This window comes from Vitis vinifera, chromosome 10 (assembly GCF_030704535.1).
Source record: "Vitis vinifera cultivar Pinot Noir 40024 chromosome 10, ASM3070453v1".
Lineage (NCBI taxonomy): Eukaryota > Viridiplantae > Streptophyta > Magnoliopsida > Vitales > Vitaceae > Vitis > Vitis vinifera.
The window spans coordinates 24899673-24971761 of NC_081814.1; the positions used below are offsets into that span (position 1 = coordinate 24899673).

A 72089-nucleotide genomic window follows, 5' to 3' on the forward strand; every position below is an offset into this window, starting at 1 on the left:
AATCTAATAAAGATAAAGAAGCCTCATCAATAAATAATATGGATAGTATATTGGTGAATTGTGGTACCTTTGTTTTTTATGAGTGATAAAAAACACACTATGAAACCCTTGAGTTAATGTTGCTCTAGCTATTAAATTATTTGGAATGAACAATCTCCTAAAATTCACTAAGATAGTACCTAAGACTCAACTAAGATAGTACCTAAGGCTCACTAAGGTAGTACCCAAGGTTCACTAAGTTAGTACCCAATGTTCATTAAGGTAATACCTAAAGTTCAATAAGCTAGTACCTAAAGTGGACCAATTGATCAACCTATTAAAACATAACACCATATGTATTCAAATGCAATTAAAGAAGTTTTGTATTGAGTAGACAAGTTCCACACTTTCTCAGTTGATCTTCAAACAATGGATTCTATCTTGATTCAATGCCAAAGGTAGGTCTTATGGTTGAGAAAGTTAGTACCTAAGGTTGACAAAGGAACTACCTAAGGTTCACAAATGAAGTACCTAAAATGGCAAAGTATACTCTTTTGTGCTCCTAACGAGATGATCAAGAGATAAACTCTTTAGTATTGTGATCCGAGGTAGTGAGACCCTAAAGACTGTAGATGTGAGGGTTAACGAGTAGTAGGCTTTTGTATAGTTGATCAATTGATCAAAGATATGTCTATACCTATTATTATGATTATGCTAGTTTCTAATTACCAAATTTATTATGAGTATGTTTTAGAAATGTCTTTAATATGAGTTGACCATCCTAACATTTTTTTTTTTAGATGATGAGCCCATAGGTTCAATTGAGGTTGAGCTAGGACTAAGGTTAGTCCTCAAGAGCAGCCTTAGGCCCTATAGTCTTCTGGCATTATTAATTTATCCTTAATTTGTGGGTTCTAGTATCCTTTCTCTTTTGAGACTTGTTACTTTTGAGTTGTATTCAACCTTAAGGTCTAAACTACTTTTACTTTTTTTATGCTTGCTTTTTTATTTTGAATGGAATTTGGTTTTGCTTTATCAACATTTTCTCTCTGTCTTTATTTTAATTGCCCTTGTTCCACCATTTAAGTTAGTGGTTTTATTTTTTATTTTAATACGTAATGGGATCACTATCTCCTAGTGGGCCCTTAGGCAGGGTTGCTATATAGAATCTTTGTCATAAATTTAGGGGGAGAGTTTGACAGATAGAAAGAGTACTTTTATGTTCATGAGTTTAAGAATCAGGATTTTTGTTTTATGGCCATTCATTCTTTTAAGATCCTAGGCCTATTACTTTACATGCTTGTGGTTAGATAAATTTTATGGTTACTTAATTTATTATTATGATTGTTCTATTATTCAAATCAATAAATGATTTAAAATAATTGTTAAGTTGTTAAATTTTATTGGTTAATTAGAAAAGTGAAAAGTTTTTAAATAATTGTACCTTGAAAAGAGAAATTTTAACTATTTAAGAAAATTAGCCCTCCCTTCCTATAAAAGAGTATTTCATTAATTTCATGGATTCAATATTTCGAAAAGCCCATGTTCAAGAGAGAGATACAAATTTTTTGCATTTTTCCTTCTACAAAGTTGGTGTCCTCAAATTTGTCTCATAAATGAAAAAGCATATAAACATTGTTATTGAGATTGTGAGAATTGAATTGTAAAACCTTGAAACGAGGGTTAACTTTGATCCTCATTTTCTATTTTCTATATTCTTCGCTCCAAAATTTTGTTCAGTTTCTTGAGAGCATTTTAAAATATATATATATATCTAAAAAAATAATTTTCTCATGATAGATTGCATTATAAAAAAATTAAATATAACTAAATATATATATATATATATATATATATATATATATATATATTAAATTATTTAATCTCAAATTAAAATGAATGAAATGAGTAGGAAGTAGTATATAGAAATAATTTTAATAAGAAATTTACACCTATGTTTTAGTCCTAAGTTCAATAAAGTTATATTGTAGTATATAATGAGGTCTTTTTTAATTATATATATAGGGCAAGTTTCAAAATTTTAACAACAAATAATATATCTATATATATATATATATATAAAGATATATATATATATATATATATATATCACATAAAAATTATTTTAAAAAAAAATAGTTCTAATGTGAAATTTGGAATTTATTTAAAAGATAACTTTAAAATTTAATAGCTAAAGTAAAATTATTTCTTGAAGAGTAATTTCTTATTCGCCTTATCAAAAGAACTCATAAAATTAATTTAAATTATTTATTCTCAAATTAAAATGAATGAAATGAGTAGGAAGTAGTATATAGAAATAATTTTAATAAGAAATTTACACCTATGTTTTAGTCCTAAGTTCAATAGAGTTATATTGTAGCATATAATGAGGTCTTTTTTAATTATATATAGAGGGCAAGTTTCAAAATTTTAACAACAAATAATATATATATATATATATATATAAAAAGATATATATATCACATAAAAATTATTTTTTAAAAAAAATAGTTCCAATGTAAAATTTGGAATTTATTTAAAAGATAACTTTAAAATTTAATAGCTAAAGTAAAATTATTTCTTAAAGAGTAATTTCTTATTCGACTTATCAAAAGAACTCATAAAATTAATTTAAATTATTTATTCGTAATAAAAACTTTAAAATTTAATAATTAAAATCAATTTATTTCCTGAAAAAGTAGATAAGAAAGGACTAGTGTTTGTTGTTTTGTCAATATAATAATAATAATGTGAGTCTCAATAAGCTTGACTAGGGAAGGTGAAAGCATGTGTGTGAACCTGGGAATGACAAGATGAGTGTGATTGGTTCCCAATAACTAATATAGAAAAATAATTTAGCTGGCAGAGTTGGTGAATCCTTAGCCATCACTCAAATTCAATTTTTAACATTCGAACGACCTTGTAAATAAAATATTTTAAAAAATGATAACTATAAAATAATTTAAAATTTATAGCAATTAAAAAAATATGTTTTAAATAAATTGACCATGTCAATAGTGTTATATTATGATATTGGCTATTGATTGGAGAAAAACATTTGTTAATACTACAGGTGAATTTTTCTTAATTATATGTAGACCATGTTTCACAAATTATTACATATATTATGTTAAAATTATTTTTAAAAATAATTTTATTATAAATTTTAAAGTTTAGTGTCAATTTTTTTTTAAAAATAGTAATTTTAAAATTTAATATTTAAGTTGAAGTTATTTATTTAAAAGATAACTTTTTTATTCGAGTTATGAGGAGATACATAAATTTAGAAACAATATGTTAATTGTTAGATTTAAAAAAAAAAATTGTTAATAAATTTGTCAATACATATGATAATAGTGTGATGATGAGAATAAAATAATAGTGGGAAGAGTAGATAAGGAGCGAGAGTGAGCAAAGTGCAAAGTTAAGGAGGTGAAAGCGTAGTTGCCGAAAAAACAAAGACCTGTCAATGTTGTGAGGTTGATTAGATAAAATAGAATAAAACAACCGACAACAGGTGGAGTTTTCAATTATATGCTATTTCGCCGTCCATTATTATTATTATTATTATTTATTTAAAGAAAAATATCTTGCTAATAAATTTGTCAATATATATATTAATAGTGTGATGATGAGAATAAAATATTAGTGGGAAGAGTAGGCATGGAGCTAGAGTGAGCAAAGGCCTGGTTGCCAAAAAAACAAAGACCTCTCAATGGTATGAGGTTGACTAGATAAAATAGAAGAAAACAGCCGACAACCGGTGGAGTTTTCAATCATCTGCTATTTCACCGTCCATTGTTGCCTGCCTTCGAATTCAAAGCATACGTTTCATCAGTAATTTATCAAGCTTTTAATTCAACCACTTGTATGATCTCTGATCCCTCGTTAAAAGGTGGGAAAACCTACTTTGCCCTTTTTTATAACCTCTCACCTTTTTTTAAGGATAGAAAAAGTAGCAAATGATAATAGAATGTCAAAACTTTCTTATTTAATATATATAAACTATTTTTTAACATATCTAATTATCACTTATAATTTAAATAATTAAAAATAATGAAAAAATAGTATTACTTTATATTAAAATAGATTGTTCATATTAAATATTCATTGAGGTTATTAACAAGATTATGTGATATACAAACTTAGCTAATTGAGCAAAAAGGATCAATAATAATAAACTTTATGATAAAACAAAAGTTGATTTTTTTTTTTTTTTTTTAAATTTACTTGATTGATGATTCTTACATAGATGATATTTGATATTAATGCAACCGCGTTGTTTAGTTATGACTTCAAAATGAAGGGAGCACATTTTAGTGAAAAATTTACCAGTATCTTATATGCTCTTATTTCATTTCCTTTGAATATCCCTGGTACAATTTTCCATAAATGTCCAAAGGTAATTCTAAAACTCTTTTTCATTATACTCTAAAACTTTTAAAGTTATAATTTCTTTTTTTCCTTTTTTGTATATTTAGTGTAATTAATTTCATATAAATTCAATTTCAGGACCAAAAGAAGGCAATAAAGTTGATTCGTGATGTATTAAAAGAGAAAAAAGCTTCGCCTAAAACTCTTATAAGGGATTTTCCTTATCAGAAGGTTGAGATATGAAGAAAAAAAAGTTCCTATTGAATGACTTTGTTGTTTTTGTTATGTTTGGGCTTCTACTTGCTAGTTTTGAGACAATTTCCTCTACTTTACCCTTAGTTGTGAAGTTACTCATAGAACACCCTTTAGTAATGCAAGAATTAATTGTAAGTGATAAATATTTAATGACCTTTCAATTTTTCTATTATCATGTTTTCATTGATAACCCTAGTGGACTCAAACCTTTTATTTAATTATATATATTGCAAGAGGAGCATGAGGCAATCCTTAAAAATAGGGAAGATCCAAATTCTTGAATTTCACGGAAGGAATATAAGTCAATGACTTTTACTCATCAAGTAAGTTGATAATTTTTTTAGTACACATACACATATGCATTAATATAAATTTGTGCAAACTATTTGACCAAGTGAAAATGTAGGTTATCAATGAAGCTCTTAGGTTAGCACGTGTTGCTCCAGGGATTTTGAGAAGGGCAATAAAAGACATTCAAGTAAATAGTAAGTGTAAAAATGAAATTTTATGGATTTAAAGTTGTATATCATATCATTTTTACAAGCATATGCATGCATTTGTATTAAATGGATCTTATTAAATGTGTAGGATATATGATTTTAGCAGGCTAAACAATCATGGTTGTTCCCACAACTCTTCAACTAAACACATGCTACAAATAAGCCAACAAAGAAACTGATTACATATGTATATGAAATATTTTGCAAGGAATGGTCATCATCAACTGCATGTTTGGACTTTGGTTTGCTAGCTAATGAACATTCATCACTTCTCTTCCATCTTGGTTCATAGAACACCCAAGCTCGGACAGCTTCCTCTCTAGAAGTATATGTTTTGTAAACACTCCCCTTATAACGGAGCACATTCTTTTAGCATTCAACCCAAGAATCATACATTCCATGTCTACGACCTACAAACACTACATAGTATGTTAGCCTGTTCGTCATTTAATGACATAATTGTTGTTGGTTAATTTTTTTTATAATCAATCAAGTAATGACTATTGCAAAAAGAAAATGTATATAATTCACACAAGTATACCACATTTTATGATAATAAAAGTGATGATTGACTAAAAAATTCAAAATGTAACAAGCCAAGGTTGGGAATAAAGTTTTAAGGCTTTAGATAAGTAGTACCTAAGGTCGCTTAAGGTAGTACCTAAGGTACGGTCCCCAAAAAATCAAAGGTGAACCACTTGACCACATAAAATAATCACATAATGACATGCTCTAAGGGTCACAAATGAAGTTTCGAGGCTTCGGATGGGTAATACCCAACTTTAACTAAGGTAATACCTAAGATCGGTTAAGGTAGTACCTAAGGTAGATTAAGATGGTATCTAAGGGCTATTAAGGTAGTACCTAAAGTACAGTTCCCAAAAAACCAAAGGTGAACCATTTGACCACACAAAATAATCACATAATGACATGCTCTAAAGGTCACAAATGAAGGTTCGAGGCTTCAGATTGGTAGTACCCAACTTTAACTAAGGAAGTACCTAAGGTCGGTTAAGATAGTACCTAAGGTAGATTAAGATGGTACCTAAGGGCTATTAAGGTAGTACCTAAGATACAATCCCCAAAATAACAATGCGACTTGCAATCGGATATGCTATAAGTTCCATCTGAATTCAATATGACTTGTAGGTCATATGGTTATTTGGGAATAATATGGTTCCCACAACCCAACAGAAAAGTTCAAGGCCACAAACGACTCCAAAATCGTTGATGTGCTCCATTTCAAAGAAATGAACTAAAGAATAATAAATGAAAATTATTTACCTTCAGATTTTGGTTTGAGGTTAGGGTAAAATGCAACTCAATGACAGGAAGAGATATCTTGTTCACGAAGCCAATATTTTGGATTCTAGCTTTCGTTTATGGTACGCACTGTTGTAGTAAATTCACAATCACATATGCGCCTCTTGAAGCCGTCTTTTAACTGGACGTTCTTAGGATGGAATGCTCCATTTCATTGCACTTTTATGTGGATAAGAGAGAAGCATGCAGGTTGGAGTTTTGGATTAATGGTTTGTTTCTCTCAAATAAGACATTTTTATGGTAATTTTTAAATGGGTCTCGGGATCGTGTGGGTGATGAAACCAAGAGAGAGAGAGAGAGAAAAAAAATGTTCCCAAATCAGAGAGAAGAAAAGTTTCAAATTAGGAAAATTATAACTAGTTGTTGGGTTGGGTGATTTTTCATAGGTTTCAAATTTAGATGTTCCTATTTTAAAATTTTTCAGTCTCTCATGTGACATGGGGGGCTTCCTACTAATATGGAGACAGGGTTGCAGCTAACATAGAGGCATAGAAGGGCAATCTAGAAACATAAAATAGAGTTAGCAAAAAGTGCACAAGAAAGATAATATTTTCCCCTTTGACAGTCAAGTCTCATACTCCAATTGATTGTAGTTTGATTGTCATATTACTTTCAAATAGTGCATGTAAACATAACTTTCCCTTGTGGTCTTGTTAATATAATAATAATAGTGTGAATCTCAATGAGCTTGACTAGGGAAGGTGAAAGCATGGGTGTGAACCTGGGGATGATGAGATAAGCATTGGTTCCCAATAACTAATATAGAAAAATAATTCAGCTGCCAGAGTAGGTATAGGTATGAACGTGGAAATGTTGAGGCATGCAACTCTTAGGTGAGCTGCAAATAATAATAATAATAATAATAATAAATAATAATTTAGTTGTCATAGTAGGTGGGTCGTAATCCAACACTTAGGAAATTGAAAGATTTTAATATTTGTACTACTTTTTAAATAACATATTTAAAAAATGATAATTATAAAAATAATTCAGATGTTAAATAAATAAATAAATTCAATAGAGTTATATTGTAGCATATAATGAGGTCTTTTCTAATTATATATAGAGGGCAAGTTTCAAAATTTTAACAACAAATAATATATATATATATATATATATATATATCACATAAAAATTATTTAAAAAAAAAAAATAGTTCCAATGTAAAATTTGGAATTTATTTAAAAGATAACTTTAAAATTTAATAGCTAAAGTAAAATTATTTCTTGAAGAGTAATTTCTTATTCGCCTTATCAAAAGAACTCATAAAATTAATTTAAATTATTTATTCGTAATAAAAACTTTAAAATTTAATAATTAAAATCAATTTATTTCCTGAAAAAGTAGATAAGAAAGGACTAGTGTTTGTTGTTTTGTCAATATAATAATAATAGTGTGAGTCTCAATAAGCTTGACTAGGGAAGGTGAAAGCATGTGTGTGAACCTGAAATGACGAGATGAGCGTGATTGGTTACCAATAACTAATATAGAAAAATAATTTAGCTGGCAGAGTTGGTGAATCATTAGCCATCACTCAAATTCAATTTTTAACATTCGTACGACCTTCTAAATAAAATATTTTAAAAAATGACAACTATAAAATATTTTATTTATTTAAAATTTAATATTTAAATTGAATTTATTTATTTAAAAGATAATTTTTTTTCATTCGAGTTATGAGGAGATACATAAATTTAGAAATAATATGTTAATTGTTAGATTAAAAAAAATTGTTAATAAATTTGTCAATACATATGATAATAGTGTGATGATGAGAATAAAATATTAGTGGCAAGAGTAGGCATGGAGCGAGAGTGAGTACAGCTGAGGAGGTGAAAGCCTGGCTGCCAAAAAAACAAAGACCTCTCAATGTTATGAGGTTGAGTAGATAAAATAGAATAAAAACAGCCGACAACCGGTGCAGTTTTCAATCATCTGCTATTTCACCGTCCATTATTTCTTTTTTATTTAAAGAAAAATATTTTGTTAATAAATTTGTCAATACATATAATAAGAGTGTGATGATGAGAATAAAATAATAACGGGAAGAGTAGGTGACAGCGTGGTTGCCAAAAAAACAAAGCCTCTCAATGTTGTGAGATTGACTACATAAAATAGAATAAAACAGCTAACTGCTGATAGAGTGACTGAACTTAAAAAAATGTATTTAAAATATTTATATAAACATAAATATTTATATAAAAATATTTTATTTTTTATATAAACATTTTTCGACGTTTCAATTATTTAAATTTAAGTTTTGAAAAATGTATTTTTATAAAAAGACGGTAAACATATTTTTATTAAAAATGAATATTTTTAAGCCCAAAAGACATAGAAGGTGAGATTTTATAAATCAATAATTATTTCATCCCTTTAATGAAATAATTATTTTTCAAATTGTGGCTTTATAAACCCTTTTTTGGAACTTTCTTTTTTTTTTAATAGATTGGTTTTCACTCTTACATTTTTTTTACAGTTGTTTATGAAACTTCCGAAGTGTGAATCTTCAAGGGGTTTTTTAATTTTTAAAGGGATAATTTCATTTATATTACTGAAATTTAATAAAACTACACTTAATCAATGTTGAATTCAAGTTTCATCCCTTAGCACCATTATTAAATTATTATTTTTATTAAATTTATTTTTTTTAAATGATTTACGAAATAGGTATATTTTAAAATTTTCTAAAAAACATAATTTTTTTTTAAAAAAAATTAAATTTTATAAATAAAATATATCTATAAGGGTGCTATATGATGAAATGATAAATTTGAAACTAATGATATAATAAACCCACAAAAAAAATAACTATTTTTTAAAGTAAATGATTAAAAGTATTTTAAAGGTTAATTTCATTAATATTATAGAAATTTGATGAAAATACACTTAATTATTGTAGTTTTCAAATTTCTCGAAGATTATTATTTTTATAAAATTTTCATTTTTTTTAATGTGTGGGTTTTCAAATAGGTTTTTTTTTTTTTTTTGATTAATTTCTAATTTTTCTCATTTCATGTGAGGGCCTTATTTCATGGCTCCCTCCAAGGTGTTAACCCAAGACTGAATTCTTTTTATTTATTTCAATAATACATAACTTTATTCACTCTTTACATAAAATCAAATATCAAAATCATAAAATTATAAAAATAATAAAATAAAAATAAAAATGATAACATGTAAAATTAATGAAATATGAATAAAATAAACAATAAAATTATATTTCAGTTTTCGATAATAATTTATTTTTTAATAACTAAATATTATAATTTCATAATTTTATAAAATAAAAAGTATTCACATGTTTAGATTTTATCATTTCTATGAAAAGATCTCATACTCTTGACAGGTTGTCTCTGTGCCATCCCACATGTGTCCTTTCCTATTATTAGAAAAATAGTAAAAGAACAGCTTGTAGGTTTTCAATCATCTTTCATCTGAATTTTTTGGAACACAAATAAATAGAAAGAATTCCTTGTGTATGTGGTATTATGATGATAGAATTTTTCGTAGCCAAATAAATCCTCTTTTGATTGTTTGATCCTTTTAAGTTAATAGAATAATACTTTGTTTGATAGTAATTTTAAAAAATATTTAAAATAATTTATCATTTAAATATAAAAAATATTTTCTATAATCACTTTCAAATGCACTCTAAATATCATAAAAATAATTATTTTTATTTATTTTTCTTAAGGTCATTTATTTTTATTCATGTTTTGACTAAATACATTTAATTATCATAGGATTGAAATTTTATTAAATATCTTCTGTGTCATTTTTATTTCTTATTTTTATTCATCTTTCCTCTCACTCAAACTAAGGGGGATGTATGATGAAATTTCAAGTTTATAAAAATTAAATATATTTAATCAAACTCTAAAAGGAGGTGAATGAAATTAACTCTTATCATTATTGTGAAAATATCACTTTCGTTTCTAATGTCCGTTTAAAATTATAAAATTTTATAATGTGAACTAATATTCATGCTATTTTTTTATTTTTTATTTTCTTATACTCTAAATAAAAGGGTTTAAGATTTCACAATATGATGATGGAAGTTTTAATTGTTATATTTTTTAAAATTCTGTGAATATAATAATAGTATGATGATGGTGAGTAATGAGGGAGTCTGAGGTTAGGTGGCGAAAGTCCAAAAAGCAAGAACTCAGAAGATTCCACCTATTATTAATAAAACACCCTTTCCTTCTAACCAAACTATTTTCACATTCAGAAAACTGCTATTCTGCTATTCGGCTATTCTGCCTGCTCAAAAGTCAATATCTGAAGTTGGCTTGCTGCTCTCCTTTCTCCTTTCACCAAAACAACCGTTTCCTCGTCGATTTATCACCCAATACTCACTGCTGTTTCCCATTTTTTCATTTTCCTTCTCTCCGTCTCTCCCTCTTGCCAGAAAGCCTTTTACTTATTTTCGTTTTGGGGATCACTGAATTCCAAAATCCAAAGCTTTCTCAATCTCTTCACTCTGTAACCCTTTTCTCTTTTTTATCTACTATTTCTTCTTCTTTACCAGTAATCACTCTCCTTTTCCATTTTCCTGATTTGTGTCTCTCCTTTCCTCTCCTCTCTTCCTGAAAGAAAAAAAAAAAAAAAAATCCAGCTCTCTTCCACAAACTCTGCTCTTTTTATACCTCAAACCTTCCATTTCTTCCGTCACAACAGTTTCAATCAAATATCAATCTCTTGCGTATTGTCTTTCTCCTGCTGTGGTTGCTCTATTAATTCTTTATCTGCCTTTGCTCAATTCTCATCGTTTCCTAGAGAGAAGTTGGAAATGGTTGATATTGTTATTTCCGTTGCAGCAAAAGTCGCAGAGTGCCTGGTTGATCCAATTGCACGTCAACTGGGTTATCTCTTTAACTACCGTCGCAACTATGTGGATCTGACTGAGCAAATTGAGATGCTCGATCATGCCAGAGTGAGGCTGCAGCAATCGGTGGAAGAGGCTAATAGGCAAGGGGATGAAATCTTTCCTGATGTTCAGGAGTGGCTTAAGGGTGATGAAAGGATCATCCAAAAGAAAGAGGACTTCATTGAAGATGAAAAGAAAGCAAGCAAGAGCTGTTTCTATTTAAAGTCCCGCTACCAGCTAAGCAAGCAAGCAAAGAAGCAGGCTGGGGACATTGTTCTTAAAATCCAACAAGCTCATAACTTTGGTGACAGAGTATCGTATCGCCCTTCTCCTCCTCCTCTTCCATTCATCAGCTCTGCATCTTTCAAAGATTATGAAGCTTTCCAGTCAAGAGAGTCTACTTTTAACCAAATTATGCAGGCCTTGAGAAACGAAAATATGCGCATGATCGGTGTCTGGGGAATGGGCGGCGTGGGCAAAACCACTCTTGTCAAACAAGTAGCCCAACAAGCGGAGGAAAACAAGCTCTTTCACAAGGTGGTCATGGCCTTAAACATATCCCAAACTCCCAACATCGCAGAAATTCAAGGAAAAATTGCAAGAATGTTGGGTTTGAAATTTGAGGCGGAGGAGGATAGAGCAGGTCGCCTGAGGCAAAGGTTGAAGAGAGAGGAGAAAATCCTGGTGATCTTAGATGATATCTGGGGGAAACTTGACTTGCGAGATATAGGAATTCCTGATGGAGATGATCACAAGGGGTGCAAAGTGCTGCTGACTTCCCGGGAGCAGGAGGTTTTATCTGAAGATATGCGTACTCAAAAGAAGTTCCATCTTCAACATTTAAGTGAAGATGAAGCCTGGAATTTATTCAAGAAGACAGCAGGTGATTCCGTGGAGAAGCCTGAACTGCGTCCCATTGCAGTTGATGTAGCTAAAAAATGTGACGGTCTACCAGTTGCAATTTTCACCATTGCAACTGCATTAAGAGGTAAGAGTAGGGTGAATGTATGGGAGAATGCCTTGGAAGAACTGAGAGGGGCTGCACCAACAAGCATCAGAGGAGTGACTGAAGGCGTCTACTCATGTCTGGAGCTGAGCTACAACCATTTGAAAGGTGATGAAGTAAAGTCATTGTTTTTACTTTGCGCTTTGCTGGGGGATGGTGATATTTCCATGGATCGCTTGCTACAATTTGCCACGTGTTTGAATTTGTTTGAAGGAATATATTTATGGGAGAAAGCAATAAATAGACTAATTACATTGGTGGAAAACCTCAAAGCCTCAAGCTTGTTGCTTGACCATGAAGGAGATGGTGATAGCTCTTCGAGCTTGCTTTTTGATCACGCTTTTGTCAGAATGCATGATGTTGTTCGAGATGCTGCCAGATCAATTGCATCCAAAGATCCTCATCGATTTGTGGTGAGAGAAGCTGTTGGATCACAAGAAGCTGTTGAATTACGAGAATGGCAGAGGACGGATGAGTGCAGAAATTGCACTCGCATCTCTTTGATATGCAGAAATATGGATGAGCTTCCACAAGGCTTGGTATGTCCGAAACTTGAATTCTTTTTATTGAATTCAAGTAATGATGATGCTTATTTGAAAATTCCAGATGCCTTTTTCCAAGACACCAAACAACTCAGAATTTTAGATTTGTCTAAAGTGTCTCTTACACCATCTCCTTCATCACTTGGTTTTCTTTCAAATCTTCAAACATTGCGTCTAAATCAATGCCAGATCCAAGACATAACAGTAATCGGAGAACTGAAGAAACTACAAGTCCTTAGTTTGGCAGAGTCCTACATTGAACAGCTGCCAAATGAAGTGGCGCAATTGAGTGATCTAAGGATGTTGGATTTGCAGAATTGCTGTTGGCTCAAAGTAATTCCACGAAATGTTATATCAAGTCTATCCCAATTAGAGTATTTGAGTATGAAAGGAAGTTTAAGAATTGAATGGGAGGCGGAAGGATTTAATAGGGGAGAAAGAATTAATGCTTGCCTTTCTGAGCTGAAACACCTGTCTGGTTTGAGGACTTTGGAGGTACAAGTATCAAATCCCAGTTTGTTTCCAGAAGATGATGTGCTCTTCGAAAACCTCAACTTGATCAGATATTCAATACTAATAGGCTATGACTGGCAGATACTAAATGATGAGTATAAAGCCTCAAGAAGGTTGAGTTTGCGAGGGGTTACAAGTCTTTATATGGTGAAGTGCTTCTCCAAGCTGTTGAAGAGAAGTCAAGAACTATACTTGTGCAAATTGAATGATACGAAGCATGTGGTTTATGAGTTAGACAAGGAGGGTTTCGTTGAACTCAAGTATCTCACTCTCGAGGAATGTCCTACCGTTCAATACATCCTTCATTCCAGTACTTCAGTGGAATGGGTTCCACCACCTAATACCTTCTGTATGTTGGAGGAACTGATTCTTACTTGGCTAGATAACTTGGAGGCAGTATGCCATGGCCCAATTCCGATGGGGTCTTTTGGTAATTTAAGAATTCTAAGACTAGAGTATTGTGAGAGGTTGAAATATGTCTTCTCTCTTCCCGCACAATATGGAAGGGAATCAGCTTTTCCTCAACTGCAAAATTTGTACTTGTGTGGTCTCCCAGAGCTCATTAGCTTCTACTCCACAAGAAGCAGTGGTACCCAGGAGTCAATGACATTTTTCAGTCAACAGGTATCTTACTACTCGATATCTAATTTCTGCCATTACTAGTATTTATTTACACTACTTTTACACTAAATAAATAAATTCTAAAAAATAAAAACCAGAATTAAAGAGTAAACTTCAAAACCAAAATTATATAAAATTTTAGTAAAAAGTATTTGTACTTGTCTTCCTTCCTTTCTTATTTTCTTATTTATCATACATTTATTATCTTTATTTTATTTTTCTGAATAAATTTTAAGGCCTAATCTTCACTTTTCTTTTTTCATGAATTTATTATGTTAATTTTTTTTAATAATTTGAAGGCTTAATTCATTCTTTTTTATTATATAATTTTTTGCTTAACTATTTTTAACATAAATATTTTTGTTAATTTTCTTTCAATATTAAACTCTCTTTATTTTCATGAAAGGAATAATTGATACTAATATGGTTTAAAGAAACTTATAAATTTATTTTTGTATTCTAAACCAATAGCAAGGGAGAAGAATCGATTTTGGAATGAATGAAATACTTATTATAAGAGTTATAAAGTTTTAAAATATGAAATACTTTGTTTATAACCCAAAAATAACTATCACCAAACAAAATGTAGAAGAAGAAGAAGATAAACAAAATATAGATATTAATAAAATGACGAGGTTGGAGTTATTGGAAACCAATATTTTATTTTATATTTTTAATTACATAATTTGTGATAGTAAATCAATATTTTGGTAAATATTAGATAAAATATAGTTAATTTGTCTTTATGTTCTAATATTATTAATATGACCATTTATCAAATCACATCAATAAAACCTTTTAAAAATGATAATTAATTAATCAAAAACATTTAGGATAAAATAATCATATACATATTACTCCAACATATAAATGCTCTACTTGTTTTAAGTTATTAAAATTGTATTGGAGAATGAATAAATGAAAAATACTAAAAACAAAGTATTATAGAATGAGAAGTCTATTAGTTTCAGACAATTAATAAAAATAAACTTTCCTTCTAAATGAGTTTCAAGCTGCTTGTAGTGAGGTCTAGTTTAGTTTCATATAATGTAGAAAATACGTAGATAAAATTATGAATTTATTTTGTGCTTTTTCATATTGACATATTCACCTCCACCTCTCTTGTTCTATTTATATGTGTCTAGTTATTGAGAATGTATTAACCAAATGGATCATCAATTGCATAGGTTGCATTCCCTGCCTTGGAGTCCTTGGGTGTATCATTTCTAAATAATCTGAAAGCATTGTGGCACAACCAACTCCCAGCAAATTCCTTTTCCAAACTAAAGCGCTTGGATGTAAGTTGCTGTTGTGAATTGCTGAATGTTTTTCCCCTTTCCGTGGCGAAAGTCCTTGTGCAACTTGAAAACCTAAAGATAGACTATTGTGGAGTACTAGAGGCAATTGTTGCTAATGAGAATGAAGATGAAGCAACATCTTTATTCTTATTCCCTAGACTAACCTCTCTCACACTCTTTTTTTTACCCCAACTCCAAAGATTTTGCTTCGGAAGGTTTACTTTAAGATGGCCACTTTTAAAAGAATTGGAAGTGTGGGGTTGTGATAGGTTTGAAAAGTGAACTTGACAACAAAATTCAACAATCGCTCTTCTTGGTTGAAAAGGTACATGTCAAGCTTTTAATTTAAATTTCTCTAGCCTTTGTTGAGCATTTAAAAATTTTACCTGTTACATGATAGTGCCAATTATCAAACTTTTGCCTTAAAAAAATCCATCCATCTTTTGCGTTTCTTTATTCTTATCTTATTTAAATTTCATTTTTTTCTTAAAATTTATATTCTCTATAAAATCTAAACAAGAGTTTCAAAAAAGAACATACCTCAATAAATAAAGTTAAAAGTAAAATGAAATAAAGTTAAAACTATAAACTAACACTACAAAATCATCTTAGAAAAACCATAAAATAAGCTTTTTTATTTTTTATTTTTTTCATTTTTTTTATTTTTTAAAGTTTATTTTCGTTTTATATATTTGAAGGAAGAAAGTTGCCAAATAAATTATAATTACATTATTAATTAAACCCATTAATATAACTTCTTATATTAGATAATTAAAAAATTTATAAGATGGAATCTAAGATGAATCCATGCATCATATTGTAAATTAGTTTACCATAAAATCCAATTCAAAGTTGTAAAAATTCGAAACTAGATAGTTTAGTGTCCATTTGGATACACTTAAAAAAAAATAAAAAAAAATCAGAAATTTGTTTATAAAAGCAAATTTTCTTATACAAAAAGTATAGATTTGCCTTATTTCCTTAAAAATAATTTTAAAAAAAATTAAAATCCGAGGTAGTAAAATTTTTGGTATTCATAATTTTTTTAAACATTTTTTTAAAGTATTACTTACATAATGTAACCCTCTAAGAGTTCTTGTATCTTATATAAAAGTTAAAAAAATAAATAAAATAAAATAAAATAAAAATAAAAACCTCTTATTACCTCATTTGGAAAGCAAAATTTGGAGGTCTTTTTTTTTTTTTTTTTAAAGTTTCATTGGATCTTCAAAATCTGGAGGCTTTTTCTTTTCTTTTCTTTTCTTTTCTCTTTCTTGATCTTCTTCAATCTAGTTTAAATTTTGTACTTTGTTATATTGATATATTCTCCTTTAACCTCTTATTTTCTATTTATATGTGTCTAATTATTAGGAATGTATATGTATATATTATTAACTAAAGGGATCATCAATTGCACAGGTTGCACTCCCAGGCTTGGAGTCCTTGTCTGTACGTAGACTAAATAATATAAGAGCATTGTGGCCTGACCAACTTCCAGCAAATTCATTTTCCAAATTAAGGAAATTGGAAGTAAGTGGATGCAACAAATTGCTAAATCTTTTTCCGGTTTCTGTGGCGAGTGCTCTTGTGCAACTTCAGGACCTACGAATATTCTTGAGTGGAGTGGAGGCAATTGTTGCCAATGAAAATGTAGATGAAGCAGCACCTTTACTCTTATTCCCTAACCTTACCTATCTCAAACTCTCCGATTTACACCAACTCAAAAGATTTTGCTCTAGAAGGTTTAGTTCAAGCTGGCCACTTCTGAAAGAATTGGAAGTGGTCGATTGTGCTAAAGTGGAGATACTCTTTCAACAAATAAATTTGGAATGTGAACTTGAGCCACTCTTCTGGGTAGAACAGGTGCGAGTTTACCCTTCCTTGAATTTTCTAAATTTTATATGTTACATTATAGATCTTAATCTTTTTAGCTATGTTACATTGTTTTAATCTTAAACTTTAATATCATAGGAATTTAAAGCGATTTATATTTTGTTGCTAAATTAATCATACTACATAAACTGATGTGAATATGGAGAATAATATACAATTAATTACAAGTAATAGATTTTTTGGAGGTGCAACAAACATAGCGATTGTGTACAAGAATACTAGAAACTAGAACCAATTATTTATAAAATTATCCTACTTGACTTATGATAAAAAAAAAAAATTACTTTGGATTTTTTTAATATAATCATTTTTAATTAATATTAATTAAACTTAAATACTGCATGTGATGCCTTAAGAACGAGTTTATTTAATTGAGCATACAAAATCGCATTAATTTATAGTGGTGTTCATTTAGAATTTAACAAAAAAAAAATGTTGATGTTTTATTTGAATTAATATGCAATATTCCCTAGACTAACCTCTCTCATACTCAATACTTTACACCAACTCCAAAGATTTTGCTTCAAAAGGTTTACTTCAAGATGGGCACTTTTAAAAAAATTGATAGTGCTCAATTGTGGTAAAGTGGAGATACTATTTCAAGAAGTAGGTTTGAAATGTGAACTTGACAACAAAATTCAACAATCACTCTTTTTGGTCGAAAAGGTACATGTCAAGTTACATGATAGCGCCAATTATCAAACTTTTGCCTTAAAAAAATTCATCCACCTTTTGCCTTTCTTTATTCTTATCTTATTTAAATTTCATTTTTTTCTTAAAATTTATATTCTCTATAAAATCTAAACAAGAGTTTCAAAAAAGAACATACCTCAATAAATAAAGTTAAAAGTAAAATGAAATAAAGTTAAAACTATAAACTAATAGTACCCTACAAAATCATCTTAGAAAAACTATAAAAAAAAGTTTTTTTATTTTTTATTTTTTTTCATTTTTTTATTTTTTAAAATTTATTTTCATTTTATATACTTGAAGGAAGAAAGTTGCTAAATAAATTATAATTACATTATTAATTCAACCCATTAATATAATGTCTTATATTAGATAATTAAAAAAATTTATAGATGGAATCTAAGATGAATCCATGCATTATATTGTAAATTAGTTTACCATAAAATCCAATTCAAAGTTGTAAAAATTAAAAACTAGATAGTTTAGTGTCCATTTGGATACACTTAAAAAAAAAAAACAGAAATTTGTATATAAAGGTAGAACATCTTATACAAAAAGTATAGATTTACCTTATTTTTTAAAAAATAATTTTTCAAAAAATTTTTTAGATATCACAATTTTTTTAAAGTATTACTTGTATCTTATATAAAAGTTAAAAAAAAAAAATCCGTTTTCCATGGCTAGTTAAAATACGTTTTCCATAGAAGTTAATCAAATTTGAAAGAGAGGCAAAGAAAAAAGAAAAGAAAATCCTCTTATTACCTCATTTCGAAAGGAAAATTTGGAGGTTTTTTTTTTTTTTTTAAGTTTCATTGGATCTTCAAAATCTGGAGGCTTTTTCTTTTCTTTTCTTTTCTTTTCTTTTCTCTTTCTTGATCTTCTTCAATCTAGTTAAATTTTGTGCTTTGTTATACTGATATATTCTCCTTTAACCTCTTATTTTCTATTTACATGTGTCTAATTATTAGGAATGTATATATTATTAACCAAAGGGATCATCAATTGCACAGGTTGCACTCCCAGGCTTGGAGTCCTTGTCTGTATGCAGACTAAATAATATAAGAGCATTGTGGTCTGACCAACTTCCAACAAATTCATTTTCCAAATTAAGGAAATTGGAAGTAAGTGGATGCAACAAATTGCTAAATCTTTTTCCGGTTTCTGTGGCGAGTGCTCTTGTGCAACTTCAGGACCTACGAATATTCTTGAGTGGAGTGGAGGCAATTGTTGCCAATGAAAATGTAGATGAAGCAGCACCTTTACTCTTATTCCCTAACCTTACCTCTCTCAAACTCTCCGATTTACACCAACTCAAAAGATTTTGCTCTGGAAGGTTTAGTTCAAGCTGGCCACTTCTGAAAGAATTGGAAGTGGTCGATTGTGATAAAGTGGAGATACTCTTTCAACAAATAAATTTGGAATGTGAACTTGAGCCACTCTTCTGGGTAGAACAGGTGCGAGTTTACCCTTCCTTGAATTTTCTAAATTTTATATGTTACATTATAGATCTTAATCTTTTTAGCTATGTTACATTGTTTTAATCTTAAACTTTAATATCATAGGAATTTAAAGCGATTTATATTTTGTTGCTAAATTAATCATACTACATAAACTGATGTGAATATGGAGAATAATATACAATTAATTACAAGTAATAGATTTTTTGGAGGTGCAACAAACATAGCGATTGTGTACAAGAATACTAGAAACTAGAACCAATTATTTATAAAATTATCCTACTTGACTTATGATAAAAAAAAAAAATTACTTTGGATTTTTTTTAATATAATCATTTTTAATTAATATTAATTAAACTTAAATACTGCATGTGATGCCTTAAGAACGAGTTTATTTAATTGAGCATACAAAATCGCATTAATTTATAGTGGTGTTCATTTAGAATTTAACAAAAAAAAAATGTTGATGTTTTATTTGAATTAATATGCAATATTCCCTAGACTAACCTCTCTCATACTCAATACTTTACACCAACTCCAAAGATTTTGCTTCAAAAGGTTTACTTCAAGATGGGCACTTTTAAAAAAATTAATAGTGCTCAATTGTGGTAAAGTGGAGATACTATTTCAAGAAGTAGGTTTGAAATGTGAACTTGACAACAAAATTCAACAATCACTCTTTTTGGTCGAAAAGGTACATGTCAAGCTTTTAATTTAAATTTCACTAGCCTTTGCTGAGTATTTAAAAATTTCACCCGTTACATGATAGCGCCAATTATCAAACTTTTGCCTTAAAAAAATTCATCCACCTTTTGCCTTCTTTATTCTTATCTTATTTAAATTTCATTTTTTTTTCTTAAAATTTATATTCTCTATAAAATCTAAACAAGAGTTTCAAAAAAGAACATACCTCAATAAATAAAGTTAAAAGTAAAATGAAATAAAGTTAAAACTATAAACTAACAGTACCCTACAAAATCATCTTAGAAAAACTATAAAAAAAAGTTTTTTTATTTTTTATTTTTTTTCATTTTTTTTTATTTTTTAAAATTTATTTTCATTTTATATATTTGAAGGAAGAAAGTTGCTAAATAAATTATAATTACATTATTAATTCAACCCATTAATATAATGTCTTATATTAGATAATTAAAAAAATTTATAGATGGAATCTAAGATGAATCCATGCATTATATTGTAAATTAGTTTACCATAAAATCCAATTCAAAGTTGTAAAAATTTAAAACTAGATAGTTTAGTGTCCATTTGGATACACTTTAAAAAAAAAAACAGAAATTTGTATATAAAGGTAGAACATCTTATACAAAAAGTATAGATTTACCTTATTTCTTTAAAAATAATTTTTCAAAATTTTTTTTAGATATCACAATTTTTTTAAAGTATTACTTGTATCTTATATAAAAGTTAAAAAAAAAAATCCGTTTTCCATGGCTAGTTAAAATACGTTTTCCATAGAAGTTAATCAAATTTGAAAGAGAGACAAAGAAAAAAGAAAAAAAAAATCCTCTTATTACCTCATTTGGAAAGCAAAATTTGGAGGTTTTTTTTTTTTTTTTTTTAAGTTTCATTGGATCTTCAAAATCTGGAGGCATTCTCTTTTCTTTTCTTTTCTTTTCTCTTTCTTGATCTTCTTTTTGTGCTTTATTATACTGATATATTCTCCTTTAACCTCTTATTTTCTATTTACATGTGTCTAATTATTAGGAATGTATATGTATATATTATTAACCAAAGGGATCATCAATTGCACAGGTTGCATTCCCAGGCTTGGAGTCCCTGTATGTACATGGACTAGATAATATAAGAGCATTGTGGCCTGACCAACTTCCAGCAAATTCGTTTTCCAAATTAAGGAAATTGAAAGTAATTGGATGCAACAAATTGCTAAATCTTTTTCCGCTTTCTATGGCGAGTACTCTTTTGCAACTTGAGGACCTACATATATCGGGGGGTGAAGTGGAGGCAATTGTTGCCAATGAAAATGAAGATGAAGCAGCACCTTTACTCTTATTCCCTAACCTTACCTCTCTCACACTCCGTCATTTACACCAACTCAAAAGATTTTACTTTGGAAGGTTTAGTTCAAGCTGGCCACTTCTGAAAAGATTGAAAGTGCACAATTGTGATAAAGTGGAGATACTCTTTCAACAAATAAGTTTGGAATGTGAACTTGAGCCACTCTTTTAGGTAGAACAGGTATGAGTTTACCCTTCCTTGAATTTTCTAAATTTTATATGTTACATTATAGATCTTAATCTTTTTAGCTAAAGTTACATTGTTTTAATCTTAAACTTTAATATCATAGGAATTTAAAGCGATTTTAAGTAAACTTATATTTTGTTGCTAAATTAATCATACTACATAAACTGATGTGAATATGGAGAATAATATACAATTAATTACAAGTAGTAGATTTTTTGGAGGTGCAACAAACATAGTGATTGTGTACAATAATACTAAAAACTAGAACCAATTATTTATAAAACTATCCTACTTGACTTATGATAAAAATAAATTACTTTGGATTTTTTTTTAATATAATCATTTTTAATTAATATTAATTAGACTTAAACACTTCATGTGATGCCTTAAGAATGAGTTTATTTAATTGAATTTCATACAAAATTGCATTAATTTATAGTGGTGTTTATTTAGAATACAACAAAAAAAAAAAAATGTTGATGTTTTATTTGAATTAATGTGCAATATTGATCCAATCTATTTTTAGCCACGTTGCATCAAAACTTGTCAAAGTGTACCTTGATTATTTAGATACAGTAGTTCATTATGCCTTGTATGGAAAACAACAACAACAACAATTATAACAATAATAGTGTTTACATATTTTCTCCTAATAGCTCTTTGATCAAGAAGGAAATATAATTATTAAATATATAAATGTTAGGTTTGTAGATGAAATGAACTTGATTTACAATTTTTTCTATTTACTATGGTACCATAGCCTTATTTTTCAAGTGGTCATGAGTTTGAACTTGAAGGCTTGTTTATTTTTATCATTTATTGAGCTATTTGCAAGCTCAAAGAGGATTGTTGTATATGTGTGTATATATAACTTATTTATTTATTAAAAAAAATCACATAAATGAAATGTCATTCCTCTTATGTAATATGGTTTGCCAGGAAGCATTTCTTAATTTGGAAGAACTAAGATTGAGCTTAAAGGGCATTGTGGAGATATGGCGAGGCCAATTTTCAAGGGTGTCTTTTTCAAAGTTAAGCTATTTGAAGATAGAACAGTGTCAAGGTATTTCGGTTGTGATTCCCTCAAATATGGTTCAAATACTACATAATCTAGAAAAACTAAAGGTGAGAATGTGTGATTCAGTGAATGAGGTTATCCAAGTAGAAATAGTGGGAAATGATGGACATGAACTAACAGATAATGAGATTGAGTTCACCAGATTAAAGAGTTTGACACTTCATCATTTGCCAAATCTGAAAAGCTTTTGCTCATCAACAAGATATGTCTTCAAATTCCCATCCTTGGAAACAATGCACGTGAGAGAATGTCATGGGATGGAATTTTTCTACAAGGGAGTCTTAGACACACCAAGGCTAAAAAGTGTAAGATATCACTTTTTCGAAGAATGTTGGCAGGATGACCTAAATACCACCATACGCAAGAAGTTCATGGAACAGGCCAGGTATGAATGGAATGCAAAACTTCTCAAGAGTTAGGAATTTGCGAAAGTCATTTTCGCATGAATGTGCAAAACTTCTCAAGAGCATGCGAACTCGTCCAAAGAGGGGTTTAAATGTTGTAACCAACCAACTTCAATTTTGCATGTTCAAATGAAAATTGTGTGAAAATGTCATTATTGGTACTAAATCTCATATTTTTTTAATTTGAAAAGTTCCAAAAGCGTATTGAGATGATGCTGAGTGTCCTTCATTTGTTTGAACTATGAATAGTTGAAATTTGGGAAATGAAGCTTAATTTGACAAGGGTTTTTTATTCAATTGATTAAAATTTGGGATTTTTTTTCTTTTCAAATTATCTTAAATGACCACTACAATACAAATTAGGTAAATTCATTAAATTCTTGAAGTTAAATTTAATGAAATTGAATAGTTACATTATGTAAATCAGTAAAAGACGATTTAAGATGAATTAAATATATAATTTGAATTGGTCCTTTAAATTAAATCACCTAAGTTGAATATAAATAAGATTTTGATTTAAAACTAAATAAAAAATCGATTTAGATGAAAATTTATATTTTCAATATAACCTGATGAAGAGTAAATCTCAACAACCATTCACCATAGAGATTGTTTTCAAGAGAATCTTAACTCTAAGATTTTTTTTTTTCATATTAATCTTCTTTCAAAATTTGATTCTTTTTTATTGAATTGTTCTTCCTAATTTGAAATCATTGCTATTTTCATTTTTATTATGAATTGTCACTCCAATTACACTTTATCACATTCATTTTTTTCTTCCCATTTAAGCCTTGATTACCAAAAATAATTCATCCTAATGGACGATATTTTAAACCGTTATACTACCATGGCTTTTACTAAAAGTCATTTCTTATCAAGTAAAGGCTACCTTAGAATAGTGAATTAGATTAAAAATCTTGTTTTAATACAATAAACGACAAAAATCATTGATCAACATCTGAATAATTGAATGAGGGTACAAGCACATAAAATCAAGATATAAAAAAACCAATGATCATAATACAAAAATAATGACAACTAAGTATAAAATAATGATAAGATGCATAGTCATAGATGATAGAATAAATGTGGACCGACAATATATTAAACATTGTCCAGGATTAAGCTATCTTTTAACATGCAATTTCTGATTTAACCTTGAGTATGGGCCACCTAATGTGTAGAGCCCAATGCCATCACGGGCTTTAGATGATGGGCCTAAGGCCCGTGAGGCCCAATAACCAATGGGTATGGTCCCTAAGGCAGGAGGGTATAAAAGGGCTTTGGCTTGTGTCTTTTGTTACAATCACATCTTTTGAAAAGAACTTAACCGCTCTCTCTCCCGCTCCCATTGCCTGAGAGAATCCAGAGGTGGTGCCCTCCATCAGTCTTAGAAGATTCATACCATCTTCATCAAAACGTCAAATGGATTCAGGTTGGATCTCTATCCAAAGATAAAAGATCAAAGGAATGTTTTTTGAATGCTTGATATACATATATCCTGTTTTGTGTTTTGGGTGATAATGGATTAAGAAATCTAACAATTGGTATCAGAGCATAGGTTCCCATTTTCCCCAAAACCACATTCAAGTTCTTCCCGTTGCATGTTGCATTGGGAATCAAACAGATCCAGGACCCTTTAAAGGATCCTAATTATATCTAACTAGTAAAGTGTAATTAAATAGAAAATGGATTTAGACGCGGCATCCTTTACAGTGCCATAGGAAGTGTGCTTTAAGGCGCCACATGGAGGAGCCACTCAGACGCGGCGTTCAGACGCCGTTAAGGGGCTATTATGCAGCGCCCTTCAGGAGCCAATGGAGGCGCCATACCAGGCACCAGTGGAGGCGCCGTCCAAGCGCCAGTGGGGGGCGCCGTCCAGGCGCGGGCCGTTGTTCAGGCGACGTTCAGCGCCATTCAGAGCGCGGTTCAACCAGCGCCATTAAGGGACGCTTCAGGGTGCCATTAAGGGGCGCTTCAGGGCGCCATTCCAGCGTCTTTCAGGGCCATGTTTGCAGGCGTCGCCACTGGTGCGCGCTGCTGGTGCTTGCGCCGCTGGTGCGCGCCTTCAAAGGGATCGGAAAGGTGCCGTTTCCGGCACCGTTTTGACCCCCCGTTCAGGCGTGTTTAAAGCACGCCGCTCCAGTGCCTTCAAGCGCTGCTTCCAGCGCTGTCTGCAGCGACATTAAGGCGCCTTTGGGCGCCACTGCCGGCGCCTCTTCCGGCGCCTCTTCCGGCGCCACTGCCGACGCCTCTTCCGGCGCCGTTCAAGGCGTGCTTGAGGCGTACTGTTGGAGGCCAACGCCATGAATGGCGTTTTTTGATTAAAAAAAAAAAAAAAAAAAAGGAAAATGGAGGAAAGGCCATCTAGGGAGCTTGAACCCATGACCTGGGTTATACCAAGGCCACGACTGAACCACTACACTAAGTTTCCATTTTATGCATTAATTGATATATATATATATATATATATATATATATATATTCATTCTAGTATTTATGCTTTAATTGATATATATATACATGCTGTTATGTTTCAATTGGTATAGATATATACATAAGTTTATGCATAAATAAATAGATGAATAATTTTAATTAAATTATTTCTTACTATATTTGTGTTTTATATTTTAAAATAAATGAATTATGTATATTTGTTGCCAAAGTAACGTGTTACATAATTTTATTTGTTTTTGAAATATATAAGCATGGTATTATTGTATAAAATAATCAACCCAAAGGAGGATTATTTTAATATAATAATAAATAAAGTAATCATAAATATGTGACATAAAGTTTACCTTGCATTCGATATGTTAGTCCAAAGACAAACATATTATTTTCGGTTTTATTGTCAATATTTATGAATTAATATTGAAAAAGGGATGTCATTTACAAGTTGATATTTCTGTCCAAAGACTGAATATTGATGTTTGTGCTAGGTATCTTGTTAAATGTCCACATGCATATATATGTTAAATGTTTATTTATTCATATATGTATGATGCTTATGTGACTGATTGTGAGCTTTATTATTATGAATTCAGCATCTTCTATATCTGCAAATGTTAATAACATTCCTGTGCTTAACGGCACAAATTTCAAGAAATGGAAAGAGCACGTTATAATTGTGCTCGGGTGCATGGATTTAGACTTTGCATTAAGGGAGGATCGCCCTTCAGATCTTACTAGTGCCAGCACTGCTGAGCAAAGGTCTACTATGGAAAAATGGGAGCGATCCAATCGCATGAGTCTAATGATTATGAAGCACTCAATTCCAGAAGCAATAAGGGGTGCAATACCTGAGGAAACCCAAGCCAAGGCATTCTTGGACCAGATAGCAAACCGATTCGCTGCAAACGAAAAGGTTGAGACAAGCACTATTCTTAGTAAGCTTGTCTCTATGCGGTATAAAGGGAAAGAGAATATCAGGGAGTACATTATGGAAATGTCTAATCTTGTGACGAGACTCAAGGCACTAAAGTTAGAGTTGTCGGAAGACATACTCGTGCACTTGGTCTTGATCTCTCTGCCTACACAATTTAGTCCATTCAAAATCAGTTATAATACACAAAAGGAAAAATGGACTTTGAATGAGCTTATTGCTCAATGTGTGCAAGAGGAAGAGAGATTGAAGCAAGAAAAGATAGAAAGTGCTCACTTGGCTTCCACATCTCAGGGATTTGGTACCAACAAGAAAAGAAAGAGGGACAATAAAGGAAAACAAACTGCAGTTTCTGGGACATCAAAGCAAAAGGAGCAAAAGAAACAAGATAAGGAGATCACTTGTTTCTTTTGCAAAAAGGCTGGTCATATGAAGAAGACATGTACCAAATACGCTGCTTGGCGTGAAAAGAAAGGTACACTTCTCAACTTTGTTTGTTCAGAAATTAATTTAGCTGTAGTGCCTACTGACACTTGGTGGATAGATACGGGTGCAACTACTCACATAAGTGTCACTATGCAGGGTTGCCTAAGGAGCCGAATGCCAACTGATGGTGAAAGATACATCTATGTGGGAAATGGCAACAAGGCTGCAGTCAAGGCTATTGGTCTTTTCAGATTACAGTTAGACTCTAGATGTACATTGGATTTGGAAGAGACTTTTGTAGTACCGTCGTTTAGACGGAATTTAATTTCTGTTTCATGTTTGGACAAATTTGGATATTGTTGTTCATTTGGAAATGGAATGGTTAGTCTTTATCTAAATTCAAATATTATTGGTACAGGTAGTCTAACAGACAAACTATATAAATTGAACATAAAGGCCACTGATGGAAATGAAACCTTGCATTCAAGTAATTATGGCATTAAGCGAAAATTAATGAATGAGAATTCATCAATGTTATGGCACAAGCGTTTGGGTCATATTTCAAATCAACGAATTCAAAGGCTTGTGTCAGAAGGAATTCTTGATCCACTTGATTTCTCAGACTTTCAAGTCTGTATAGAGTGCATTAAGGGAAAACAAACAAATATGAAGAAAAAGAATGCCAATAGGTGCAGTGACGTCTTGGAATTGATACATACAGACATTTGTGGTCCATTTCCTACCCCTTCATGGAATGGACAACAATATTTTATCACTTTCATTGACGATTACTCGCGTTATGGCTATCTTTATTTGATTCATGAAAAATCTCAGTCATTGGATGTGTTCAAGAATTTCAAAGCTGAAGTTGAGAACCAACTAAGCAAGAAAATAAAGGCCGTCAGATCTGACCGTGGAGGTGAATACTATGGTAGATATGACGGATCAGGTGAACAACGTCTAGGGCCATTCGCCAAATTTTTGATGGAGTGTGGTATCGTTCCTCAGTACACCATGCCAGGGACTCCGAGCCAAAATGGTGTAGCAGAGAGGCGAAACCGTACTCTTAAGGATATGGTAAGAAGTATGATCAATCATTCCACCTTACCAGAATCACTTTGGGGCGAAGCCATTAAAACTGCAGTTTATATTTTGAATAGAGTACCAAGCAAAGCAGTAGCCAAAACCCCATATGAGTTATGGACTAGCAAGAAACCTAGTATTAGGCACTTGCATGTCTGGGGTTGTCCAGCTGAAGCTAGGCCTTACAAGCCAAATGAAAAGAAATTGGACTCCAGAACAGTGAGCTGCTACTTTGTAGGGTATTCTGAAAGGTCAAGAGGTTTCAAATTTTATGATCCCTCAACTAGATCCTTCTTTGAAACGGGCAATGCTAAGTTCATTGAGGATGTTGAGTTAAGTGGGAGAGAGCCATTAAGAAAGGTGGTCTTTGAAGAGGAATTTGTTAATATTCCTATTATTACGACTGGACATGGTCATATTATGTTTAATGACACTATTCAGAATGTACAGTCTATAACAGGGATTCAAGACACACCTGAGATTCCTCCTGCTCAAGTTATGGAACCGATTCAAGTTCATCAAGAGGTAACTCAACAACCTCAAGAACCTCAAGTACAAGTGCCACTAAGGAGATCCACTAGAGAAAGGAGAAGTACAATTTCAGATGATTATGTTGTATATCTCCAAGAACATGAGTTTGACATGGGTCTGGAAAACGATCCAATTTCAGTAAGTCAAGTCAAACAAAGTTCTAATTCTGAAAAGTGGATAGAAGCCATGAAGGATGAGATGAAATCAATGAAAGACAATGGTGTATGGGACCTAGTAGAGTTGCCTAAAGGTGTAAAACCGATTGGTTGTAAATGGATTTTTAAAACCAAGCGGGATTCAAAAGGCAATATTGTTAGGTATAAGGCACGCCTAGTTGCAAAAGGTTTCACTCAAAAGGAAGGCATTGATTATAAGGAGACATTTTCACCAGTTTCATCAAAGGACTCCTTTAGAATCATCATGGCACTTGTAGCTCATTATGATTTAGAGCTACATCAAATGGACGTTAAAACTGCGTTTCTTAATGGCAACATTGATGAGACAATATACATGGTGCAACCGGAGAACTTTGAGTCTCATGATTCAAAGCAACTTGTATGCAGATTAAAAAGGTCCATATATGGTTTAAAGCAAGCATCCCGACAATGGTACCGAAAGTTTGATCAAGTGATTACTTCATTTGGTTTTAAAGAGAACACTGTTGATCAATGCATATACCTTAAGTTCAATGGGAGCAAATTCATTATCTTGGTGTTATATGTTGATGATATTCTACTTGCAAGCAGTGATGTGGGACTTTTGCATGAAACCAAGCGATTTCTGTCTAGTAAATTTGACATGAAGGATCTTGGTAATGCATCTTTTGTGCTGGGTATACAGATCCATAGGGATCGTTCAAGAGGTATACTTAGGTTATCACAAAAGGCCTACATCGATAAGGTGTTGAGTAGATTTGGCATGAGCAATTGTGCACCAGGAGACACGCCTGTAGCAAAAGGCGATAAGTTTAGTTTGCACCAATGTCCGAAAAATGAACTTGAGAAAAAAGATATGGAGAGATTTCCCTATGCCTCGGCAGTAGGAAGTCTCATGTATGCACAAGTTTGTATGCGTCCGGATATTGCGTACATTGTTGGAATGTTAGGCAGATATTTAAGTAACCCAGGTATGGATCATTGGAAAAAGGCAAAACGGGTTATGCGGTACTTACAAAGAACTAAAGATTACATGCTCACATACCGTAGATCAAGTCACTTAGAGATCGTGGGATATTCGGACTCCGATTTCGCGAGATGTCTTGATAGTAGGAGATCCACTTCAGGCTACATCTTCATGTTAGCTGGAGGAGCAGTTTCATGGAAAAGTGTTAAACAAACACTTGTTGCTTCTTCCACCATGGAGGCAGAATTCATAGCCTGTTACGAAGCATCAAACCATGGGATATGGCTGCGGAATTTTGTCACTCAGTTACGAATAGTTGATGGGATTGAGAAACCATTGAGAATCAACTGTGATAATAAGGCCGCAAAATTATATTCTAAGAACAACTGAAGTTCGTCAAAGTCCAAACACATTGACATCAAGTTCTTGGTTGTGAAAGAGAGAGTTCAGAGTCTTCAAGTATCGATTGAACACATAAGTACAAACTCCATGATTGCGGATCCGCTCACTAAGGGTTTGCCACCCAAAGTATATCATGAGCACGTCACACATATGGGTGTTGTACACATTGATGATGTGTCAGAATAGTGGGAGTTTGTATTTAGATTTTGTGTTTATTTTCTTGATGTGATATTATGTTGTGTTATCTGTACAGACCTTGATTTTAAAGACTATTGTATTTGAACACTCTGAATTGAAATGATGACTTTCAGAAGCAGTTTAGCATCAAGTGTTGAAAGTGTTATTTGACTATCTTTTAGTCATAAAATAGGACCAATTGGAAATAGACATATTAAAGATCATATGCTATGTAATTTCCATGCTACACATCCATACTTGATCCATGTTGCTAATTTTGTTAATGTTGTGATCGATGATAGGTCAAGTTATAATTATGATTAATGAAGGCCGCTTTAATCCTATGTTAGCATAATTAGTAGACCGGATTGTTTAAGGATATTTTGAATAAGATAGCAAAGATGAGCTCAATAAAGTATTATCGTGAACATTGTTTGTAATATATATGTGGTCCAAGTGGGAGATTGATAGAATAAATGTGGACCGACAATATATTAAACATTGTCCAGGATTAAGCTATCTTTTAACATGCAATTTCTGATTTAACCTTGAGTATGGGCCACCTAATGTGTAGAGCCCAATGCCATCACGGGCTTTAGATGATGGGCCTAAGGCCCGTGAGGCCCAATAACCAATGGGTATGGTCCCTAAGGCAGGAGGGTATAAAAGGGCTTTGGCTTGTGTCTTTTGTTACAATCACATCTTTTGAAAAGAACTTAACCGCTCTCTCTCCCGCTCCCATTGCCTGAGAGAATCCAGAGGTGGTGCCCTCCATCAGTCTTAGAAGATTCATACCATCTTCATCAAAACGTCAAATGGATTCAGGTTGGATCTCTATCCAAAGATAAAAGATCAAAGGAATGTTTTTTGAATGCTTGATATACATATATCCTGTTTTGTGTTTTGGGTGATAATGGATTAAGAAATCTAACAATAGAACCCTAGGTACAAAGTAAAGGAACTAAGGTATAATTGAGGTATACAAATGACATTAATTTTTTGCAAATTAAATTACATTAAAATTTTAAAAAAAATTAAAACTGAAACCATTGTAATTTGTTTTTAATAAAGGCTGATAAAGCATAAATTAAAAAATAAAAATAAAAGAATAAAAAACAAACAAACAAACAACAAAGTTGAAAGTCCTCCAATTTTTTTCAACGAACTCAATAAATAAAAGTATTTAGCATATTGAATTACTTTTTAAGTATCTTAAATACTAGTCTTTTTATTCATTAGTTTGAAGACGTCTCCTTAGTAAAAATAACAAAAATATACAAAATTAAATTAATTTTTTTATTTCTTTAAAAAACAGTCATATAAATTATTTTTAAAGATAAAATTCAAAGTTAACAAAAACACAATTTTTTAATGCTTAGTTTAATATGAATAATGTTTATTTTAATAGTAAAAGTTTTTATCCCAATCAATTGTAAATGATAATAAAAATTTAAAATTAAAAAAAAAAAACTAATTTTTTTCTCAAAAACAAATTGGCATCACATTTTTGTAAACTATAGATTTAGAAATGTGACTCATATCATCACTTTTAAAATTATTACCTTTTCTATATAAGTCTTTAAGAATTTTGGTATCTTATATAATTGTTTTTTTTTAAAACAAAAAAAAAGAAAAAAACTGCTTCTCTTATTAAAAATCAATTTAAAAGTTGATTAAATTTTATTACATAACATATTATTAAAAATATTATCAATTTTTATCTTTTTATTATTAAATTATAATAAATAAACCCATATTCAATATTTAACACTGACTCTACCAAAAATCAAGACAGGAACATTCACCATCTTCAAAATGATGAAACCGATTCCGATCCCTTACAATAATTTCTCGACCATAAACCTTTGAAATCAGCTTGGTGACATGGTGACAATCTCTGCAAACCCTAAGGTTCTTCACAATCCTAATGGCTTCTTTTGAATCCAAGTGTAGTAGCCCATAAGCAATGGCCAGCTTCTCACTATGAACAGGTAGAGCATGTTCTTTATCTTCCTCTTCCATGTCCAACAACACATCCCCGGTATCTGCTGAATGCCCAATTGCACTCTTCAGCCTTGTGTGTATCTCATTCAACTTCTCATATATCTTGTTTGATTCCGGGTGTGACCAGTCACCGGCCACAAACCGATGCACCATGCCTTTCAGCTCGATCACGCTCACTCCTGGCACCTTGGAGATGCCGTTGACCTTCATAAGGTTCCTCACTTTTCTTGCATCGTCCCATTTTTTTGCTGCTGCATATATGTTTGAGAGGAGGATGTAGCTGTTGAGGAAAAATTGGAAAACAGGTTAGTGATGTGAATTTAGGCTTTTCCAGCATAGGTGAAAGGGTTTTACCGGCCACTGTGGCATGGCTGAAGGTTGATGAGGCGTTTTCCCACCATCTCACCCAGCTCAAAGTTGCCATGGATCCTGCAGCCTCCAAGCAATGCCCCCAATGCACATGGGTTGGGCTCCATGGGCATGGTCCCTATAAGTTCCATAGCCTCCTCCAAGAGCCCTGCACGGGCAAGGAGATCAATAACACAACCATAGTGCTCAACCTTTGGTTCAATCCCGTAACTGCTGCTCATGCAGTCTAAGAGTTTTTGACCTTCATCCACCATTCCAGCATGGCTACAGGCACTAAGCATAGCCACAAAGGTTATGTCATTTGGTTCAACACCCGCCTCTTTCATCTCCTTGAAAAGCCGTTGGGCTTCTTTGACATGGCCGTGTATGGCCATGCCTGCTATGATTGTGTTCCAAGCTAGAACATCTTTGGACTCCATTGCATTAAAAACTTGTGTGGCAAGGGAAATTTTTCCACATTTCGCATACATGTCCACAAGTGCAGTGCCAACAATGGAATTGACCTCAATTCTATTATCATTGATATAAGTATGCAAATGCAAACCCTTGTCCAAAGCGCCCAAATGGGCACAAGCCGATAAGAGGCTGACAACAGTTGCTTCAGTTGGCTTTACGCCCACAGCCCGCATTTGATCAAAAAGTGCAAGGGCCTCATTCGGCTTCCCACACTGCGCGTAGCACGCCAACATGGAGTTCCATGACACTACATCCCTACAGGGCATCTCACTGAACAGCCCAAAAGCGTCCTCCACATTCCCACATTTGACAAACCCAGCCAACATGGAATTCCAAGATACCAGATTTCTCTCAGGCATTTCATCAAACAGTCTCTTAGCTTCGTCAATCTTCCCAACAATTGCATAGCCATTGATCATAGTATTCCAAGAAATCACGTCCCTACACACCATCCTATCAAACACTATCCGGGCATGCCCCCATTTCACCACGCTTAACATACCCATCAATCATTGCATTCCAAGAAACCAAATCTCTGTCAGAACACAGATTAAAAAGCTGCTTAGCAGCACCCAAATCTTTCCCATTTGTATATAAATGAAGGGTTGTTCTTTGGTATACTGTAGAATTTTCCATGAATCAAAGAGCTGACAATATAAGAATCGCACTCAAAACCACTTTTAACAACATGGGTATGAACCAATAACCCAAACCAAGTCATGGATGACTCATTACAAGCTTTTATAACAAAAGGGTACGTCATGTGATCAGGCTTTAGGCCGCTTTGGAGCATAGTGTGGTGCAATGGGAGTGCCTCAAGTGGGGTTTTACTTGAGGAGAGGGCTCTGGTGAGGGAGTTGTAGAGTGAGGGAGGTGGGTTTTGGAGGTGGTGGAAGATGGTCTTGGCATAGGCCAGGAACGTTGGAAATGGGGAAAGGGCAGAGAGAGAGGCCAAGGCGGAGAGTTGAAAAGGGGAGTTATGGTGGGTGATGATCTGGGCATGGAATTGTTTGAGATGTCTCAGGGTTTTGCCGGGGTTGAAGAGGGAGAGGATTTGAGGGTTTGAGGGAGGATTTGTGAGTGGGTTTGGAGTTCTGCTCATGGAACTCTGCAATTTTGCGTCACTCCACCCATTTCAATGTAAAAGCGGACATTTGATGAAATATAATGTGCAAAAACATAAGACATTTTCAAACAATCAACAAATTTTCAAACAATCAACGATCAACAAATTCACAACTTTACAACAAATTATTATCACTTAATAAAAATATAATGCTTCCTTTTTGTTTTTCAAACAATCAACAAATTTACAACTTTATGGTCTAGATGTTTCATATAATTTTTAGGAGGCTAATAATTAGAAAATATTTTACTTTTAGGGGTTGGTGTGGTTGTGAGTTGGGGTATGGTGGATGGTTTCCATGGTGTGAGGGGTGTTCTCGTTGTTCTCGTTGTTCTCGTCGAGACTGGTTCTGCTGCCATTGACGTCTCGTTTGCCGAAGGTGTTCTTGTTGTTATGCATCCACACCTTTAGAACTCCTTTGTCGACCCCAACTTCATTGCAGAACTCCGCCACTAGCTCTTCGTCTCGCTTCTGCATCTTCCACCCAACTCTCTCCGCGAATTCGAACATCTTCTTCTTCTGCCCTTGGCTGAATTTGGTACGGAACCGTTTCCGCCCGTTGGCGCCCGAGGCGGGGGAAGAGGAAATGGGAGGGGCGTTCTCAGGGGGGCCGGAGATGCCTGCGGAGAGGGCGAGCAGCATGTGCGGCGCGGAGGGGTAGTAGGAGGAGGAGATCGGCGGCGGAGAGGGGGAATTGGGGCTGCGCGGGCGCGGCGGGGGAGGCGGGGGCTGGTGGGGGAGGATTTGTGAGTGGGTTTGGAGTTCTAAATCAACAATCAACAATTTTGCGTGGATGATGATCTGCAATTTTGCGTCACTCCACCCACTTCAATGTAAATGAAACATAAGACATTTTCAAACAATCAACAATCAACAAATTTACAACCTTACAACAAATTATTATCACTTAATAAAAATATAATGCTTCCTTTTTTTTTTTTCAAACAATCAACAAATTTACAGGTTTATGGTATAGATGTTTCATATAATTTTTAGGAGGCTAATAATTACAAAATATTTTACTTTTATACTATTTCTTTTAATATTTCTATTTTTATATTTATATGAATATTATTATTGATAATGAATTAAGAAAACTCTATTATACTTTTGAAAGTATAAATACTTTGAACCTTAATTTGAGATTTCAAAAAAGTTATTTTTCATATTTAAGTTCTTAAACAGAATTTTATTTTGGAAAAATAATTGACAACCATATCAAACAATTATTTTCAAAAACTGTGTTTTGATTATTGTTTTTCTATTTCTCTTTTTTAATTATTTGCCCTCATTCGCGTTCTCTGTACCAATAGCATCTCACTCAATTCAAGTTTTGCCATAGAGGAACATGGGTGACGTCATTTATTAGCAAAGAACACTAACAGCAGTTTTTCCATGAATATTCAGGGAGTACATACCAGAAAATCACTAGGCCCGAAAAATTACATTTGACCTACACCTCTAATCTAATCTCAGGATCAATTCTTTTCGTTGTTTACAGCAATATATACTATACAAATGAAATGGGATAAGAATTAGTATACAGAAGAAGGAGATAATTACCCAGCAAATTTTCTGCAATCCAAAAGAGGACTATGCCACTGATATCGACTCCAAAAGAGCATCCACGTACTCTTTGAGCTTGCCTTTTGTGATTGCACCTTCCCTCCTACTTTCTGGAACTTCCTGTCCATTCTTGAAGAGTATCAGAGTTGGCAATCCATAGACTTTGTACTCTTCAATTAGTCGCGGGTTTGCATCATGATCGATCTTTACAACTGTTAATCTGTCCCCGTATTCCTGCATATTTTCGAAAGAACTTTGTTTCAGAAAAAGATAGAAAATATAAGATGATAGTATTAGAGAAAGCTACTGTTAATGTCAGCTTCATCAGTATAAGTAACCTGTCAAAAATGAAAATCCAGAGAGCTTATTCACAAAAGCAACAAAAGAAAAATATGGTGTACCATGAGCAAGATAAAAATGCCCCGTTCAACAACAAACCGCTCAAAGAGGCACAATAATAGCCCCTAAAAGCTTCTAAAGCTGCAGCATCACACAAACCTCCCCTAAGAACACGGTATCAACCAACAACCACCCCTTGCTAGGTAACCATTATGACATGGGACAGAATACCTTGTTAGACCCAAAAAATGAAAATTATGAAATCACCCTCCACTATGCATCAGTCGAAGCTTCTTCTAGAGAAATGAGAAAAGGATGGATCCTTTGTTCTCTCTACCAATGCTCCCTGTTCTACCTAACAATGAAGCCTTGAGTTAGGGCTATTCAAGAGAATATATGAGTCTCCAATTAAAATGGTTAGCAACCCAACCATATTACTTTCATACTTCATGCTTAGCATGCCAAAGACCATACTACAAACCAGGTCCTCTCTCCACTGCGGCAAAATCACCCTGCTAACCAAGTCCCAACTAGATTCTGCAGAACCTGACGGTAAAAAATCCCTCTAAATTCTTTCAACCCTTTTCACTGCTCCAACTTTATGGGTTACTGTAATGTCTATAATGCTCAAGCAATGGGTTGGATCTCTTGGATAATTTGGGCAGCTTGGTTGAAAACTCATTACAAAATTTAGTTTAGGATCCTAACATTCAAGTTTTAACCAAGTGAAGGTGAAAACTAGGGAAAGAGAGAAGATGACCAGCAAATGGCATTTATATAGATGTTTCAAGTTTGCATGCATGGTGTCATTTACAAAAGTAAAAAAATATAGGTACAACTAACTTACTTCCGAACCCTCATATGGTGTCTGCATTCCCACCGTTTTTAGGGTAAAGGAACAAATCTATTCTTTTTGAGCAGTTGATGAAAAGTCTGTCCTCTCTGAATTTTGTTTGGATGAAGCTAGAAGGAAAGTTGCTAGGGTTTTTAGCTAAGTTGACTGGAAATATGTTTTGGCTCATAACTTAACAGTTTGATGGGTCAAAATAGTTGCTTAACATGGTGTCAGAGTCTTAGTTTTCAGGAAGTCATGAGTTCAAATTTTAATGTTTTCTTTATTTTCCCACATTTATTGAGCACCCATGCAAAAAAGGCTGCTGATGAGGAAGAGTGCCAACACGTTCAAGTAAGTCAGCTCAATATACATTGTTGGTTCATTACCTGACCTATTAAGTTTTTAGGCAAAACTGATAACTCAACAGAAAGGATTAGCATTTCCCATTAGTCAACAGTAATTCCTGAATGCTGCTTAAAAAGCAACCCATGTTCCCATTCATTTTAACAATCAAATCAATATGTGGATTTAAAATATGTATATTATCGACATATTTGTGGAGAAATCTGAGTTCCATTTTGCAGTAACTTTTCACACTAAACAAATGTTAACATGGCAGTCAAACAAATGTTAACAAATGTTAAATGTTATAGTTCCAAAAAAACTAGGCATATAGATTCTTTATCCTCGCACAGTTCAGACGAAATTCAAAAAGGCAAGATCCTAAAAGTTTGGTTTCAACCACAGAGTTTCAATTTTGTCTGTATGACACTTCTCTAGAATCCATTGGCCAGCAACTAAAAAGGAACCCAAAAGTAGCTGGTTAGATCTTAGGTGTCATTCCCCTCTCTGAAGGAAAACATGTGGAGAAGGGAGGTATCAATAAATGCTTAATAAATCAATACCATGTGGCTATGAACCATGACTGGTTCTTCAACCCAACAAGCAACAAACTTCCAGCCAGCTTGCTAGAAATAAGCCACAAAACATGAGATGCATTCAACAAGTTTCCATAATGAGCGTTAAAAGTTTTTAGTCCTATAAATAAACAACGAGTTCAGAAGGTACAGTATATATCACGAAACTTCAACAATATCCTTTAATTTTTTCATCTCATTAACCAAAAAGCACGGGACACATGAACACTATCTATCTGGAACTTTGTGAATATCCCAGAAGGAAATATTTTATGCTTGGAAATTTTCTCTCAATGTTTTAAGTTTAAATAACTTCAAAATAGAAGCATAACAGTGTTATGACAGGAGACTTCGCCATGTATGGTGTTGTTCATTGTTTTTCTTGTTATCCATTGCCTGTTCAAAGTTGCACTTTAGAATAATTGATGTAGAGGTTGAGCTTAGTCCAAGTGCTTCCTAGATTTGTGAAGGAGCTTCTGCTTTCATGGCATTCAAATGATTGGTTTAAGAGAGTTTTGGTGGATTATCCTTGGCTTTGTGCTGGATTGTGTAAAGCAACCCAGTGTCCCCAGTGTCCATTCAAGGCTGCAATGCCCACTCAAGGCCATAGTGCCCATTCAAGGCCACAACGCCCTCTCAAGGCCACAACGCCCTCTCAACCCAGTGTCCATTCAAGGCTGCAATGCCCACTCAAGGCCATTGTGCCCATTCAAGGCCACAATGCCATCTCAAGGCCACAACGCCCTCTCAAGGCCACAACACCCTCTCAAGCCCACAGTGCTCACACAAGGCCCCAGTATCCATTCAAGGTTGCGATGCCCACACAAGGTCATAGTGCCCACTCAAGGCCACAATGCCCACACAAGGCCATCGTGTCCATGCAAAGAATGGGGGAATTGACTATTAAGTAGACCGAACCCAAGGTTTAACAAAAGTTGGATTCCAATGGGTAGAAGGCATGCTTCCAAGCCATAGGAATATCCACTCTTGCAGGTGTCATAACAAAAAAAAAAAAAAAAAAAGGAGGGACTCTGCCAGATTTAATCCATTGCTGGTGCCTTGCCCTAAATATATTAAACCCTAAAACCCCAATTATTGGTGGACACAGGGCACACCCCCTGAGACAGACAACTAAAACTCCTTACCAAATCATAAACAACAGCTTCCACTCAGACCATTGATGACTTAGATTAGGAGGAAAGTCTCCTACGATGTATATTTTCAAGCAATTTAGTTGAATCCCTCCTAGTGCGAACTGCCCATACCACAGGATTAAAAGAAAACAACAAGCAACAATAAGCTTATCAAAGTCATATAACCCTTATTGTAAACCTTCTCCTTTCCTTGCAAAGTGTCCGGACCTTGCCACACTGTCCCTCCACCTAGTTTCTGCATATAGCTTTGAGGAGATTATCAATGCGAAGTTACTTCCTTTAGCAGCTTTTATCAAACTCTCCAATTTCTCCATTACCTTCAGCAAATTCCATCAGCATCACCAATTTCTTCATCATTGACAAAGTCTGGTCTACTTCCCAATGATGTTTAGGCATAAACTTGATCTTAGCCTAAATTGTTTATGCTTTTAAAATATAGTCAGAGTTGAAGATACATGGGCATGTATGACTTGATTCACTTTGTGGGTAGTATCTATCCTAACTAGGTGTAAGAGCTAAGATGAGCTTAAAATCATAACTGCTCTTAATTAAACAAAGCCAACAGCTCTTCCAATATAATCTGACCTTGTGTTAAAACCAGAACATAGCCTAAAGCCTAAAGCCTTTTCTTGCTGCACAGTAGAACCACACAAAATGCTTCTTTTCCAACCTAGCTCTCTTGGCTCCATCAAGCCTAATTAGGAAAAGGGGGGCATTGTGGGGACCCAGACTCCTCCCCTAAATGGGTGCTGAACCCCATACACACAAAACCTAACTGAGCAGGGTCACTCCATAAATACACATCTATTACGCTCAACTCTATTGTCACACACCATCAATGAGACGCTACTGCACCATTAAAAACAAAATTTAAAAAGAACCTTAGTTATGAATACAAAATTCATGATATAAGACAATGAAATCACAAGAATCTGAGGTAAGTGGTTTTTTCTGCATTTCTTCCTTCCTAAGGCAAAAAAGGCTTCAACTAACTTAACCATCGGAGAAGTCTACCCGGAACCCATCTAGGCACCCTTTTGCAGGGTATTCAAGAGGAGGAAAAGCTGGAGCAGCTGCCCAGGGAGGTAGCACTGAAGAAGGAACCAACAACTTATAGGTCTAAGAAGGAGAGAAAGATCAGTATAGTTTCTTTGTGTGATACAAAGAGTACTTGAGTGTGAAGCCTAAAGGTTTCTAGGAGTGATTCCTAAGGTCCTTTCAATTATACTCTCCTTGCATTTTACTTTCTATACTGCATCAAAGGTTTTATTACTTTAAATTTTAAAATTGTTTAAAATAAATTTTTAAAGACATAAAATAAGTCTATAAATTTTTTTATAAGAGTTTCTACTTTCTATACAAAAATCATTACTAGCTTCTATTTCTAAAAATTCGAAGGATACCCAAATGAGACCTAATACTTGTACTACTTTCTATGTTTGTTTGGGATCGTTTCTTTATCTGCATCCTATACATCTGCTCTTATTTTGAAAAAGAAAAAGAAAAGGAAAAAACAGTAAAAGAAAAAAATGACTAAAAAAATAGTATCAAGTCTATGAATACTACAAAATTACTCCCACTCCAGGCCTATTGACACTACCATAGGTACCTTTCAACTCCATAACATCTTGAGAATAATGCACTAAATAAAGATAGTAAACATAAATTACAGAGCAACAACTCAGATAAGCCTAGTGAGCATACAAATAAGTGGACACCTGATATCACGTTCTGCTTCAGCAAAATAATCATTACTACTAATGGATTTGCAATGAATATTCACCCAATCCCTGCTTCAGTTTCTCTATGGATCATTAAATAAATAGGCTATAAAAATCACTAAGCTAAAGAACTTGAGGTGTTTTTAGCAGATTTGAGATGTTTTTAGTAGAATTTTTTGAGAAACTGTTAGAAATATGGAGATTAGACAAAAAGTAATTTTTGCCTAATTACAAGCAAAAAGTGATTTCACAGAGAATTAGCCAATAAAATTGTTTTACATATTTTGAGTTCAAAAACAAATTTCATTCCAGAAAATAATTGAGAACTATTTTAAAAAATCATTTTCAAAAGCTTGTTCTAAAAATGTTGCCAAACAGGCCCTATTCTTTCTGGTTTCAAAGTGCTTCTTATTCCTTTTTCCCCAGTTTCAGAAACCTAAAACTCATTATTTCTGGAAAGACCTAAAACTGAACTTCATATTCCCTAAGAAGGTTCTTGTTTTTACCATTTTAACAAAAATTGAGGATCTAATAGAAGTGGGAGAGTGCTTTCGAAATTAGTCGCACAGTTATGTTTCTTCTAAAGACAGGAAAATGACAGACACATACTCTTAGTATAATTTCAGTATAGCTTTTAAGTATATATAACTTTACATTTCTCAAATCATTTTTAAATTTTCCAAATTTATTCTCAATTTTTCAACAGACAAATCAAAATTATATTTATCCTATGGTTTCACATAATATTCAAACCTTTAACAAACACCCCATATATTATGAACAATCCAAAATTATTTTACAGGATTCCAAATAATTATCTCCTGATAAATAATTAAAACACTCGTTTCAAAGGAATTTTTTTAAAAATATATTAGTTTTACAGTTACTCATGAATTCATTCCCAAAATTTTCCCTCATCATTCTGATAAATATTTACTGACGCCCAATTAGCTAGTTCAAAATTCCCAAATACGTCAGTATGTCACTATGCTTTTTAGTGTCCCTGTTTGCCTGCTCAGAAACTGGATAAAAAGAAAACAAAGCCCTCAATCTTATTTTATAATGTTTTGCCAGTCAACATTGGCAGTGGTGCTAGTCTCAGTAGAAAGCTCTGTTTGTTTGTCTAGGTCCTAAATAATGAAAGGTTCAGACTGTTTGTTACCAAAATGAAAACAGCAAAAACTTCTTTTTTTGGATCATTTTCAATGATTATAGTGCTTGCATTTTATAAAATGCTAAAAACAAATTTTTATTGATTTCTAAATGAATTATTTTTACAATGTTTTCTGAAACAGCTCTTATTTTTACATTATGTTTTCTGAAACAGCTCTTCAAAACATGTTACCAGAAAACATGTTTTACGCCTCATTTCCATTTTTCTGTTTCAAAAAACTAAAAGCATTCCTCATTTCTAGGCCAAACAGGCCTATTCAAATTTTCGTTCTTTTCTCTCTTAATTTTTTTTTCTTTTTTTCCGTTTCTGGGCAACCAAACAAACAGCACAAAGCTACAAAAGCAACGCACTAGTACAAATTGAAAGAAATTCTAACATCTCCTAAAACGACTCACTGTTAAAAAATCACGTTCTGTTTTAAAAAAGTAGAAGCCGATATCATTTCTGCTTCCGAGCAGGCTCTTCAACATACAACAATTCCATTCTTTTCTGTTCTTTTTCTAAGCTTTTCGCTCGTTTTCCCGGCATCCAAACACAAACAACGCGAAACAATAAAACCAATGCACTTCAAATGGATAAAGAGAATAAATAAAAACCTGAGCAATTGCTTCCATAGCCGGAGAGATCAACCGGCAGGGACCGCACCAAGTGGCGACGAACTCTACGAGAACTGGCTCATCAGCCTTCAAAACGACGTCGGAGAACTGGCTCTCCTTGATCTCCGTGACGACGCCGCACGTCACCGCAGCTCTGCGCACCGGAGAGCATCGGAACCCTATCTTCCTCTGACTCCGCGACCCGAACAACGTCGTTTTAGGCGTGAATGAGCTGAACTCTAGTTTTCTTGGGGAGGCAACTACACGAACCGGAGGGAGGGATGAGACAGAGATAGGCATCGAATTTGAGACCATCGTCTCCATTAACGACGTCGTTTTGGTGAGGGGTGTTTGCAGAGGCTCGAAGCTGAATTGTGTTGCGAAATGAAAGAAGATGGATGGATGGGTAAGGAGAAGGCCACGCCTGTGATTGGGAATATCAAGTGAATTCCACGTGACATCTTTGGTGCAGTCACGTGACAATTTTACGTGGCAGTGTGTTATTGGCCAATTGTAAATCCTGTTATCGCAACAGAATTTCTTGCCACGTAAGTCGAGAATGAAAATTATTTTTTTGAGGGTAGAATCAAGGTTGCCCACGTGGCAAGTGAGAATAACTCCAATAATAATATGAGAAAAAAAAATCGGAAGTATTATAAGTGAAGCAATGAATGTCACCATATTAATTATAATAAATGTTAATTAAATATTATTTATGACTTCTCCTTAAAGGAAACCATTAAATATTATTTATGAGTTCCATTAATATTCATTAATGGAAATATTAATAGAAGCAATTTGGAAAGCATATAAAATGACTTCCCATCCCCTATAATATGTACCTTCAAGTAAGAAAGAAATTTCTCCATTTTTCTCATTCTCTCTGTCTTTTATTCTCCTAACTATTTTCTTTGATTCCTTCTTCCCATTATATATATTGTTAAAGAATATGTCTTATCTCTACTTTGAGTTGCATTTATCCTCGTTTTACAGCACGTTATCAGCACGAATTGCTCTAAAGGTAATTCTCGTATCTTAAACTTAAAGTTGTTTATATAGAATAAAATTTTACATATTTATATTGTTGTTAAATTTTGTTTTGTTATACATTGTTAAAAGTTATAAGCATATTGTTTTATTTTGTTTATAATCAAAAGTTATACAAATGCTATCAATTTATTATAACTAATTCTAATAATGTTGTTTCGTTATATATATATATGAAGTTATTTGATAATGTCGAATTTCACAAAGCTCGAATTTGTGGCACTTGACATCTCGGGAAAGAACTATCTATCTTGGATCCTTTATGCTGAAATATATCTTAATACAATGAATCTCGAAGCTACGATCAAAGAAGAAAATCAAGCATCCCTATAGGATCGCGTAAAAACGCTAATTTTCCTTCGTCATCACCTCCATGAAGGTTTAAAAAATGAGTATCTTATAGTAAAAGACCTTTTTACTCTATGGAGTAATTTGAAGAAAAGATATGACCACTAGAAAACTATGATTCTTCCAAAAGCTTGATATGATTGGATGCACCTGAGGCTGCAGGATTTTAAAATTGTTAGTGAATATAACTCCGTACTTTTCAAATCAGCTCTCAATTAAAGTTGTGTGAAGAAAAAAAAATCATAGAATAAGACATGTTGGAAAAAACTTTTACCACGTTTCATGCCTCGAATGTGCTCTTACAACAACAATATCAAGAGTGTAGATTTACAAAATATTCTGAATTAATATCATGTCTTCTTGTTGTTGAACAAAATAATGAGCTTTTGATGAGAAATCACTAGTCTCTTCCAACTAGATCTGAACCATTCCCTGAAGTGAATGCAATATCGTCCCAAACTCATGGACGTGGATGAGGATAAGGACATGGACATGGTTGTGGTCGTGGAAGAAATCCCCGATACCATGGTTCTTATGGTAATAATTCATCAAATTCTCAAAAAAAGAAAGCCTCATTGCACCACCAGAAGTGGAATAATACTGAGGCAAAACAATAAAATGGGAAGTGTTTACAAGATAAACCTCTTAAGAACGATGAGAATAATTGTTATAGATGTGGTATGAAGGGGCATTGGTCGCGTACCTATCGTACACCCAAACATTTGGTCGACCTTTACCAAGTATCAATAAAAGCAAAAGCAAAAGAGATAGAGATGAACTTTACTGATGGTGATGCATTAGACCTAACCTACTATGAAATTGATTTCTTTAGAGGTCCTAATGAAAAAACAGATTATTTAATAAATGATAAGAATATTAACATTGATTGATATTATTTTATATGTCAAATAATATATTATTATGTCTTATATTTATATATGATTTTCTTTTGTTATTTACATTATGCCTTGTTTTTTTTTAATATAGTTATATCTAAAATCTATGTGTTATTTGGTCTCAAGATGAATCAGGATGATGTATGTCTCGCAGACTGTGCAACTACGCTCACAATATTTTGAGATAAAAGATATTTATTCGAATTGACATTAATAAAAGCTAATGTAAGTACTATATCTGGTACTACAAACTTAGTTGAAGGCCCTAGAAGAGCAAACATAACGCTACCAAATGGAACTAGATTCCATATAAACGACGCTTTATATTCTAGCAAATTCAGAAGAAATTTGCTCGGTTTTAAATATGTCTGTAGAAATGGATATCATATGGAAACTATGAATGAAAATAATGTAGAATTTCTCTACATTACTTCCATTATATTTGGCCAGAAGCTTATAATGGAAAAACTCTTAGGTTTCTCTTCTGGGTTGTATCGTACAACTATAAAGCCTATTGAATCATATGTTGTCGTGAACCAAAAGTTCAACGACCTAAAAATTTTAGTCATTTGGCATGATAGACTAGGTCACCCAGGGTCTTCAATGATGCATCGAATAATCGAACACTCACATGGGCATCCATTAAAAAACCAGAAGATTTTTTTGCCCAATGAATACTCATGTGTTGATTGTTCATAAGGTAAATTGATAGTTATACCAATTACTAAAGTCGTATCTGAGTCACCAGTCTTTTTAGAAAGAATCTATGGGGACATATGTGGGCCTATAAATCCACCATGTGGACCATTCCATTATTTTATAATCTTAATAGATGCTTCTATTATGTTGTCACATATTTGTCTCCTTTCTACACGTAACGTTGTCTTTGCTAGACTCTTTACACAAATAATCAAATTACGAGCACAATTTCCAGACTATCCAATTAAGACAATACATCTTGATAATGCTGGCAAATTTACTTCTCAAACATTCATTGACTATTGCATGTCAGTAGGGATAAATGCTGAGCATCCTATTGCTCATACTCATACCCAAAATGGTTTAGCAGAATCCTTCATCAAAAGTCTTCAATTAATGACTCGACCATTACTAATGAAAACCAAATTACCTATTTCCACTTAGGGACATGCTATTATGCATGTTGCAGCTTTAGTTCGTATTTGACCTACAACTTACCATAAATACTTTCCTTCACAACTTGTGTTTGAAAAACAACCAAATATCTCTCACTTAGGAATCTTTGGTTGTACAGTATATGTACCAATTGCACCTACACAACGCATTAAAATGGGTCCTTAACGAAGACTTGAGATTTATGCAGGTTTTGATTCTCCATCTATCATAAGATATCTTGAAGGCGATGTTTTTATAGGCCACTTTGCGGGTTGTCATTTTAATGAGAGTGTTTTCCAGTCATTAGGGGGAGAGAATCCAATTCCTAAAGAACGATGAGAAATCACTTGGAACGCATCTACTATGTCCCATCTCGATCCTCATACAAATCAATGTGAACTAGAAGTTCAAAGGATCATTCATTTGCAAAATCTTGCAAATCAACTACCAGATGCATTCATTGATACAAAGAAAGTGACAAAGTCACATATCCCAACTGTGAATACTCCAACATGAATTGATGTCCATGTAGGACAGTTAACAAATGAATCTAAGATATGCCTGAAGCATGGTAGACCTATCAGATCAAATGATGTAACTCCCTGAAAGAGGAGAATACAAAAAAAGCTTGGTACTTTAGAAGAGGCCATCAAAATGACTAATCAATTTAAAATTGATAAGTCTATAGCTCCATAATAGGCATAAATAATGCAAAAAGCCCCTGAAAAAGGCACATATTGAACAAAAAGCCCTTGAAGAGGCACAAATTGAATGAGAAACCCTTGAAGAGGCACAAGTACCTGAAAATTGTGAGATCTCGGTAAGTTATGTACACACGGGAGAAAATGAGATCGAAATAATATTGTTATTAACAATATTTTCATTTTCCAAGTGGCCTTCGATATCATAAGAAATGATGAAGATCCCAAACCACGAAATGTGGAATAATGCCAACATATAAATGATTGGCCAAAATAGAAAGAAGTTATGCAGGCAGATTTAGACTTATTAACAAAATAAGAAGTTTTTAGACCCGTAGTCTAAACACCTGAAGATGTAAAGCTTGTTGGGTACAAATGGGTATTTGTACGAAAACACAATGAGAATAATGAGATCATAAGATATAAAAAGCAATTAGTAGTACAAGGGTTCTTATAGAGACCTTGTATTGACTAGGAGGAAACATACTTTTCCATCATGGACGCGATCACATTTTATTTCTTAATTAGTTTGGCAGTTTTAAAAGGATTGGATATGCGTCTCATGGATGTTATTACAACATATTTATACAGATCCATGGATAATGATATACACATGAAAATCCCTTAAGGATTTAAATTGCTTGAAGCAAATAGTACAAAGCCTTGTAGCATGTACTCAATCAAGTTACAATGATCTTTGTATGGATTAAAGCAATACTTGCTAAAAGAAGGGTATGTGAATAATCCTATATGCCCATGTATCTTCATTAAGAAATCAGAAACCAAATTTGCAATTATTGTAGTGTATGTTGATGACTTAAATCTTGTTGGAACTCCTCAAGAGCTCATAAAAACAACAAATTACTTGAAAAATGAATTTGAGAAGAAAGATCTTGGAAAAACAAAATTTTTTCTCGACCTACAGATCGAGCATTTTCCAAATGGAGTTTTAGTACATCATCAACATACATTAAGAAAGTTTTGAAACATTTTTATATGGATAAAGCATATCCTTTAAGTTCTCCAATGGTTATCCAATCACTTGAAGTGAAAAATGACCTATTTTGTCCATGCGAAAAAAAAAAATGAAGAATTACTTAGACCTAAAGTACCATATCTTAATGCTATTGGTGCACTTATGTATCTTGCCAATTGTACATGTCCAAACATTGCTTTTTCTGTCAATTTATTAGCAAGATAGGGTTCTGCTCCAACTTGAAGACATTGAAATGGTATCAAACATATATTGCATTATTTTCGCGGAAATACTGATATTAGTCTATTTTACTCAAGGAAATCAAAGAAACAATTGCTTGGATATGAAAATGTAGGATATATTTTAGATCCACATAAAGGTAGGTCACAAATAGGGTATGTGTTTAATTGCAATGGTACTACTATTTCATGGAGATCTATCAAACAAACAATGGTAGCCACATTATCAAATCTTTAAAAAATATTAGCAATTCATGAAGCAAGTCGTGAATGTATATGGTTAAAATCTATGATCTAGCATATTCAGGAATCATGTGGACTCTCTTTTATCAAAGGTGACCCGACAATATTATTTGAAGATAATGTTGCATACATTGCACAAATAACAGAGGGTTATATTAAAGGAGATAGAATTAAACACATTTCACCAAAATTCTTTTATACACATGAACTTCAGAAGAGTGGTGAAATTGATGTACAACAAATACGCTCAAGTGATAATTTAGCAGATTTATTCACAAAATCACTACTAACCTCAACATTCAAGAAGTAAATACAGAATATTGGAATGCATCGACTCAAAGATATCAACATGAGTGGGAGTATGCTTGTAAAAAGGTGTTAGTGTATTGTCCTCTTATTCCCTTCGTCCAGGTTTTATGTTATTGGGTTTTACTGGCAAGGTTTTTAACGAGGCAATCCTAACATACCAAGCGCAACTCAAATAATTATAAGAATATTGTACTTTTTTCGTTTGCTAGGTTTTCCCATCAGGTTTTTTACTAGCAAGGTTTTAATGAGATATATTCTTCTAATGTGGTGGACATCCAAGGGGGAGTGTTATAATTGAAGTAATGGATATCACCACATTAATTATAATAAATATTAATTAAATATTATTTATGACTTCTTCTTAATGGAAACCATTAAATATTATTTATGAGTTCCATTAATATTTATTAATGGGAATATTAATGGAAGCAATTTGGAAAGCCTACAAAAGGGCTTCCCATCCCCTATAATATGTGCCTCCAAGAAAGAAAGAAATTTCTCCATTTCTTTCATTCTCTCTATCTTAGATTATCTCAACTCTCTTATTTGATTCCTTCTTCATATTATATATATTGTTAAAGAATATATATCTTATCTCTACTTTGAGTTACATTTATCCTTGTTTTATAACATGAAGGACTTTAGCTTCCAATGAATGGTGTATAAAAATCTTTTTCAAAGGATTCGTTGAGTTTGAACAAAATTTTAGGAAGAATCTGCTTTACAAATCGGCTACTAGGTTCCAATTTTGAAATGAATTTGCTCTAAATTTTTATATATAAATATAAGAATTTTAAGTTGCACTCATCTCTAATGAAATCATAACCTTCTATTTATAAAAAAATTTCAATAAAAGCATAAATATTCGAAATCAACAATCAGCTTTAGGCGAAAAAAGAAATTTCAGCCTTATTTAATAATGTTTTTCAAAACAATTATTTGAAACGAAAATCATTGGAATTGGATTTATATGTTAGAGAATAAAGCTTTGTAAAGCATGACACAATATAACAATTTTAGTTTCATTAATGAATTTGTTCATATTATATTTCTAGTTCATTTTACTATCCAATATGTATTTATTGGTCTTTGCTTGAACTCTTAGTTTATGGTGGCACGTTTATTTTGAAAGATTTGAGTTTCATATTTATAAGTGTTCCTAAGGGCATTTTGATAGAAGCGAAAAGTTGCACTAGATCTTATGAATTGTCTTTCTTAATCGAGCTAATTAATTAATTGAAATTCAATAGGACTCTTTAATTAATTAGGATCTAAATATATTGGATTAAATGACTTAAGCTCAATTTAGGTTTATATCACTTAAGCCTATAAGGAGCCTTATAAATACTCCCTTAAGAATTACAGCTTTAGATTTCTGCATGTTTGCTTCCAAAGAGAGTCTATAGAAAGAAACCTTAGCCACTTTTTAGAGAGAAAAGTCCACACTTTTTTTGTACCTAGAATTGTGTAAAGTGTGATTGAGTGGAAAAACACTGAGTAGACAAGCTTCTCAAAGTTTTCTATGGTTTCAAATTCTTTATCAACATCTTCTATGGTTTAGAATTCATCTAAGAACATTCAGATCCCTGTATGTTTTCAGTTCTCTTTAGATCAAATATCTAATTAGTTTTTTAATGTCATATTTCCGCTTTGATTAGGATCTAGAGAGCCTTAGGTCATATGCATACACCCTACTAGATATAGTGCTAAGGAATGAAGCAATTCAGATTCTTAGTAGTACTTTGGTTGTGTAAGCCATGACGCTGTTTTATGACAATAGTGAGATAGTGACACAATCTAAATAACTAAGAAACCACCTGAAAGATAAGCATATTAATATGAAGTACCACTTGATAAGTAGGATTGTATAGAAGAGTAATGTGGTGGTTGAGAAGATACCTTTACAAAGAAACTTATAGATCCCTTCACTAAGACATTGATAGGGAGAGTCTTTGATGGTCACATGAATAACATAGATGTCAGATGTGTACCTAGTTTGCTTTAGTAGCATAATGATTTAAGGGAAAATGAGAGATTGTCAAGATAAAACCCTTAAAAGCATACATGACATAAAAAATGTGGATTTATTATCTAATAATGTTCTAATTTCACTTTAATCTATCATTATTCCATGAATTATATTCTTATGAGAATTTTAGTTTGTATCTCTTATATTATGCGCAACTTAGGCTCATTAATAGGAATTGTATAGAAGAACTAAGTTATGGGTTCTTTGCAAGTAAATGATTTATTTACAGCCGATTTATAAACTTAAGCAATCCATTTGAAGACAATCTATTTGAGGTTGTAGTGCATTACCTCTTAATTAGAGAGATGATTGGTTTTAACTATAGAGATGGGGTTCCCATGGTGAGTGCACTAGTGTGTACGGTTACATATTGGATAAGACCTATGGTGAGTCTGACATAAGGCTATTGGATATTATTTGATTATAAAATGGGAGGATCTATAACATTAATAGGTTGACAACTCAAGGATGGTAGATGTAACATTAATAGGCTAATAACTTTCACCTTGTTAGTGTAGACCCTCCATTTTTGTCTTATTAGCACATGCCCTGATTAAGTACTCTTTCAGTACTCCATAGTAGATCCTACTGGCCCATTGCTACTCACATAACTTACCTCTTTGAGTCATTTTAGATATTTAGGTACATTTTTTTATGACAGTTTGCATAGATATATTTAGGCCCATTAGGCACACTTGGCCCGTCTAGGTGCACCTAGTTCACTTAGGATTGCCCAAGCAACCTTAAATCATTTCCATGGCTCACGTAGCTAGCTTGGCACGCATGGCCTATGTAGTTTGCATGATCTTCTTTATGAATATGTGTCATGTACTTATATTTATTTATTTATTTTCTCATTTACTTTTTTTTAGTCATTTTTTATTTTTGTTATTTATTATTTTTGTTATTATCACCATTAGGATTGTTTTTCTTATTATTATTATTATCATATTATTATTATTATTATTATTATTATCACTTTTTATTATATGTTCTTTATCCATTTTATTATTATCATTATTATTATCTTTTATTTATTTATTTTATTTCATTTACTTATTTATTTTTTTTAAAAATGATTCTGAAAGAAGACTTACCTTAGAAGCAAGAGAAGATGAAAAAAGGAGTAGACTGGGACTTGGGGAAATGAAAAAAGATTTGAATTGCATAAAAAAAAAAAAAAAAAAGGCAAGTTGTGATTTTCAAAGGGACATCTAAGCCTTCAAGATGAAGGATTCTGAGGAGGATAAGAAAGTCTTTTGAAGGGAAAAAAAAGAGAAAAATTTAGAGAGCTTGAGAGAGAGTAAATGGGAAAAAAAATAGAAGAGAAGGAAGAAAAACAGAGAAAGAATGTAGACCCTCCATTTTGTCCCTTTAGCACATGTCTTTAAGTTCACTTCTAGTACTCCACGGTAGTTCCTTGGTGGCCCATTGCTACTCATACTACTTATCTTCTAGCCACCTTGGAGACTTTGGTTGAGGAATTTATCTAACCCCATTGTGACTCTTAGCAGCCCTAATTTAGACTTAGGCTTTTCCTTCCTTTTTAGGATAGCTTTTAGGTGCACTTTTAGGACAACACCAATAGCAGGACTTTTGGGTATTTTCTTAAGAAGAGCAAATTCTGCATTGAAAAAGTTCACTACTGTTGATGCTTGCTGGTTCATCAGAAAAGTTCATCACTACCAGAGTAGTTCGCCACCGTTGAAGCTCACTAGCTCGTTTATAGAAAGTCATCACTGCCATTAGGGTTCATTGTCATCGGAAAGCAATATTCATCATAATCATTGTGGTTCACCGACATTGAGAAAGGATCACCAGATACCCATTTTTGGAGCTTCAAGATCTTCATACTCAGTGACGGAATCACCATTTTCCTTTGGATAACCATTTTTTTTAGAGAACAAGAGATCACAACCGTTTTGGAATTCTCAAGAATTCTTGGCGAGATTGTTCAGATTCTGCATTGCACTTACTTCAGTGTTGCTTTTAGTGGAGTTTGTTGTCGTCGTAGATCCGACAGAGTTATCGCCTGCTCCGGCGCCTAAAAGCAGTGCCGAAGATGTTGCTCTATCGCCATATGCATTGTCTCTGCCACTTTCGCCAATCGTTCCTTCTCCATCTCCATATTTTGGATCACCACCGGTGCCACCACTACCTTTGGAATCTTCTCTGTGGCCTTCGCCTGACTTGCCTCCGGCGTCGACACCATATTCGTCTGATAATGGGGATGTTGGCTGATCCTAGGGAGACACGAGCTATTATTAAAGAGGTTCACTTCCTTCCATTTAACCCAACTGATAAGTGAACATCTCTTACATATATTGATGGCCAAGGAAAAATGCATCAAGTCAGCAAAGGTGCACCAGAACAGATTCTTAGTCTCACGCACAACAAGTCAGAAATAGAAAGCAGAGTTCATGTTATGATCGATAAGTTTGCAAATAGGGGGTTGCGATCTCTTACAGTGGCATACTAGGAAGTTCTTGATGGAAGGAAAGAAAGCTTGGGAGGTTTATGGCAATTTGTTAGCCACATGCCTCTCTTCGACCCACCTAGACATGATAGTGTAGAGACAGTAAGGAGGGCTTGGAATCTTAGGGTTAATGTGAAAATGATCACGGATTTAATCACTTACCAAACAAGACAAGGGCTGCATACATGCACTTCCCATATCCACGAGCATTCAAAAAAGGAAACAAAATATTCCATAATATAAATAAAAATAGAAGAACGGGGAAAAGAACACTGGGAGAGCACATAAATTTTGGAGAGCAACAGAGGACTTCAGACAGCAGATTGGGTTGCCACTTCAACGCACCAAGAGAGGATTTTTCTCCACATATCAAAAGGAAGGACTGAAATGTATGAGAGAGCTCTCTCCACAGCACATGTTAGTTTTTAATAAAGCATTTTTTTAGCTTAGATTTTTAGTTTATTGGTTTAATTAATTCTTTGTGACAAATTTTTTTTTAATCTCAATTCGTACAATTTTTATTTATCTCTTGGATTAGATTTTTTTTTTTTTTTTTTGTGATTGTGGTTCATTAGTTTAAATAACCGTAAAGCTTATGTTTTTAGTTCCATGCTAGTTTATTTTTAATCTATCTGTTAGTTTAAATGTGTTTGTGATTTTAATTCAATAGTTTAATTAATCTTTTGTGATACAGTTTATATTTTTTTAATCCCAAATTAGTTTAGTTTTAATCTATCTTTTAGTTTAAGTGTGTTAGTGATTTTAATTCATAGTTTAAATAATCATGTCAGATAAAATATGTGTTTTTAATTCCAATTAGTTTAGTCTTAATTTATTCTTTAGTTCAAATTCGTTGTTGATTTTAATTTATTAGTTTAATTAATCTTATTAGATAAAGTTTAATTTCAATTTAGTTTAGTTTTAACTTATTCTATGATTTGAATGAGTTTGTGATTTTAATTCAATTGTTTGATTAAACCTCTTAGATAAATTTCATGTTTTTAATTTTGATTTAGTTTAGTTTTAATTTACTTATTTATTTATTTGTTTTAGTTTAGATGTATTTGTAATTTTAATTCAACAATTTGATCGATCTTATTAGATGAAGTTGACATTTTCAATTCCAATTTAATGTAGCATTAATTTTTTTTTTAGTTTAAATGTGTTTGTGTGTTACTAATTTCGTTAATTTTGATTTTAATCCATTTATATTCAATTTTGTAGTTGATTATAATTTGAGTCAATTAATTTAGTTAATCACATGTTATTATTTTCATGTTCTAAGTATGGTAATTTTAATTTTGATCCATTAATATTTAGTTTGAGTGTTTTAGAGTTTTGGTCAATTAATTTAGTTAGTCACATGTTATTATTTTCATGTTTTAAGTATGGTAATTTTGGTTTTGATCTATTAATATTTAGTTTGAGTTTTCTGGAATTTTAGCTAATCAATCTAGTTAATTGCATATTATTGTTTTCATATTTTCAAGTTTGCTAAACTTTGGTTTTTTATTCATCATATTTTGTTTGAGTGTTAATTTACTTTAATTGATCTCATGTTATCGTCTCCATATGTTAAGTTTGTTAGTTTTAATCCTTGATTGGTTTTTATCTTAGCTCATGCGCTTCTTGAATTCTAGATATTAGTTTCGGTTAATATTTCATTAGTTTGTTTGATTTGAAAGTCATTATTTGTTGCCTTAGTGGTTGTTAGTCAAATCCCCCTTTTTTTTAAGGCCATCGGAAAATAGTGAAGATTGGCCTCCATTCTCACCACTTTAGCTTGCTTGGTTGTAAAAAAAAATTTACTTTGTGATTTTGTTTTCTTTTATTTTTCTTGGTATTCTGTTTCTAATGTTTTCTTGTTTTCAAATTAATTCCTTTTATTTTAAAGTAAAATATTTTTCTCAAAAGATCCATTTGAAAATCTATTTTGAAAAAAATTCATTTAGAGTCCTTAGAATCAAAATCTCATTTTCTTAAATAATATGCAACCATGTCTTAATCGGTTTGCACCTTTCTCAGTTTTCAATAAAAATTATGGTTTTGAGTAAAACATGAATCCAAGCTTGTGGTCCCAAAAAAATGGGATAATTCTAAGCTAGATTTGTGTATATCAATTGGAGAAACCCCTATATAAGAAAATCTTTTCAAAACTCATCTTTGCTGCCACATTTGCCACTTGTTGTAATCATATCTTTTTTTTTTTTTTTTTAGGAATTATACACAAGATGTATGTGATAATTGATGATTTCGTATACTTTGATCATTTTTGCAATGCTAATTAGATAACAAGCATGTTAGGATTTCTTTATTTTATTATTTATTATCTAACCTCTCATGTCTTTTTGAAGCACGTTACAAGTTACCTACGCTATTCAAGTACGCTTCTTATATGTGATAATTGATGATTTCACATACTTTGATCATTTTTGCAATGCTAATTAGATAACAAGCATGCTAGGATTTCTTTATTTTATTATTTATTATCTAACCCCTCATGTCTTGTGGAAGCACGTTACAAGTTACCTACGCTATTTAGGTACGCTTCTTACCTTCTTATCTTAATTCCATAAATTATGTATTGCTTTATATATGATCGTTATGTATTGCTTTGTATGCGATTGTCAACCTGTTCAATATGTCTTTTTTATTGTCTATTTAGCTTGCCATGTTTGATTAAGAGACTAGGGTAAAATACATGTTGTGTGTTTTATTTTCCAAAGTAACCATTGATGTCTTGTGATAGCGCTTAAGAAGCAGTTCAGTTACACACCTTAAATCTTTTTTATGATTTATGATTGGTTTTCTTGTTTAGCATGCTATTTTTGAAATCACCTAACCTACCTAGGTATCTATAATGAACCAATTAATTGCCCAATTTCCCTCAACTTAGTCAGTAGAGACCTCTATAAGGCTTAGAGGGGTGTTACCTTTTAGATGTACCTTCCCAATAGGTAACCAAATCCCCGGACCTAGACTCGGGTTTTTCAAAGACATGTTTTTCCAAAAACTATGGAGTCACTTCTTTAAGGTTTTATTTCTTGTTTTATTTTTCCTTTTAAAATAAAATAAAATAAGTGACGACTCCAACTTTTCCAAAACTAATTTTCCATCATATAAAAATGAGTCTCGCCATTGAGTGGGGATGCACGTGAAAAATGTGGTTCCACAAAGAGACAGGAAGGTAAGGGGTTGGTGAGATTTCAGTGAAAAAAAAAACCCATTCAGTTCAGACCTTCTAGGAAGAGATGGAGACCGAGATTTAGATATGGTAATCTGCAATTTAGATAGGAGAAAATGAGCTGGTGTTAGGAAAAAATCACTGTGTGATAGAGGTAGAAGATCAACCTTTTGGAAAGGGAAAAGGAGTGCACGACCATTACTAATGACGAACAATGGAATTATTTATGGAGAAAATCAGATTGTGTGTAGGCACATTTGATGAATGGTAAGTCTGAGGATGATGGAGAGTATCAGATTTTCGGGGCTTATTAGACACATTTGGTTTGAGTTAAGAGACATCAAATATTTGGATGAGCATTACCAAAATTTGGGAGGAAAATAAACTACCAGCAGATTGGACTTTCATCGGGAAATTTTATGGATGCACGCCACATACCAGATGCTGCCATTGATGTCATTCAACGAGAAGATGCACTGAAGAAAGTCTCCATGACTAGAACGCAACATACAACCGCATATCGAAAGAAAAGGCTACACCTTTGGATACATCAAATACCATCAAATTTCGAGGAGCTCGGGTGCAATTGTGTTGAGGTTAGCAATGCTTTGGTGTTATTGAATTTTTTAATCTTAAATGAATCAAAGAAACATGAATGTGTGGTTGTGTGCGCATGAATTGGTGCTTTGATGTTTTAGTTTTTTTAAAAAAAAATCTTAAATGAATCAAAGAAATGTGAATGTGTAACTATGTGCATGAGTTAGTGCTTTGATGTTTTAGTTGTTTAAAAAAAATTTAAATAAATCAAAGAAATATGAATATGTGGCTAGTCATGGAAGTAAATGCTTTGATATTTAAAGTTTTTAGAGTTCATCAATCAATTAGAATAGCTTTCACCATGAGATAGTGGTCGTGTATATGTGAATTGTCATGGCTGAATTTTTTGTGGAAAAATTATGGAAATGGTGGCCTTGTATATGTGAATTTCTATGGCTGAATTTTGTAAAGAAATAATGGAAAAAAGTGGTTGCATTAACAAATTGTTCATGACTAAATTTTAATGGCTATGTTTGCTGAATGTGGTGGCTGAATATTATGAAAATTCAAGTAATTATTTGCTAATGAAAATCATGGCTGAAATTTAAGTGGAGGTTTGCTAAGATTTTAAATGATGTAATTGGCTAAAATTCAAGGTTGGACATGGAGAGTTAAGTGTCACGGACTTAGTCTTTTCCTAAGCTCGTGCGGCACTTAGACAAGTCAAGACGTTTGATCTTGTTAAGTCAGCCTTACTTCCAATGCTTAGCTTGTTCCGCTAAGACGCTTGCGACTCGGGAGTTTTAGAAGGCGTAGTAGGCAACTCTTAAAGAATAGAAGCTCTTATTACTCAAGGAAGCCTTTACAAGTGCTTTGAGGACTCACTTACTTGGTTAGGAAGTGATTTGGGTGGTGCCTTGGCCAAATGAGGCCCTCACTTATTTATAGGCACCAATGGAACTCTCTGGAACCTTGGAGGGTTTCTTACAAATCAAGAAGATTCTAGAATACCTTACACAATTCTATGTACAACCCTATGTACAAGAGATCTCTAGAATTCTCTAGAAAGCCTTGGACTCCTCTCATGCGTTCCACCATAGTGTAGAGATGTGTGGACATCTCTAGGCATCTCTAGAACCTTCGACACTCTTCCCTCCAATGGCTTAGTGTAGATGGCTCCAAGAGTCTCCAGAAGCTTCCTGGGTTCTATATAAACCCATGAGGAGGCTCATTTGAAGCATCCTGTGATATAAGGGTGAAATTCATGCTGCATTGGTGAGTTTTAATGGAGAAAGTGGCAACATGTGTGAAGTTTATGGCTCAAATGTCAATGGAGTGAGTTTTTGGTGGACAAATGAGGATGTAAGGCTGCATAGGTGTGTTCAATCTCAGGGTTGAATTTGTGGCTGTGAATAGAAGCTTTTTCATGACTGAAAATTCACAATGAAATGTGCTGAAAATTTAGTGAAGGACCACTGATAGGTAAGCTGAAAATTATGGCTAAAAGTGTGCTTTAATTCAAGTGGAAATATAACTGAATTTTAATAAATTTGAAGGTTGCATATATGAAAGTTGATAGCTGAAATTCTAGTGAAATTATTCAGGATTTAGGTGTGGCCTTAATGGAGAATTAGACTGAATTTTAATAGCTGAACATGCAGCTGTTAATGGAGGTATAAGAGGCTGATTTTAATGGTTGAATATGCAGTCGTTAATGGAGCTTTGTGCAGCTGAATCATGGAGAATTTAATGGCTAAAAGTGGCAATCGTATAATGGCTTAAAGTGACCACAATGCATATTTGAAAAAAGTTTTAAAATGAATTTTTCTATATCATGAATTTGGCTCCTTGAACCCAAATGAAAGGTAGACAAAAAGGTGATCCAAGTAGACATTTTCTTGTTTTCAATTTCTTTTAAGAAAGAAATCAAAAATACATTTTTTGTCTAGATTGGGATTTATTAAATCACTTGGTTCCTCTTACTTCCTCTGAAATCATTTTCAAAAGTATTTAAACCAATAAAAGGCTTTAGAAAAACATTCATTCTAGGTTTAAGCAAAGAACACATTTTCTCTGGAAATTATGCAACTCATTTCAATCTAAGTTGCATTCTCCTTTGTTGGTTTTCAAAATTTTGTTTTATTCATATAGGTTTGAACTTGTGCTCCCAAAGCCAATAGGAATACACAGGTTAAACACTACAAGAAATTTTACTTTTCTCGGCTAATATATATCGTCGGAATAAGCATTCACCAACCAATAATCTCAATGCATGGTAGTTGGTGCAAGATGTGTTGGCAAAAGTTTATCGACGAGAATTTTCCATCGCCAATAAAAAAATTTTAGCGACTAACTATCCAATGGATTCCAACCGTTGCTATTACCAACGGGTTAAGTTGGTTGGGAAACTGTTGCTATTACCAACGAATTACGTTGGTTGGGAAGTCATCGCTATTACCAACGAATTAAGTTGGTTGGAAAATATAAATAGTAAAAGATTTTTAATGACGAAGTTAGCAACATTACCAAATTGTCACTCTTCCAACATACTAAATTAGTTGGCATAAACCAAGAATAAAAAAGTTTAAGTCATTAAACCACTAATGAATACATCTGAAGAGTAATAAAAACAATTCCATATAAATTAATAAATATCACTTCAAAGTAATTAAATGGTATTAACTAATTGAAAAATACTAGAAATTTAACTTTGTATATAGTATACACAAACAAGAAAAAAGTTATAATCTTTAAATAACATCCTTAAAAATTAATATAAAATTCAACAATTGTCTTTTCCACCATAAAATGTTTATTTCAATCCACAAGGTTTCAAAACGCAAATTTAAAAGGCTACATTTATTCCTTTATAAATCTTCTTTGTCCTCAACATTTTTCCATGCAACACCTATGATATAAAATAAATCTTAACATTAGTTTAAATGAATAAAATTCTTGTATAACCATTATAAATAAAATAAAACCAATCCATATATTATTTTTTTCTTTTTTTTTTTTTAATTTTATCAAACCAAGGTTTTTTTTCCCATAATTACACTTAAACTTGTTTCTTTATTTCCTCAACCTAAATCTAAAGTATATGATCAAGATCGCATGCAATTAAATCGAACAACCAATTTATATCGAATCACAATGAATATTTTTATTAAATTAAAAAAGAAAAATAAAAACTAAGAGTAGTTTACCTCACAATGTAGAATAATTAAACAATCTATAAAAATGCTCTAGGTTGGGTAACAAATCCACTTATGCCCACTTCTCCCATTGTTTGATGGTACCCATCCAAATTAAACAACATTGTAGCACTTTCTATCACATGTGTCAAAGCAATCTTGTAGTTGTCTGCTCCTAAGATAGAATTGTGGATAATGGTTGAGGAATCAATGGAAATCACTTCACCATCAGCAATTGTTCCACGAAGAGGAAATCCATACAACTTACAATGATGTTCAATATCTGTATTGGGAATCTACATGTATGTAAAAATACAAGTTATTGGTTTTAAACAAAAATAAAAAGTCAAGTGTGTTGTTTATATACTATAAATTCTAAAAATTGTATCATACCGAATGAGCTTGATGTGATGAAGTACTATGTTGTATAGGCCTTTATGATTGTGGTGTATCTTGGGACGTGTTTTGTGACATTTTCTGGATGATTAAAACACATGGTATCAACTCATGAATTGTATTGAAATTATAACATCAATTAATCAACAACAACAAAAGAATATTGAAATTACCATATCATGAACTATATTATTCAACATTTGAACTTGAGTTTTGAGCTTTTCAATATCATATGTGTTAGGCTTGTTCTCTTCTTCAAGCTTCTGATTTTTCTTCAATAAATGATCTGCATTCTTTAAAATAGACATGCAAACCCCACTACCTAATCTAAGAACATGCCCCTTACCCTCTTTCCCAAGAGCTTATAAACATAAATATAATTATAGGTTATCATATAGTTGAAACAAATTAATGTGTAAACAAACACTATGTGCCTGTGCAAAGGCATCATTCACACTTGTAAGTTTAGATTGTGGATTTGAGCTTTCAATTTCTTGAATTTTTTTCTATGAAATGAGAAAATTAGTTAACAATATGAAAATAAGATTGTAAATAAAATTATGGTTATATACAAAAATCTTAGGGATTGGACCACTTACCACAATTTTGGGGCATTGGCTATTACCATGTTTTTTTGGTATGGGCTTTAATAAATACTTTAGCTCTACCCACTTGTGCATCACTTGCACAATTTCGCTCTTTTGCCTACAAAATGTTGAGGTGTGTAATAGGTGCAACAAAGTCAAATGCATGAATACATTACGACAAACAAAAATAAAAATAATTAAATTAGAATTAAGCATAATCAATTACCAACTCATGTCGAACAATGGTCATACTTTGTCTACCTAATGTAGATGAGCATACTTGTTTACTTCTATTAATTGAATTGCGAGCACTCATAGACTGCATTAATCCTATTAAAAAAAAACTATACTTTTGTAGAAGAAAAACTATAACATGAGCTACTTTAAATATACCTTAAATTTCTTAGAATTGCAAATGTCTACAAATTGGTGCCATTCTTCTAGATTGACAAAATATGGAGAAGGTTCTTTTTTTGCTCTTTGTGGATCTTTACTCTTGACATACTTCAGATATACAGTATTTTTGTAACTCTTCCAAAATTGATTGATTCGATCTTTCAAATACGCAAAAAAGATATATTCCAAATCATAAGATTCCTACAAATTGGTTACAACACCAAAAATATGAAAATTAAGGATATAAAAATACCATTGCAAGTAACTCTTGATCGATGCATGAATAATTACCTCCAAATTTTTTATTACTCTATCTATAAATGAATGTGGCACATCTTGAAAGCCTTGATAGATAATTGGGATGTGTGTTCTTGCCATGATTCCATTAGAAGTTACTAAAGCTTTCCTCATCACCAAAGTTTGATTGCCCATATTCATTATTACTCACTTTACGTTTTTTTCCATCAGGAAGCTTACTTGGGCCACAAGATAGACCTCTTTTCTTCTTTATGCATGATATTGTCGAATTGAGAACATTTTTTACATGAAAAAAGAAAAACATTTGATAAATTAATTTTTTTCACTTGGAAAAGATAAAAAAAAAAAAATTGAATAATCTTATTGAGATCACTACCCTGTAGTAGTGATGTAGGAAGGGAGTCCATAATATAAAAAATTCCACCTGTATTACATAAAAATCACATATGAAAATATTATATATACTAAGGTTACACAATTAGAAGAATCATTGAGATATTAGAAAATATAAAATATCATTTATTAGCTTATGCAATTTAAAATATATAATAAAAAAGAATGAAATAGTAATACCTCTTTAACGTCTTTTTACTCTTTCTTTTTTTTACTTTTTCAACAATCACACCAATATCACTACTATTATCATCTATCAACTTGTCTTCAATGAAATGTGTAACACTACTAGATTCTATATTCAAAATAGTAACATCTGGTGGCTCTGTTAACAACCATGGCTCATCTTTAACATAAATTTTTGGTGGAACATCTAGAACTATATGCCAATTATGAACTTTTGGATCCTTTGAGTATAAAACTTGTCTAGCATGCTTTGCAAGAATGAATGGCTCATCATCTAATAGATCAAAGCTAATCATATTAGATAGATTTACCATCCTAATATTTGATTCCTCATCAACATGTATACCATTTTGTGTCACCTTAACCCAATCACATTTGAATAACACAAGTTTGTATCCCTCATGGTACTCCAATTAGATGATGTCCTTAAAAACCCCATAGTATATTATAGCTTCATCAATTGAAGATTCATCCTTAGAACTTGAACGAAATGTGGTCATTGAATCTATACAAATCCCACTATTTTGATATCTTCTACTTGACTCATGTTCTTTGGTGATGAAGAGGAATCCATTGATACAATATTTCTTGTACTGTACAGCGAAAGGTGTAGGTCCTCGTACAATGTCCTTGTAATTAGCATTTTCTGATGTTGTGAACTCTAGTTGTAAACATTTAACATAAGTGACATATTTACTAAATTATATAAAATAGCATTCTATACTTTCATTCCATATTTTTCCAAATGATCTTTAATAAAATACCTATCGACTTAACCAAGGTAAAAATGTCTTTTCGATAGGTACCTTGTAGTACCCCAACTTCTTCCTTAAAGATGTTTTACGTTGTTATAGCATATGTTCATGTTTCCTAACCATAAAGAAGTATAAATGATTTATTTCTAAATTTAATCCAATTATTAAATAAGGATTCAAAACACACACACAAACACATATATACATATAATATTAATGTACTACATACCTTCTCCATGACTCATACAATGGATGACTTTTCACTACCCATCTACAAGCTTGTTCAAACTCAACACCCTCAATGACAAATTTTGGACCAAAGCCAATTGGTCCACTATTAGGACCAATTACATTATTGTCATTATCATCAAACAAATTTAGTTGAAATAGGTTGGATCCATCAAATACCCTTTCAAGTTTTTGAGAAAGGTCTACATTGCTTCCAGTTTTATATTCGGTGAAATATGTTAGTGTCTCCTCTTGGATATACCTTTCTGCTATACAACCTTCAGGTCGTGCCTTGTTAACAACATAGTCCTTGAATGTTTTCATCAACCTTTGAATATCAACAATATATTAAAGATACATTTAATAAGTAAAATAAAAACAGACTCATAAATTGAAAATATAAAAGTAGTAAAATATTTGATAATGCTCAAAGTGTACCTTTCAAAAGGATACATCCATCAATAGCGTATAAGACCACATACACGAACCTCATAAGCTAAATAGATTGGCAAATGCATCAGATAACAAATATCAAATGAAGGAAAATCTTTTCCATTTCACATAATGTCCTTACCATGCTCCTTTCTAGTGCAACAAGTGTTTCAAGATCTATGACTTTTGAGCATAATGCATTGAAGAAAATGCAAAAACTTATTACTATTTTTTGAATTTCCTTTTGATCCTTAAACACATGTTGAATCAATATTGGGAGTAAATGATGCATTAGAATATAGTAATCATGAGATTTCATGTTATTCAAATCTATACTATCTTCTTTAACAATGTCACTCCAATTAGTACTAAATCCAAAAGGAACTTCTAAATCATGCAATAACTTCAGGAATAATTGTTTTTCCTTTTTTTTTTAACCAATATCGTGCAGGTATTTGAATTTCCTTGTCATTTTGCTTCCTCAACCACAACCACTCTTTAATTTTAAAATGTTTCAAGTCTCTTCATGCATTAGCATCATTCTTCGTTTTCCCTTTATTTTTTAACATCAATGCAATAAGGATTTCACATACATTTTTCTCAATATGCATAACATCTAAATTGCGTCGCATAGGAATGTATTTCCAATATGAAAGATTGTATAGTATAGATCTCTTGGAGAAGCACACTAACCTATCACCATCATCATTTTCTTTTGCCTCTTGAGTATATCTTTGTGTCTTTTTCGTCTTCTTTCTCGGTTGTACTTCCAAATTAGTTTTCATTTATTTTACTTCTTTCCTAATCAAACCAATGGGTTGTCATCAATACTCATCTTTTTTATTAAATGTGCTTACACTTGTATCATTTCTTAATTCATCTGAAAGTGGCAACCATTGCCTATGACCCATATAGACATGTTTTTTTTTCCATTTGGAAGTTTTAAAGAATTAGTATTTGGACCATAACAAGGACAACAAAATTTTCCCTTTGTCTTAGATCCAGATAAGACTTCATATGCTAAGAAATCGTTTATAGTCCATAACAAAATAGCATGCATATTAAAACTGTTTTCACTATGTGAATCAAATATCCTTACCCCTTTATACCAAAGATCTTGCAACTCATCAACTAATGGTTGTAAGTAAACATCAATGTCTTTTCCTGGTTCTCGAGGACCCGATAAGCAATGTTAGCATTGAAAATTGAGGTTTCATGCATAAATTTGGTGGAAGATTATACACTACACACATAACAAGCCAAATAATGTAAAAAGTGTTATATGATCCAAAAGGATTAAATCCATCAGTAGCTAGTCCTAGTCAAACATTTCAAGGCTCTTTAGAGAAATCTTTGTACATATCATCAATATGCTTCCATGCATTTGAATCAACAAGATGCCCCTTCTTTCCTGGTGGCATTCTTCTAGTTAAATGCCAAGTTATGTTTTTTGCAACCCATGGTACACTACATAAAACAAAGTAATTCACTCATATTGTAGTGTGTAAAAATTTATATTTATATGACTACAAAAAAAATAATATAAAATAAAATACAAACCAATACATTCTTTGCATCCTTGATCTCAATGAAAAATATCTTAACACTTTGTGTAGACCCTCTATTTTGTCTTCTTAACACATGTGACACTAGGTGTCTTCCCATATTTCTCTCTTTACTCATTGTCATCCTTTGGTGGCCCGTCGACACTTATATAGTTTCATTTTTTGAGCCACCTTCAAGGACTCTCTGTTGAAAAACTCATTCAAACCCATATTGTGACCTTGGCCACCCTTCGTCCTTAGGTTAGATCCCACTTAGGTTCACCTAGACCCATTCTGGTTCATATAGGCCCGTTTAAGTTCACCTTGGCACCTTCTAACTTACACAAACTCACCCTAAGTCACTTAGGAACTTTTCGGCTTGTTTGGGCCTATTTAGGAACACCTTGACCCATTTTAGGCACACCATGACCACCTAGGCCCATTTGAGCACATTTAGGCTCACTTAGACACACTTGACCCACTTGGGCCTAGTTAGTTTTTACCTAGCCTGCCTACGTCACCTTTTAGGCATGTCTTGCAAGGCTCGTATGGCTTCCATGGCTCGCATGGCTCATATGACTTGTTTTGCATGGCTTGCATGATTGTTTTTGGTATTATTTTTATTTAATCTAATAGTTTTGTAAAATTCTTTGATCTAATTTAATAATTTTGTAAAATGCTCCTTTTTAGCCTAAATAATTTTATAAATTGCTTTTCTTTAATTAGAATACTTTTAGAAAAAAAAATAATTTTATTTAATTTAATAATGTTAAAAAAATTATTGAAACTAATACTTTTGAAAAATGCTTTTATTTATTTAATAGTTTTGTAACACATTTTGATTTAATTCAATGATTTTGTAAAATGTTCTTATTTAATTTAACAATTTCATATTTTTTTCTTTAATTTAATATTATTAAAGAATAATGTTATTTAGCATGATAATTTTGTAAACTATACATGGATGCAAGATATTTTTTTTTTTTTTTTTACCAATTGTGTTTAATTATCTTGAGGAAAAGGGAGATTTAGGAGTTTTTGGGGAAGTGGGAGCGATAACCCACGTTGGAAAGAGGAGTTTTGAGGAAGTGGGAGCAGCAACCCACATTAGGAAGGAGGCAAAGACTAGATTTTTTTTTAATTAAAGACTTTTGGTGGGGAAGTGGAGAAAGACCATCGAGATGGAAAAAATTGGAAGATTACAAGAGTAAAGAGAGAGTAGAATATAAGATGAGACATTGAGAAGCCTGAGATGGGGGTTCTGTTTTTAAGAAAAGTAGGGGAAAACCAGGAATGAAAAAAAAAAAATTGGAATAGAAAGTGTTAGCCCAAGGGTTCTCCTAATCGGGTTTTGATGATAACAAACCATGGTTAAGTGACTAATTGGTTTAAATGTTTAAGAATCTCAGGTATAAACTCGAAAATTCATCAAATGACCAAATGGATACAAGATCGAGACACTTGGAAGACTTGTGACAATAGGAAACTAATGTAAGATGAATGCATGAGTGCACTTAGGATTTTCATGCATCTTAGAAAACTCGGTTTATTCTTTAAAACTTCGATTTCATTAAAACCCGAGTTTCTAACTAATGTACCTTAGGCAAAATGTTTTATAATTGGTTTAATAATTTACCTAAATACCTTGCTTAAGTGTTAGAAAAGAAAGGAATAAAAAAAAATAGGTTTTTGGGGCCAAAAATGCTCAACCGATCGAGGTTATGGTCAACCGGCTCAACCGGTTGAGGAACTGGTCAACCGATTATGGTCGTTCGGTCGAGGACCGGTCGAGGGAGGTCAAAAACCTTCTCTCTCTCCCAGTAGTCTTCTCTTCCCGGTCGAAGTGTTTCTCTTACCGATCGAGGTCTGATTGAGGCAACGGTAATCTATTATGCATTAAATGCTCCAACGACTAGTGAACCGGTCGACCCCTAGCTCGACCAGACGAGGTTACCTTTTGTTGTTTTTGACTCCCGAGCTTGGAAACCTATAAATTGAGAGCTTCACTTCATTTATTGATAAGAGAACACTTGCATTCAATAGCCTACCTACCTATTCTTGATCAAAAAGCTTTCTTTTCTTTCATAGTGCATTAAATCACCACTTGCATATCCTTTAGTGCACTCTTGTGTGTCATCCTAGCTTTGGCTTGTATTTGAGCTATCCTTAATCTAGGTTGAGGGATTATATCTTGTAAAAATCTGAGTGTTAAAGCCTTCAAGAGGGTTGAATCTTGAAGAGGTTGTGTAAGAGCCCATTGGAGCCGGAATCCAAGTGTAAGAAGATTGGAAGCTTGGTTGAAACTTCAAGTTAGTGGAACCCTCACTTGATTAGAAGGTTGAGGAGAGTGGACGTAGGCAAGGAAGTGCCGAACCACTATAAACCCGAGTTTGAATTCTCTAAACTCTATCTCTTTACTTTGCTTATATTTTGTTTAAATTTGTTGTGATTGAAAAGATTTCAAAAACCCAATTTACCCCCCCTTTTGGGTGTTTTTCTTAACTAAGCATAGCCTTTGTTTTCTCAATTGGTATTAGAGTTAGACCTCTTTTTTAAGACTTAATCGTATAAGAGGAAATGGCTATTCCATCAAGCTCATCCCAAGCTGAAAATTTTTTAAAACATAGAGCTCCATTCTTTATAGGAACTGACCATCCCTATTGGAAAACTAGAATGACTTGGTATTTGCAATCTACTAATTTAGATGTATGGGATGTCATTGAAGATGACCCAACTTTTCCCAGTAAACTAGTTGATGAAGTTTTGGTTCCAAAACCCAAGCAAGAATGGAATGAGCTTGATAGAAGAAACTTTCAATTAAATGCTAAAGTCGTTTTTACTTTGCAATGTACTATGGATAGAAATGAATATAATAGAATATGTCAATGCAAATCGGCTAAAGAAATTTGGAGGTTGCTTGATTCATGAAGGAACTAATCAAGTGAAAGAGTCAAAAATCAATTTACTTGTTCATAACTATGAATTTTTTTCAATGAAAGAAACTGAGACTATTGTTGAGATGATTACTAGGTTCACTGACATTGTCAATGGTCTTGAAGCTTTGGGAAAAACCTACAAGGAATCCGAGAAGGTGATGAAGATATTGAGGTCTCTCCCATCAAAGTGGCATACCAAGGTCACCGCAATTCAAGAAGCAAAAAACTTGACTAAGCTACCTATGGAAGAGCTCATAGGGTCATGACATATGAGATCAATTTGACAATGAAGCTACAAGAGGGTGAAGACAAAAAGAAGAAGAGCATAGCCCTCAAAGCTATAACCAAAGAAGAAGAAAAGCCAAGTGATGAAGATGATGATCTAGCCCTCATCACAAGAAAACTCAACAAATATATGAGAGGTGAAAGGTTTAGAGGAAAGAAATTCACCTCTATAAGGGATCCTTCTAAAAAAGAATCTTCATCCCTTGGTGACAAGGAGAAATGGGAAGAGAAAAGAGATTTGACATGCTTCAAGTGCAAAAAATCGGGACACATCAAATATGATTGTCCTTCTCTACAAGAGTGAATCCAAGAGAAGAATGAAGAAGGCAATGATGGTCACTTGGAGTGAAAGTGAAAAATCCTCCGAAAAAGAAAATGAGAGGGAAGTGGCAAACATGTGCTTCATGGCAATAGATGATCTAGATGAGGTAAACTCTAAGTTTAGTGATGAAGATATGCATGATGTTTTTGAAGAATTATATGAGGATTTTGAAAAACTTAGTTTGAAAAATAATTCTCTTAAAAAGAAAATTCAAGAACTTGAAAAGGAACTTCAAGAAGTGAAAGAAAAATTTTCAATTGTTGAAATATCTAAAACTCATCTTGAAAAAGAAAATGAGATTTTGAGGAGTGAAAATGAGATTTTGAAAAAGAAAAATGAATGGTTAACCTCCTCTCTTTCAATTTTCTCTTGTGGATAAAAATCTTTTGAAATGATCTTAGCTAGCCAAAAATGTGTTTTTGACAAACAAGGGCTAGGATTCAAATCATCAAAAAATCAAAAGTATTTTAAAAACTACTTTGTAAAAGAATCCGCAAGTGCAAGTCCTTCCACCACTTGCAACTTTTGTGGAAAAGGAGGGCACATTAGTAGTACATGTCCCTTAAGAAATGGTTCTCAAAAGACTTCAAATGCTAAAGCTAAAAAGGTTTGGGTTGAGAAATCCAAGTCACTAACCCTCAAGGGCCCAAAAAAATATGGGTACCTAAATCAACTTAAATTTTATTTTGTAGGAATCAAAGAAAGATAAGTGGTTCTTGGATATTGGATGCTCAAGACACATGACCGGGGATGAATCCAAGTTTGCTTTCCTTACAAAGAGAAATGGAGGATACGTTACCTTTGGAGACAATTCAAAAGAAAGGATCATTGGTCAAGGCAACATTGGTAATGACACATCCTCTCTTATTGAAAGTGTTTTATTAATGGATGGTTTAAAACATAATCTTTTGAGCATAAGCCAACTTTGTGACAAAGGTTTTAAAGTGATTTTTGAAGCATCTCATAGCATCATCAAAGATATTCAAAATGATAAAACCATCTTCATGGGCCATATATGTGATAATGTTTATGCAATAAATATTTCAAAATATGATGGTCATGATAGATGCTTTTCAAGCATGCATGATCAAAGTTGGTTGTGGCATAGGAGGTTGGGACATGCTAACATGGACCTCATTTCCCAACTCAACAAAGATGAACTTGTTAGAGGCCTTCCCAAAATAAATTTTCAAAAAGACAAAGTTTGTGAAGCTTGTCAAATGGGAAAGCAAATCAAAAACTCTTTTAAAAACAAAAATTTCATTTCAACAACTAAACCTCTTGAATTGTTGCATATGGATTTATTTGGTTCCTCTAGGACACCAAGCCTTGGAGGAAAATCTTATGCTTTTGTTATTGTGGATGACTTCTCTAGATACACTTGGGTCTTATTTTTAAGTCAAAAAAACGAAGCCTTTTATGAGTTTTCAAAGTTTTGCCACAAGGTTCAAAATGAAAAAGATTTTACAATTACTTGTATAAGAAGTGATCATGGGAGAGAATTTGAAAATATTGATTTTGAAGACTATTGCAATGAGCATGGTATTAACCACAACTTTTCAACTTCTAGAACTCCTCAACAAAATGGGGTAGTTGAAAGAAAAAATAGAACTCTTCAAGAAATGGCTAGAACCATGCTAGATGAAAATAATTTACCAAAATACTTTTGGGCTGAAGCGGTTAACACTTCTTGTTATGTTTTAAATAGAATTTTATTAAGGCCTATTCTTAAGAAAAGTCCCTATGAGCTTTGGAAAAAAAGAAACCCAACATTAGCTATTTCAAAGTCTTTGGGTGTAAATTCTTTATATTAAACACCAAAGACAATCTTGGAAAATTTGATGCAAAATCAGATGTTGGAATTTTTCTTGGTGACTCAACTTCAAGTAAAGCCTTTAGAGTTTTTAACAAAAGAACCATGGTTGTTGAGGAGTCCATCCATGTTATTTTTTATGAATCTAACAATTCTCTCCAAGAAAGAGAGAGCTTTGATGATGATTTAGGCTTGGAGACCTCCATGAGAAAATTACAAATTGAAGATAGAAGGCAACAAAAAGAAGTTTTAGAGGATCCCAAGAAAAAAGAATCACCTTTGGCACTACCTCATCCTCAACAAGTGCAAGGTGAATCAAGCCAAGATCTCCCTAAAGATTAGAAGTTTGTCATCAACCACCCACAAGATCAAATTATAGGTAATCCATCTAGTGGGGTAAGAACTAGATCATCTCTTAGAAATATTTGCAATAATCTTGCTTTTATCTCTCAAATTGAACCTAAAAATATAAAAGATGCTCTAGTTGATGAAAATTGGATGATTGCCATGCAAAAAGAGTTAAACCAATTTGAAAGAAGTGAAGTATGGGAATTAGTTCCAAGACCTCAAAATCAAAGTGGAACTAGATGGGTCTTTAGAAACAAAATGGATGAAAATGGCATAATTATAAGGAATAAAGCAAGATTGGTAGCCCAAGGTTTTAATCAAGAAGAAGAGATAGATTATGAAGAAACCTTTGCTCCCGTAGCTAGATTGGAAGCCATTAGGATGCTACTTGTCTTTGCATGTTTTAAAAACTTTGTTTTATATCAAATGGATGTGAAAAGTGCCTTCTTAAATGGCTTTATAAATGAAAAGGTATATGTTGAACAACCACCCGGTTTTCAAAGTTTTAACTTTCCTAATCATGTTTTTAGACTTAAAAAAGCACTTTATGGTTTGAAACAAGCAACTAGAGCATGGTATGAAAGATTGAGTAAATTTATTTTGAAAAAGGGTTTTAAAATGGGAAAAATTGACATAACTCTTTTCATAAAAACCAAATAAAATGACATGTTCTTAGTACAAATATACGTTGATGATATCATTTTTGGAGCTACTAATGTCTCTCTTTGTGAAGAATTCTCTAAATGCATGCATAGTGAGTTCGAAATGAGCATGATGGGAGAACTTAACTTCTTCCTTGGACTTCAAATCAAGCAACTAAAGGAAGGAACCTTCATCAATCAAGCAAAGTATATAAGAGATCTCCTTAAAAGGTTCAATATGGAGGAAGCCAAAACAATGAAGACTCCAATGAGTTCATCCATCAAGCTTGACATGGATAAGAAAGGTAAGCCTATCAACTCAACTATGTATAGAGGCATGATAGGTTCTTTGCTATATTTGATAGCTAGTAGACCCGACATCATGTATAGTGTATGCTTGTGTGCTAGATTTCAATCTTGTCATAAGGAATGTCATTTAAGTGTTGTAAAATGAATTCTTAGATATTTAAAATGGACTATAGACATAGGCCTATGGTATCCTAAGGGTGATAACTTTGAATTAATTGGATACTCGGATGCCGACTTTGCCGGTTGTAAAGTTGAGAGGAAAATCACTAGTGGCACTTATCATTTCTTAGGACACTCACTTGTTTCATGGCATAGTAAGAAGCAAAATTCGATAGCTTTGTCTACGGCGGAAGCCGAATACATAGCAGTCGGTTTATGTTGGGCACAAATCCTTTGGATGAAACAAACACTTAGTGATTTCAATTTGATTTTTGAGCATGTTCCTATAAAATTTGATAACACTAGTGCCATAAACATTTCAAAAAATTCGGTACAACACTCTAGGACTAAGCATATAGAGATAAGACATCATTTT

The 72089-nt window shown here is 32.7% G+C and overlaps 5 protein-coding genes across 6 annotated transcripts; 2 read left to right on the forward strand and 3 right to left on the reverse strand.

Annotated features, from left to right (window-relative positions):
* The first annotated feature begins 10666 nt into the window (after positions 1 to 10666).
* On the forward strand, positions 10667 to 23242 carry LOC100263454 (probable disease resistance protein At4g27220). Of its 2 annotated transcripts, XM_019222749.2 has the most exons (5): positions 10667 to 13989; positions 16704 to 17147; positions 18878 to 19321; positions 21098 to 21541; positions 22487 to 22586. In XM_019222749.2, exons 1-4 carry the CDS (start codon positions 11227 to 11229, stop codon positions 21530 to 21532), a joined length of 4086 nt encoding a protein of 1361 aa, XP_019078294.1. In that variant the 5' UTR covers positions 10667 to 11226; the 3' UTR covers positions 21533 to 21541; positions 22487 to 22586. The 2 variants fall into 2 exon arrangements, with proteins under 2 accessions (XP_019078294.1, XP_010655902.1); XM_010657600.3 differs by lacking the exon at positions 21098 to 21541 and having other exon boundaries at positions 10668 to 13989; positions 22487 to 23242.
* Positions 23243 to 26014: 2772 nt separating this feature from the next.
* Positions 26015 to 27659, forward strand: LOC132254581 (uncharacterized). The gene is made up of 2 exons (XM_059740474.1): positions 26015 to 26889; positions 26997 to 27659. Exons 1-2 carry the CDS (start codon positions 26067 to 26069, stop codon positions 27023 to 27025), a joined length of 852 nt encoding a protein of 283 aa, XP_059596457.1. The 5' UTR covers positions 26015 to 26066; the 3' UTR covers positions 27026 to 27659.
* Positions 27660 to 31850: 4191 nt separating this feature from the next.
* On the reverse strand, positions 31851 to 34106 carry LOC100246299 (pentatricopeptide repeat-containing protein At5g66520-like). Its single transcript, XM_010657599.3, has 2 exons — positions 32514 to 34106; positions 31851 to 32439 (listed from the first exon to the last, which is right to left on the reverse strand). Exons 1-2 carry the CDS (start codon positions 33488 to 33490, stop codon positions 31932 to 31934), a joined length of 1485 nt encoding a protein of 494 aa, XP_010655901.1. The 5' UTR covers positions 33491 to 34106; the 3' UTR covers positions 31851 to 31931.
* Positions 34107 to 34214: 108 nt separating this feature from the next.
* LOC104880594 (zinc-finger homeodomain protein 10-like) lies at positions 34215 to 34980 on the reverse strand. The gene has a single exon (XM_010657635.3). The coding sequence runs from the start codon at positions 34750 to 34752 to the stop codon at positions 34363 to 34365; it is 390 nt and encodes a 129-aa protein (XP_010655937.2). The 5' UTR covers positions 34753 to 34980; the 3' UTR covers positions 34215 to 34362.
* Positions 34981 to 35449: 469 nt separating this feature from the next.
* On the reverse strand, positions 35450 to 42828 carry LOC100242924 (thioredoxin X, chloroplastic). The gene is made up of 2 exons (XM_002268226.5): positions 42413 to 42828; positions 35450 to 35910 (listed from the first exon to the last, which is right to left on the reverse strand). Exons 1-2 carry the CDS (start codon positions 42734 to 42736, stop codon positions 35704 to 35706), a joined length of 531 nt encoding a protein of 176 aa, XP_002268262.1. The 5' UTR covers positions 42737 to 42828; the 3' UTR covers positions 35450 to 35703.
* Between the last annotated feature and the right edge of the window lie 29261 nt (positions 42829 to 72089).

What these genes read in the sequence shown, in the direction of transcription:
- LOC132254581 (XM_059740474.1), top strand. Translation starts at nt 26,067, where the DNA reads ATGAATTCAGCATCTTCTATATCTGCAAATGTTAATAACATTCCTGTG. An exon ending in TGCTTGGCGTGAAAAGAAAG is followed by an intron (nt 26,890 to 26,996) that starts GTACACTTCTCA and finishes GTCACTATGCAG; the next exon opens with GGTTGCCTAAGGAGCCGAAT.
- LOC100263454 (XM_010657600.3), top strand. Translation starts at nt 11,227, where the DNA reads ATGGTTGATATTGTTATTTCCGTTGCAGCAAAAGTCGCAGAGTGCCTG. An exon ending in TGACATTTTTCAGTCAACAG is followed by an intron (nt 13,990 to 16,703) that starts GTATCTTACTAC and finishes TCAATTGCACAG; the next exon opens with GTTGCACTCCCAGGCTTGGA. An exon ending in CACTCTTCTGGGTAGAACAG is followed by an intron (nt 17,148 to 18,877) that starts GTGCGAGTTTAC and finishes TCAATTGCACAG; the next exon opens with GTTGCACTCCCAGGCTTGGA.
- LOC104880594 (XM_010657635.3), bottom strand. Translation starts at nt 34,752, where the DNA reads ATGCTGCTCGCCCTCTCCGCAGGCATCTCCGGCCCCCCTGAGAACGCC.
- LOC100246299 (XM_010657599.3), bottom strand. Translation starts at nt 33,490, where the DNA reads ATGGGTATGTTAAGCGTGGTGAAATGGGGGCATGCCCGGATAGTGTTT. An exon ending in CAGCCATGCCACAGTGGCCG is followed by an intron (nt 32,440 to 32,513) that starts GTAAAACCCTTT and finishes TTTCCTCAACAG; the next exon opens with CTACATCCTCCTCTCAAACA.
- LOC100242924 (XM_002268226.5), bottom strand. Translation starts at nt 42,736, where the DNA reads ATGGAGACGATGGTCTCAAATTCGATGCCTATCTCTGTCTCATCCCTC. An exon ending in CTATGGAAGCAATTGCTCAG is followed by an intron (nt 35,911 to 42,412) that starts GTTTTTATTTAT and finishes GAAAATATGCAG; the next exon opens with GAATACGGGGACAGATTAAC.